This window comes from Phascolarctos cinereus, unplaced genomic scaffold (assembly GCF_003287225.1).
Source record: "Phascolarctos cinereus isolate Bilbo 61053 unplaced genomic scaffold, phaCin_HiC Scaffold_2;HRSCAF=192, whole genome shotgun sequence".
In the NCBI taxonomy this organism is placed as follows: domain Eukaryota; kingdom Metazoa; phylum Chordata; class Mammalia; order Diprotodontia; family Phascolarctidae; genus Phascolarctos; species Phascolarctos cinereus.
In genome coordinates, this window is record NW_027555625.1 from 24,683,211 (window position 1) to 24,754,714 (window position 71,504).

At 42.5% G+C, this 71,504-nt stretch overlaps 3 protein-coding genes across 5 annotated transcripts; all 3 read left to right on the top strand.

Annotated features, from left to right (window-relative positions):
• The first annotated feature begins 5,770 nt into the window (after positions 1–5,770).
• LOC110218463 (zinc-alpha-2-glycoprotein-like) lies at positions 5,771–18,115 on the top strand. Of its 2 annotated transcripts, XM_021001202.2 has the most exons (6): positions 5,772–6,016; positions 10,366–10,626; positions 11,560–11,826; positions 12,655–12,933; positions 13,091–13,207; positions 14,845–18,115. In XM_021001202.2, the coding sequence occupies exons 1-6, from the start codon at positions 5,935–5,937 to the stop codon at positions 14,901–14,903; spliced, it is 1,065 nt and encodes a 354-aa protein (XP_020856861.1). In that variant the 5' UTR covers positions 5,772–5,934; the 3' UTR covers positions 14,904–18,115. The 2 variants fall into 2 exon arrangements, with proteins under 2 accessions (XP_020856862.1, XP_020856861.1); XM_021001203.2 differs by lacking the exon at positions 13,091–13,207 and having other exon boundaries at positions 5,771–6,016.
• A 9,604-nt stretch (positions 18,116–27,719) lies between these two features.
• On the top strand, positions 27,720–32,489 carry LOC110218444 (class I histocompatibility antigen, F10 alpha chain-like). Its single transcript, XM_021001165.1, has 5 exons — positions 27,720–28,271; positions 29,661–29,927; positions 30,480–30,758; positions 30,906–31,022; positions 31,943–32,489. Exons 1-5 carry the CDS (start codon positions 27,863–27,865, stop codon positions 32,002–32,004), a joined length of 1,134 nt encoding a protein of 377 aa, XP_020856824.1. The 5' UTR covers positions 27,720–27,862; the 3' UTR covers positions 32,005–32,489.
• A 15,174-nt stretch (positions 32,490–47,663) lies between these two features.
• On the top strand, positions 47,664–62,217 carry LOC110218436 (zinc-alpha-2-glycoprotein-like). Of its 2 annotated transcripts, none has more exons than XM_021001157.2 (6): positions 47,664–47,866; positions 50,666–50,926; positions 53,226–53,492; positions 54,710–54,988; positions 55,183–55,299; positions 61,878–62,217. In XM_021001157.2, exons 1-6 carry the CDS (start codon positions 47,752–47,754, stop codon positions 61,916–61,918), a joined length of 1,080 nt encoding a protein of 359 aa, XP_020856816.1. In that variant the 5' UTR covers positions 47,664–47,751; the 3' UTR covers positions 61,919–62,217. The 2 variants fall into 2 exon arrangements, with proteins under 2 accessions (XP_020856816.1, XP_020856817.1); XM_021001158.2 differs by having other exon boundaries at positions 53,394–53,492.
• Positions 62,218–71,504: the final 9,287 nt, after the last annotated feature.

A 71,504-nucleotide genomic window follows, 5' to 3' on the forward strand; every position in this document is an offset into this window, starting at 1 on the left:
GAAAAGGTTGGCCTTGAGGCCCACTGGGGTCCCTTACAGCTCTGAACTGATGAACCTATAATTTCTATGGCTACCTTTGTCAGCTTCAGAATGGGTTTCATGTCAACATCTTGTCTTTTCTATAAGACTGAGCACCCTGCAGGCAAGGACTAAGCTTGTTCCCTCACTCTCCCCCCATCAAACTAGAAGCTTCCTGAAACAGAGACTGGGTCTACCATCAAACCAGGAGGTGATGTGACATAGTGGAAATCACCCTGGCTCTGGAGTCAGAGGACCCAGATTCAAATCCCACCTCTTCTAGAACCTGTGACTCCTTGGGCAAGTCACTTCTGCCTCTTGGGCTTCAATCTCTCACTCTATAAAATTAAGGAGTTAAATCAGATGGTTTTGGAGGTCCGTTCCAGCTCCAGATCTATGGTGCTATGGCCCCCTCTCCTCTTCACCTTCTCACCTGCCTGGGTCTCCCTTAGAGTAAATATCACTAGAATCAGTAGACAGGATGAGAATCTTCCCTCCCTCCTCCTCTGAAACTCCATGTTCCTCAGCCAAAGACTGACTGGCCACCTCAACACATTGCATAAGGCTCCAATCTCCAAACCCTGTACTCTTTGCAGAGCTTAAGTTGAAAATTCATCTCCTGGGTCCACAAGGGCTCCCTACTTCTCTTCACCATACCAACTGGGATTGGCCCCACCAAGACCCTCATCTATCATTACTAGTTGTGGCATCTGGTATCATTCAGAGTGCCTGGGAGGCATAAGTGTGTCAGTGATATCATTTGTGAAGGCTAAAAACACCAGGTGTTGTTAGGAGGCCTGCTAAGGGTAAGATGCCAGCTTGTTGTTTTTATCAATGGATCCAACCAGCAGAGGAAGTTGGTGACAAAACTAACTCTATAGCCTGGTGCCTGAGACATGGCTAAGTAATATTACAGAAAGGCCTTGGGAGTAAGGAAGGGTAATAGTTATTCTGTAACAAATTCTGTGCTTGGGTTTCCTGAGCAAACAGTTCTATCTTTGGGATTCTCCCTCCCAAGACAACCCAGAGTAAATGTGCCATCTTTCATTCTAGCCACCTCCTTTTCTTATAGCCCTGTTCATTTCCCTGAATGTGATTCTTAATCAGTTCCCCGGAGACATGCTGGCTTGTGGAAGAACTTCTCAGCTCACAAGCACTCTCTCTGATGAGAGTGGTGAAGACCATTCCAGGGGCCACAAAGAACAATAGTTTGAAACTGTTCAAATTCTTATTAAGTGGCTGGTGCAATGAATACCAGTGGAGTTGGGGGTGGGGGTGGGGGGAGAAGGAGGAGGAATAGACAATGTTTATGTTTATGGGGGGGGTGTCTTTGTGTATTGGGGTAGAAGAAAATGGAAGCCTTCTTCCTACTATGTACTTACCATCTGTTTCCTATCCCATCCAACACTATGCATCATGGGGAGGATAAGGGGTGGAGAAGATGTGCATATAATGAAAAGAACCCTAGCTCTGGAGACAGAGAAGTTAGGTTCTCATCTTGCTTCTGGTGCTTCTGATCTGTGTGACCTTGAGAAAGTCACTTAACTTCCCTCTGCCTTAGTTTCCTCATCAATAAGATGAAAGGTTTGGACTTGATTATTTATGGGGTCCCAAGTAAGCTCTAGATTTCTGGTCCTGTATTCAAAAGAAGTCGCATTCTTCCCAAAGTAAACCCATGTTTGTGGCCTGAGGTAATGGAACTTCTGTCTGAAGAAGACTGGACAAAATGTGACCCACTTATATCCAGCCTTTGAATGTAACTGCATATGGCCAGTCCTCTCTGAGGCCAGTGATCTCAGACTTGATTGGATCTGCTTGGCCCCAGATGACAGTATCAAAACCAAAGGCAATTGGAGTGACCTGTTAAGGGAAGAGCAAAGAGGCCAGTGTCCCTAGATACCAGAGTATTGGGTGAAGAGGTAAGATATAAGAAGACTGGAAAGGTAAGTAGGGGCCAGGTTAGTAAGGTCTAAAAGCAAAAGGATTTAATATTTGAAACTGGAAGCAATAGGGAACTATTTGCGTTTATCCGATAGGGGTCAGACTTCCATTTTAGGCAGATCAGTTCAGGGAGAGACTTAAGACAGAGAGACCAGTAAGCAACCTATTGCAATAGTATGGTTGTGAAGTGATAAGTGTCCACACCAGGATAGTGGCAGCATCAGAGAAGAGGAGAAGCAAAACCAGGAGAGCTTTCTAAAGTAGAACTGACAAGACTTTGATCCAGAGATGCCAGCCTCCTGGCTGGTCCAGGAACAAGACCCTCCATATCTTGGCTCCAAGCATGTTCTCTGGCCAGCCCCCATACCTGAAGCACTCTCCTTCCTCCGCTCTGACTACTGACCATCCTGGCTTCCTGCAAGTCCCAATTAAGATCCCACTTTCTATACGAAGCCTTCCCCAACCCCTCTTAATTCCTGCTTTTAATTATTTCCTAATTATTGTATATATAGCTTGCTTTGTATATATGTGTTTGCATGGTGTCTCCCTCATTGGAGTGTAAATTCCTTGAGGGCAGAGACAGTTTTTTGCCTCTCTTTGAATGTCCAGAACTTAGCACAATGTGTGACCCATAGTAAGTACTTAATAATGTTTAATGAATCAAATTGAACTTGGCAACAGATTGCACAGGGAGACCAGGGCAGGGTGAGAGGGTGAAGAGTCAAGGATGAAACTTTGGTTGCTAACCTGGGTGACTAGAAAGAAGGTAATACCCTCAACAGTAACAGGGAAGTTATCAAGAGAGTAGAGTTTTGGGGAAAAGATAATGATATATTGACATTATATCAAAGGCATGTGTACTTTGACATGTCCATAGGACATGTAGTTGGAGATGTCTAATGGGATGTTGAATATGCAACATTGGAGGTCAGGAGATAGATTATGGATGGATAATTAAATCTGATAATATTTTGCATAGAGATGATAATTGAATCCATGGAAATTGATGAAATCACCAAGCAAAATAGCATAGAAGAAGAACAGAAAAGGGCTCTGGACAGAGGCTTAGGTGACACTACCAGTTAGCAGGAGTAACCTGGATGGAGTTCAACAAATGAGAATGAGAAGGAGCAGTCATTCATGTAGAAGAAAAAATGCAAGAGAGCTGTGTCACAAAAATCTAGAAGGAAGAGAGTATCAAGGAGAATGGGGTGATTGACAGTGTCAAGGGCTATAGAGAGGACAAGGATGAGGACTGAAAAACCCATTAGATCTGGCAATTAAGAGATTATGGATAATTTTGGAAAAGCAATTTCAGTTGAATTATGCCAGACTGTAGAACATTAAGAAGAGAGAAGTAAAGAAGTGGAGACACCAATTGTAGATGGCCTTCTCAAGGAATTTAGCCATGAAAGGAAAGAGAGCTATAGAGTGGTAAGTATCAAAATCAGACTCATCAAGTGAGGGGAACTTGAGGCTTGTGACAAGGGAGACATTCAGGGCTGGTAAACCTTAGTCTATATCACCAATTGAGTTTTGTCTTGGTCCATGTTTCCAAAATGATCATGGAGAGCTCTCACAGCCACAGACACGTAAATTTGGGTTAGCACAAACCGCCCTTATACCATTGAGGCAAAATGGCATATTTGATTGAATGCTGGACTTGGAGTCAAGAAGTCTTCACTTCAAGCTTCACCCCAGACACCTCCTCAATGTGTGACAGTAGGCAAGACACAACTCTCTGGTGTCAATTCCAAATCTCTAAAATGAGATGGTGGGAATAGGTGGTCTCTAAGGTCCCTTCTTGGTCACATTTTTAGCTGAGTAGGACCTCTTACTGTTCAGTATAGATCCCCATTATTGAGATCTACCTCATACCCCTCTGGAAATATTAGAGTACTAGACCTAATTCCTTGAAGGCCCTGTCTATTTCTCTTGGCTGGTATCTCTACTCAGAAACTCTCATTATGTAGCTATATTCACTCCCAGTCGTTTCTGTACAATATAGGTGAGGCACTAGGCTATGTAAACTATAGGCATTTGTGGCACACTCTCCATAGGCAGTCCCAGACTCAGCTAAGTCTTCCTGAGCAGATTGTCTTTCCTCTCAATGCTAAATGTGGTCCCCTGAATCCTGGTGAAATAGAACCCCCAATTTGGTGGACCTACCAATAGGGAAGATTCTAAGAACAAATTTTCTTCACTAGATCTTGTCCCTGCTGCCACTGGCATTTCCTAACAATGATCCTGTAGAATGAAGTTCCTGGTGTACTGATAATGAATTCTCTTCTTGGGTGCATCTGACACACATGTGTCCATCATATCCAAAGCAATAACAACAGACTAATTAGCCCTTCCATATAAACCACCTTGGTACAGACCCAGATCTGACTTCCTTGACCCATGAGTCTCCAAGTTGTTCATAGCCCCTGCCAATTTTCCTGTGAGCCACTTAAAAGTTGCTGGTGCTCCAGAAATCCCTGGTGATGTGTTCGCATTGGCTGTATTCCCACTAAACTGAGGAAGGCCATCTTCTCCTCAGCTTTTTCAGCCATAAGAATATAATAGTATTCGCTACAAAGATCTGACCCAGAGAATAATTCTCTATGTTATGTTTCTGAGCACCTGACATTTAATAGCTATGTGACCATGGACCGGTCACTTCTCTATGAGATTCAGTTTTCTCCTCTGTTAAATGGGAATAAAGTTACCTCTAGTACCTGCTTTAGAGGGCTGTTATGAGGCCCAGAGGAGATTATGTATGCAAAGTTCTTTGCAAATTTCAGGTCATTCTCAAATTACCTGCAATTATCTATCACAGGAATTTTTCAAGATAATCCTGAATGGCCCCTAGTTGGAAATATCTCCAACTGGATTCATGGTTTAGATCAGGCTTAGATGAAATGACTGAAGAGTCTTTCCATTTCTAAGAGTTTGTAGAACTTCAAGGTTTGGGAAGCTCTTCACTCACAGCTACCCTGTGCCTTGGTTGCTTGGATTGTGCACGCTGTAGTGCCTATGCTACAGATGAGAAAACTGAGGCTCCGAGAGGTTAAAGGACTTGCCTAGAGTTCTGGAGGTTTGTAAATGTATCATGGAGGACTCAAACCCAAGTTTTCTGACTCCGGGTCTAGCACTCTTTCCATCATTTCATGCCACTGTCTCCAGACAAGTGGGGCGATATTATAATGTAAGAATGCAGAGTGGAACTGAGCCTCTGGGGCAAGTGCACCCAACCTCTCCTCCCATCAAGGTGCTCTTCTGCTTGAGGTTCAAGAGACTAACAAGTGGGGCAGCTAGGTGGTGTAGTGGATAGAGCACTAGCCCTGGATTCAGGAGGACCCGAGTTCAAATGCGGCCTCAGACACATAACACCTACTAGCTGTGTGACCCTGGGCAAGTCACTTAATCCCATTGCCTAGCCAAAAAAAAAAAAAAAAGAGGCCAACAAGTGTAACAATGGTTCCTACTATCAAACTGGAGCCATCCTCAAGGTAGGTGCTGTTTCTTCTCTGTAAGACTAGGGGGGCCTTGAGGGCAAGGACTATCTCCCCTAAAAAAGTAGGTCATGGGTTGATGTCTTCTCCATCAGATTCCACACTCTGTTCTAACACTAACATTAGGCTAATACTCATGAATGCCACCCACATGTTTGGCACTGGGCCAGTTCCTGCTCTGACAACATCAGATGGTAATTATGCTCAAAGGTTTCCTGTCCTCCCCACAGACTTCATTTCACTTCTGTTCTGATGCCCTTCATTCTGGAACAAGTTTTACCTGGCAACAGATGCCCCAGCCAACAATGATAGGCTAAAATGAACTAAGGGAAGAGGGCACGAGGCATAGGGGCCACTGTGTGTATACGGAGGCATCTTTTCTCAGTTGGGCTCTGAAAAAGGCAAAAACGTGGGGCCTAGAGCCTGTCTATTCTGGCTGGGCTGTTGAGGATGCCACATAGTGTGTCTGCAGAACAAGATGGCAAGTGAGAAGAGGAAGAAGTCATTGTTCACCTGGATGCTCATTCTAGGATGCTTTGCTGCGAGGAACACCCAGGCAGGTGAGTCTGGTGAAACAGCAGGAAGGCTGATCATTTTAGAGCTGGAAGGGCCCTCAGAGGCCATGTGGGCCAACCCTCTCATTTTACACGGTAGGAAACTGAGATCTAGGTAGGTTAAGAGAGTTTCCCAAGGCCATAGATGCACTACCTAGGATTGGGGGAGGAGACAGTCTGCCTTTAGGAAGCTTTTATTCCATGGAAGGGACCCAGTGCCTGGGGCACTCAAGGGGCCCCAAGACTGGTAGAGTTACAAGATTTGGGCTTTTAAGTGTTGCCTAAAGAAATGAAAGTTATAGTTCCTCTTGAAAGCTAGATCCCTGAACCTAGGTCTTCATCACAGTTAGCATCAAAAATCCAGTTCTAAGCTCCACCAAAGTTCTTCTTCCACGTTGATTTATATTCAAAAGATTCTATTCTGGGGGGCAGCTAGGTGGTGCAGTGGGTAGAGCACCAGTCTTGGAGTCAGGAGGAAGTGAGTTCAAATCCAGTCTCAGATACATGACACTTACTAGCTGTGTGATGCTGGGCAAGTTACTTAACCCCAATTGCCTCACAAAAAAAAAAAGCAAAAAAGAAAAGATTCTATTCTATTCTTTCATTTAAAGAATAATAGTCTGGCAAAAATAAATGGCAAAGAATAGTCCTCTTCTACATAAAAGGCTACTCTTTTAAACAGACTTTCCTAGAAACACCACTTCCTCATTTCCCCATCTTGAGCCACTTAAAAGTTGCTGGTGCTCCAGAAATCCCTGGTGATGTGTTCAAATTGGCTGTATTCCCACTAAACTGAGGAAGGCCATCTTCCCCTTAGCTTTTTCAGCCATAAGAATATATCTTATTTTTACCCTTGGGGAGAGAAGCCCAAGCAGTTACAAGCAGTCATGAAGGTTCGTAGCTCTTCTGCTTCCAAAGCTGAGAGGGAGCTAGATGGCATGGTGGAAACAGTGCTGGGACTAGAGTGAGAAAGACCTGAGTTCAAATCCAGCCTTCAATACTTACTGACACAGGTGACCCTGGGCAAGTTACTTAACCACTGACTGACTCAGTTTGCTCAACTATAAAATGGAGGTAATAATAACACCCACCTGCTCGGTTTGCTGTGAGGATCAAATGAGCAGATATTTGCACATTTCTTAGTGCTGTGCCTAGGACATACTTTTTAAAGGCTTGCTTCCTTCCTCTTTGGAGGTCTTCAAATGACATCAAGATGACCACTTGCCAGGTATGCTGTAAGGTGAGTTCTTTCTCAGGTCCATATTGGACAAATTGAATCAGAATTCTGAGGTTCCTTCCCACTGTGAAATTCTGAGATAAGACGCAGACACAAAGGCACGTGAACAGGGGTACAACCAGAGAGTTCAAGGACAGAGCTATAACTATGCGTTTATCACATGAGGATGAGCTGAAGGAAATCAGGATGTTCAGCCTTAAGAAGAAAACATTCAGAAGGGCATAATAACTATGCATCTGGAGAACTGTTATATGAAAGAAGGATTGTTCTATGTTGTCGACCTGAAAGTTGGTTAAAGAGACAACAAACTAGGTGATAAGTAAATTCATATTGTTTATTCCCTTAAGTTAGAGATGTGTACATGGAGCCAGAGCTTTAACTCTGACTGACTCAAGCAATTTTAGGAGGACATTTAAATCCTGACTAAGGAAGTCTGTGTTAGTCAAAAAAAAAAAAAAATACAGTCTCCGTATGTTTTTTTTAACATACAGCATGAGAAAGGAAGTTTCTTAGTTGAATAGGTTGTAAATACAATAACATAGAAGAATGTCAAAGTGTCAATTGAAATTATAGATCCAAGATATCTGTGTTTCCCCTACATAACATATGTCCATAGGATACCAAGATAAGAAAAGTCCCGCTATTCAAGAGAGTGTCTGGTCCCAGGTATCCTGTCCTCAGTGATCACAAAGAGGAAGAATGCTAATCAGTTCCAGCTGGTCCCAAAGTTGCTGACACAGGAAGGGGCATTTTTAGTTCATTCAGAGAGAAAAGATTAATTCAGGTTTTTGGCCCTTATTGGGGCCCAATTGATCTTAAATTATTATCGATGTGGACCCAGAAATAGTAACAATGGGTGGGAGATGCAAAGAGACTTGGTGTCAGGGCAAACTTCCTAGGGGAAGGGCCATTCCAAAGGGGTAGGAGCTGCTTGGACAGATGATGGGCACCTTCCCTGGGGGTCTTCAAGTAGAGTCTGAGTCACCACTTGTCAGGTGTGACTGTGGCCATTCCTTTTATTTATGGAGTGGATGAGATGACCACCAAGGTCCTTACCAACTCCCAAATTCTGTATGATTCTGGGTACTTTCATAAAGTTGTTTTGTAAAATTCTAATTTCTTTAGTTTGATGAATAAAAACATTGTCCTTTATGTTTGAGAAGCTGTGGGCATAGTGGATACAGAGCTGGCCTCAGAGCCAGGAAGACCTGGCTTCGAGCCTCACATCTAATACATTCTGGTTCCATAGCCCCAGGCACATAGTAGATGCTTAATAAATGTTTATTGACTGACTGACTGATGGCAAGTCTTTTTACCTCTCTGTGTTCTAGGCAACTCTCTGAGACTATAAATTGAATTAGTAAAGGGAGTAGAAGAGTTCCCTATGCCAATGAAATCACAGCTATAATCTCAATACCTGTCCTTATATTTGAGTAGTCAATAAATCTTTGTCTCCAAAAAGAAATATAAAATTCTTTGGTTACACCTTAACTAAATGTGCAATGCACACCTATGGTGGTGACCTCAGGCAATGGTAGCTATTTGGAGAAGTTTTTCACATTGGAGAATGTGCTTGTGCTTCATTCATAGCTAGAGGGGATGGAACTGAGGCAGTCAGGGCATAAAAGAGTTAAATGTGTTCCCATGGTTCATTGGGAGACAGATATGGCGGCTAGTGAGAGTCACCCTGTCCCAAGAAGTGAAAATTGAGAAAAGCTTCTAGGGAAATTCAAGAAACTCTGGCCTTGCCACATTTTCCGGGGCCAACATTGAGGGCTTCTCCTCACTTGGGTGAGAGCTTCAAATAATGATAGTAAATAGAAGCTTAGCCTAATGATATCATTGGGCCTTTCTTTCTGATTTTTTTAAATTTCTTTGGGATATGCCCAGCAGCAGTACCTCTGGATATAATCAGCATATAAATAGTATAATTTAAAATTACTTTCCATAATGGATGAACCAATTCAGAGCTCCACCAACAATGCAGCAGTGTGCCTGTTTTTCCACAGCCCCTCCAACACTGATGCTTCCCATCTTTTGTCGTCTTTCCCAATTTGCTGAGCGTGAGCTGAAACTACAGTGCTGTTTTGATTTGCATTTCTCTTATTACTGGTCATGTGGACTTATCTTTCATTGGGCTGTTAAAAGTTTGCAATTATACTTTTCAGAATTGTTTGTTCACATCCTTTCATCCCTCATCTATTAGCGAATGGCTATTGGTCATTTTAGTTCCATTTATACATTGGACATAAAACCCTTCTCAAAGATATTTTCCCAGTCCACAGCTTCCCTTCTTGTCTAGGGCACTGGTTTTGTTATCAGCCCCCTTGTTTTATAGATGAGAAAACTGAACCCCAGATGCATCAAGTAACTCGCTCATAGCAAAAAAATTTGGGGTTCCAATGTAAGTGATTGATTCTGATTTCAATGATCTCTCCATCACACCAAGGTGCCTTCCATCATGCTAAATGCTGGGGAAACAAAAGGCAGACAATATCCCTCCTCTCACAGAAAACACATTCTAGTGGGTGAACAAACATGTACATCACCAGATCTATGCAAGGTACATACAGAGTAGATGAAAAATAATCTTGAGAAAAAAGCGTTAGCATGGAGCAGGGAGGGGTAGGAGGCTGCGGGGAAAGGATCCCTTTGAATGAAGAAGATGATATTTGAGCTGAGTCTTGAAGAAAGCCTGGGATTCTAAGAGATGAAGGTAAGAAGGGAGATCATTCCAGGCATGGTGAATATCTAGTTCTAATGCAAAGGCCCATAGATGGGAAGTCCCTAACCATCCCTACTCCTAACAAAACTTCCCTATACTGTGAGACGAGTCCCAAATGACAAAGCGCAAGTGTAGCCTCTCAGTGAATGGCTGAGTTAAAAAGACGTTCTTATTAAGCTATGCCATTAGATTTAGTATTTACTAAAATGAGTATGTACTACTCTGCCCCTTCAGGCCAACTTATGGAGCAGGCACATTCCCATACCAGCCCAATTTATTGCACCAATGGTGAAAATAATGGTGAAGATAATGGTGAAAGCTGGGTGGGAGGAGGCACTGGGATTCTGAGGCCCCAAGATGCCCATTCTTCCTACCTTCACTACTTTCTCTCAGACTACCACATCCATGACTTCCATTTCACTGCAATTGGCACAAGAAGCTCCCTCTTGAGCCTCATCGTGATCAGCTCTGTGGATAATGTTCAGCTATGCTACTACAGCAAACAGAACCACCAAGTTGTGATGAAGAAACCCTGGATGTACCAGGCCCTGGGAGCCAAAGAGATTGAACAGAAACAGAAGAAGCTGATAAGCCTTGAGAAAAGTTTCATCTGGGCCTTCAAGAATTTGATAAAGAATGAGACCAACATTGAGAGTAAGTCAGTCCCACTCAACCCCAATGTACATACACCTCCCCTCTTGATGGATCTCCTCTGAGTCCAATTGGCCCCTCTCCATGAAACCATATCATTGAGTTGGGCATTTCGAGACAGAGACCAGACCAATTATGCCAGACAAGCTACGCAGGCTAGTTCTTGGGCTTACAGATTTGGAGTTAGGAGGACCACAGAGGCCATTTAGCCCAACTCTGTCATTTAATGGAGAAAGAAACCCTGACGAAGGAAATGTCTTACCCAAGCGTATACAGTTATTATGTAGCAGAACCATTATGGGAAGGAACCCAGCTCTGACACCAAATTCAGCACCTTTTCTACTATGCTGCATGCATTACCTTATTGCCTAGGTTTCAAAAGGCACTGATTCCTCGCCTTGGAACCAGTTTTTGTTCCCAATTTTCAAATATCCATTGATTACTGAGCTCCAAATCAAGCTTCTAGACATTCCTTTGTCCATGAGTAGAAAAATATGCCACACTGATCCCTAATTGTCTCTCCTCTTCATCTATCACTACTAATTTGGGGGCCTTGAGGCACTGCCATTTTCCAGGTCCTAAGACAGTTTCTTGGCTTGCTTACCTGGACCTATTGGATTGAGCGCATTCCCTCATTCTACAATTCCAGCCAATAAGATGACTGGTTAAATCATGTGTTTCCTGTGTTATTTTTTATAAATTAGATATTGCCTTATCCCTTAATTGATGGAAAATAATGAATTAAACAAGTAATATGTTTCTCTCACCTCATCAATCAAAATATTCCAACCTTATAAGCCACCTCCAAAGTCAACAAAATTCCATCTTTTTGATTGTTGGACCTATGAGTCCTGATCTTCCTCCCAGAATCTTCCTGCTCTGCCTCCTTGAATTCCTTGCATCTAGAATATCCCACTCCATATTCTGCCCCGACAGAAAACCACACACTGCAAGTCTTCGTAGACTGTACAATGGACCAGGATATCCAGGTGAGCAACCACTTCCAGTTTGCTTTGGATGGTGAAGACTTCTGCCAGATGGACGAGCAACTGGGGCACTGGGTGGCCATGAAGCCTGAGGCCCAGCGCTTCAAGCCCCTCTGGGACAATGCCTTCTGGAACAGGCTAGTGAAACACTACATACAAGAAGATTGTGTTGACAGCATGAAGAAAATTCTACAGTACTCAAGCATGCGGGAAAATGGTGAGAATCCATAGCTTCTGCTTGGGGACTAAGAACAGGTGAGAATGAGGAGAACTCAACCGAGAAGGTTTGAGGCCAACTCTGTCTTCCCTCTGAGAGACAGAAATAGCACAGGAATCAGGAGGCTTGGGTTGTGGTCCCACCTACAGGTCGAGTCATTATCTGGGCCACCCTGGGGAAATCATCTCTCAGTATCTCCAGGCAACTCTCTTCATCAACAGAGGGAGCTTCCATAGTGAGTATTCCCTAGACTGGAAGTGTTAGAGTACAGACCTATGAGTTCATTGGTATAGGCAATTTCTAAAGGAGGAAAATCTCTCTTCCAGTGTAGGGTCAGCACCTCCTCTACAACTTACAGTCTCAGAAGGTTGCCAGAGCATTCAAAAGTTAAGGGACTTGGCCAGGTCACCCAGCCAAGCTGTTGTTTCTGACCCTGCTCTCTATGTACTTCCCCATACTGATGAACCAGGCAAAAAAAAACTTATCATACTTTCTTTATAGGGCTGCCATGAGACTCAAACAGTGAGTCTATAAAGACAGTGTCTATAACACACTTTGCAAACTTTAAAGCCACATATGATCTTGAGTTATTGTTATTAAATGTTCCAACAGGGCAAGTTTGTGCTAATGCTGTGTAGAAACAGCCCCGAATCTCGGACCAAATTATCTGAGGCTCTTCCCCATCGGTCCAGATGCTTATATGAGCACAGGAGGGTACATTATAGGGCAATAGTTGGCAGCAAGATGAATGTGAGAAGAGATGAGGTGAAGAACAGATTCCCACTGAGCTTTGGACTTGACCCCTTCTCTTCTGCTGTCTGCCATCAGTTCCCCCTCAGGTGACTGTGTTCCGACATGATGCTCCTGATGGCAGAGTCACTCTCTTCTGCAGAGCCACTGGCTTCTACCCCCGCTCCATCGTGCTTCACTGGGAAAGGGATGGAACACTGGGTGTGTGGGGACAGGAGAGCTCTAGTGGCACCCTGCCCAATGCTGATGCCACCTTCTACCTCCAAGTCACACTAGAGCTCCCACCCGGTGACCCTGGAACAGGTTACACCTGTGTGGTAGAGCACAGCGAGCTAGAGACTCCAGCCATGTTCCCAGGTGAGTACCAAATCCATATTGGTTGATTCATCTCAAGGAAGTCAGTCTTTGGAGTTCCTTCTCCTATTCCTCAGGGAAGGGCCCCATTCACCACACTCCCCATTGCCTTGTGGGGAAATTCCCACCCCTGTTTATCTGTTGTCCTTTATTCCTGAAGCCCCTGGGAAGCCATCTATGGACAGGCCTTGGGCGACAGTGCTGAGCATTATGGCAGTCACCATCCTGGTGCTGAGCTGTGCTGGAGCCTTCATCACATGGAAGAAAAGGAAGACAGGTGTGTATGTGTGAAGAGAGGGAAAGGAACAGGGAGGAGAGATCCTGAGAGGCCTTGGTGTCCTAGCAACCTCATAGGGTTATTATGTGGAAAGGGCCTTAATAACCTTAACACTATTATAGAAATGTAACCATAATAATTATCATTACAACAGAAAGAAAAAGACTCATTATTGATATTGGAATTATCACACCCTGCTACTGGCTCCCAAGAACCAACTGTTAAATTTTCAGTGTGCAAATCTACACCTTGGAAAATGGCAAATGTTATGAATTGGGAAGTGATTTATTGCTTTGTTGATTGTCTAAACTTAAGAAAGCAAAGAAGAAGATGTTAATTATGCACATTAAAATTTAAAGTATAAAGGGTTTTTGCAGAGCTGGTGATTAAATATTTACCAGCAAACCTCTGATTAGTTGTCTATGTACACTCAGACCACAGACTTAGGACCACAGCTCTATAACTGGAAAGAAGCCCAAGGGTCATACCACCCAATCCTCTTATTTTACTGATGAGGAAACTGAGATCTAAACAATATGAGATCCCCTCTGTTTATAGTTTGTTGACTATGAATAATTTTTTTTATTCAGTAGAGTAAGACAGTGCTCTCTTCCAACAAGGTGTCTCCTATCTACATATCAACCCTCTGATCATAAACATTTGGATATTTCTAAGTCTGTGCTCTGGTCCTCCATCTCCTCCCACTGGAGAACCCTGCATCTAGGACCCTGGGCTCTGATCAGTTTTCACCTTATCTTGTTCAGATCCATCTGATGCCAAACAGGGGGAAAAAACAAATCTCTCCTCCATATGATAATCTTTCAAATACTTGAAGACAATAGTCATGTTCCCCCTGAGTCTTCTCTTCTCTAGGGTAAACATGTCTAGTTCCTTCAACTTCCCTTCTATGAGAGAATCAAGTAGTAAGTAAGAGACAATGTGGTATAGTGGCTAAAGAACCAAGCTTTTATTCAGGATGGCCTGGGTCTCTGACACGTACTGGCAGAATAATCTTGGGCAAATAATTTAACCTCTTAATGCCACAAGCAACTTGCTAAAGCTATCAGTTGCAAAAAGAGTCATCAAACTGCATTAGTAAAGAGAGATTCCCCATGAGGAGTTCCCTGATGAAATCACAGGTTGGACCCAAAGTTAGTATTCATAGTTTCACATAGATGGATCTGGGGGGTAGGGGTTCTTTTATAGAAATGTCCTGAGGTTTTCAGGGCAGGCCAGAGAGCAGAACAAAATAGGCTCCCCTAAATCAGGAAGGTGGTCTAGCCCAGAGGCAGGAGCTGTCCAAAAGTAGAATGAAATGACCTCTTAAGATCCCACAAAGAATGAGGGCCAACTGTAATGCTTTTCATTTGTTTTGAGAAGATATATGACAGGGAACGCATTTTAGGGAAAGGCAACAAAAGTCTCATCCGAGGTGCAAAGGTGGTGCAGATTTGAAGGGGAATCACAAAAAAGAATCTTTGGGGAGGGGATCAAGGGAAAAAAGTCATGTGTTTGAGTGAGATTCTATGACCTAGGTGTCACTCCTCTCCCCATTTCTCCCTTCAGCATGAGGGTGCCAAGAGGGGCCGTGGAAAGCTGATGGGAGTTTAACCCAGTAATCTTTTTTTTTCCCACAGGAATGAGCAGTCATCTGGAAGGACCTTTGCCCTCCCCTCCTGAAATTCCTCTGCAGTAGAAGAATGTGGGAGACCAGCAGGCTGTCTGCACTCTCTGTTCCTGGATAGCTCTCCCCTGCAGAGGTGAATGGGTCATAATTGGCATCCCTAAGGCTAACTTTCACCTCCACCATGATCCTAATCATCAATGGAGGCTTCCAGCTGTGAATACTCTCTCACCTCCATCTGGTGCTGGGGCTGTCAAAGTCCATCTACCTCCTAACAATGACAATAATCACAATAACAACAACAACTATAACAATAATGTTGATGGTGATGATTACGTATTCACATTTCTATATTGCTTTAAGGTTTGCAAAGCTCTTAACAAATATCTCATTTGATCTTCACAACCTGGGAGTTGATTCTGTTGTTATTATTATTCCCATTTTCACTGAAGACTATCTCAGAGTGATTAAGTAGATTGCTTAGAGTTCCACAATTGGTAAGAGTTTGAGACAGGGTTCAGACCTAGGTCTTCCTGCCACCAATACCTGAGGCTAAATATTTTCATCTAATGTGGAACATACAGTGGCACTATGTACCTCCAAACTGAGACCCCTATTTGATTCCTAGGATATTGTGGGTGACCCCCTGTTTGATTCCTGTAATGTTGGATCTAGAAGGGTCCTTGAAGATCATTTAGCCTAATCCTGGCTTGACACCTCCTCCCTGGGCAAGTCACTTGAACTTCAGTTTACCCCTTGGTAAAATCAGCATAATAGCATCAAAGATTTAGATGTCGAAGAGCCCTTAGATATAATGAGTCTAATCTATTCATTTTACAAATGAGGAAACTGAGGAACAAAAAGGTTGATACTGTCATCCCATCAGAAATTTATGCATGGTCTTTTCATATAATGCTCTTTTTAAGCTTCTCTTGGGATTGTAGGATGATGAGGGTAAAAGATAATAATAGTGAGGGAATGACACAAAGGCAAAAGATGAGGAGCTGGGGTGAATGTAGAGATCTGTCAGGAGTTTACAGACTCTCCAAGATCTCAGGAACCATCTAGTTCAAATCATACCTGACTGAGACTTCAGTATATAAAATCTTCAACAACAGGTCATCTTGCTTTTGTTTGAATACTTCCAGTGACAGGGAGCCCACCACCTGTGAATGAGGAATTTCGTGTTTGGATAGCTTTCATTGTCAGGAGATTTCTTGACATCAAGTGTGTATTTTGCTTTTTGGGACTCCAAAAGTTTACTCCTGCTTCTGCCCTCTTGAGCTAAACAGCATAAGCCTGATCCATCTTTCTTCTGACAGTCCTTCAAATACTTGAAGACAATTATGATATACCCCTGAGTGTTTTCTTTAGGAAGCTAACCACACCCAATTCCTTCTGCTGATACCTACAAGGCATAAACCCAAGTCCTTTTCCCTTCCTCATGATTATAGCTGCCTTCCTTAAATTTGGCCCCACAGCCAGAACACAGTATTCCAGATTATGTACTGGCCACAGGCACAGACATACCAGAAGATGAGGTGGCCCATCTCCATTGCCTGAACTCCTGAGTGAGTCGGGAGGGAAGGTGAACTTGGAGAAGAGGGAAGACTCTTGGAGTGAAGGTCAGAGGATGGTTGCACAACATGGAAGCAGAAGTAGGTGAAGTGAAGCATGAATACAGTAGTAAGCATGGATAGGAAGCATCCTTTCCCCTAACTCTTGGATGTAGGCATCCTGGACAAAGACTGTGCCAATTATTGTCCCCATTTTGTAGATAGATAGCCAGAGTCTTGGAGAGGTTGGATTACTTCTCTGTGGCCACACAGCTGGTGGACACTGGAAGCAGGACTTTCCTGACTCTAATTCCAGCATTCCTCCCCACTGCATCATGTTGTTTCCTACTAATATCATAGACCACACTAAGACTTTTTCTTCTCCATATTTAAGAGCTACATGACATGTCATATAGAAATTACTCCTTTTGGTTTTGTTCTATCCTCCATGTTGTCTCACAACAACATATGTAACGTTTTGGCATAGAATCAAGTTTCACATTGTTTATCAGTCTTGTAATTGCCTTTTATTTTTATAATAATAATATTAAAATTAACATTAATACAGCACTTTAAGGTTTGCAAAACACTTTCAAATATTATCTCATTTTGTCCTCATAGCACTGTGTGAGGTAGGTGCTATTATTACTTCTATTTTACAGATGAGGAAACTGAGGTAGGTACAGGTTAAGTGACTTGCCACGGTCACACAGCTAGTAAGTTTGTGAGGTAGGATTTGAATTCAGATCTTTCTGACTTCAGGTCTGGTGCTCTATCCATGGTACCACCTAGCTGTGATAATGTAATCATTGTCATAGTATTCCTTTTTTTTTTTTTAGCAAGGAGAATATTAACAAGTCATAAATTTAAAGCTAGAAGGAACCTTGGAGTCATTAAGGTGTGACAGCTAAATTAATGCAAAGACCCATGGTGATTATGATAACAGCAGGTATCATGTAAATGCATTTTAAGGTTTGTAGATTTCTGTGTATTAATATATCTTCCATATATGTAAAAGTATTCCACAACCTTCTTTACTGAGTGTGCTCTTTTTGAATACTTTTTGAATACATCCTCATCCTAGTTGCTGAACATGGGCAGCTTTTTCCATCTGAGCTCCATGGATCAGTGTGATCATTGTAAACTTCATATTGGCTGATGTTATAGTTTGATGCTATAGTAATAGGACCCCAGTATGGAATCCCTTGGGCTAAGTGGTCTGAACGTCTATAAAAGCAAATAAGTTAAGAAAGACATGTCTGTACTTTTCCACTGTTTTGATCTATGTTAACTCTGAATCAGGTAAATAATTCTCATAGCTTTTTATTGGATAAAACTCTTAACCTGGTACAGGGTCCTGAATTATTCTTCTGCTGCTGCCTTAGATAGCTAACTTAGTCTGTGGTCCTCAACAGAGGAACTCCTCCTATCCAAGCCTGGTGCCGACAAGGAACCCTGGGAACTTCCCTAATACATCTGAGTCTGATTAGAAATACTCTTTCCTACATCTGGCACCAATTACCTGTTCTCAACAAAGCCCATTCTTTAGGTATATGATTTCACCACGTAACCCCTAACTTTGAGCACATTTCTTCCCTGACACATCTTCCTCCCCTTCATATTGGATGGGTTTCTTACATCTGTGGGGATGAACCTCTGTTGATACTGATATATTGTGCATGTATCTGCTCTGTTTGCTGCATAGTAATAAAGCTCTTGTTTGTATCAGCTTCCTGAGTACCAATTTCCTGGAAATCCCCAAATCCAGGTTTTAGCTTTAACTCAAGCCATGAGGCCAAATAAAGCAATCAGTTTAAAGCCCTCTTGATCAGATCCATACGAAGACAAGTTCCATCAAGTTCTTAGAGTACTCTCAGAGTTTTGACCTTAATGTACTATAGTAAGGAAGTGAAAGAATCACACATATACCGAGTGCTCATATTGGACACCCCCACCACAAACTAGAGTTTCCTTGGTTCCCTGGTTCTCTTTGCCCCACTAGGGCAAAGAACACACCCAACAAGACCCAGCACTGAGGATTTTATAGCAGTAGTCAGGCTGCCTCACTATATCAAGTGAGAGAAATGATTATTAATAACCAGTGATTTGGGAAGATTCATATTTCCCCCTTTTCTTAATCCTCATTTCAAGACTGGAGTCTCGGAAGGTTGAGCTAACCTTCTCCTCTATCTAGATCCCACCCAGGTGGGTCAGCCATTGTGTTCTGCTAAAGTTTGGGTGGGGATAAATTCTTTGAATAGATTGCCCAAGGCTGGGGGTAATTTAGAAGTGGATGACATAATCAAAATTCAGATTCAGCCCCTCATTGTAATATTCATTCTCTCATTAATTGTTAACCAGTCAGAGTTGATTGCCATGCTTTTGAACACTCCTCCTCCAAAAGAACATAGAAACCTTGAGCCTGCTGCCCAAAGGACCAACCTAAAAGGATACTAGCATTATAAATGAGTCAGGGTCTTATATACTAACTGTGATGTATAAAAAGTTCAAGAGACATCGTTTCTGGGTAATTAATCACTTTATTAATCATGTGAGCGTATAATAAAAGGGGTATGTAGCACTCACAAATGCCAAAGAGCCCTCATGGAACCCACTCAATGTTTAAATGCCCTGACAGGCATATCTGAGGGTATGCCACCCTGAGGGTAGCAATCAATTCTAATTGGTTAACAAGTAATGTGAGAATGAATATTATAATGAGATGTAGACCTAGTCTAATGAGGAGCTCAGGAATGTGACTGATTGGACAAAGAGAGACTATCTCAATCCACATTATCCCCAGCCTCAGGCCACCTAGCCTGCCTACATGGAACACAATGGTCCAGAATTCACCTTAGATTAAATTCTTTGTAATGTTCTCTAGTTGGATGGATCAAAAAGCATGTACCCCAAAGTGCATGTACCCCAAGGATTTTGGCAATCTCATCCATCAGCAATGTCCTTTAGAGACTGAACAATTGACAGGTTTCTGAAAAAATCCTGGTCATAATTCAATAATTTATTATTAATTTAAGAGAGAAGTAATCATTTTTCTCATAATTATGGTTGAATTGCCTTCTCTGCCTAAATACACTGACTGCACACGACTCTGACACTGACTGAAATGATGCTGCCCTTGCTGGTGGTAGTGGAAAGTAGCCTAGAACCAAAAACAGGTATAGAGAACCTGGACAAGAAATAGATGCATTGGGGTGAAAGAGTCACGACATCTTTTGTGTTATGGCTGGTAAATATGAAAAGGATGACTTCCAGTCCACTCTCATCAAGAAATCTGGATATACAGAAAAATAGGAAGGCTTGGGAATGTACATAAATGGTTTCTAGCCAAGGAGATCAGTCAATAGGGGTGGTAGAAGAGAAGTGTGAGAAAAGAAATCAAGATGTTGAGGGGATTAGGACAGCAAGTGGTTAATTGTGGGAATTGAGTGAACCACACTGACTCTACCTTGTGACTCAGTTCTGGAACTAGCTCAATTCCTTTTCTATTCATTTATGGGTCTAGTTCAATTTCTGTATTGTAAGAAAAGTATATTCAACTGTGAGAAAACCTTACTGTATTATTTCAACCTTGCCCTACATGGCTAGGAAGCTGGACCACCTCTACCTGCTGCTTAGAGACCCTTAACTAAGGACCTAGGTTAGGTTAATCAGACACCCAGTCAAACCCAAAAGTTGATGCCAAGAGTTTTCTCACAATTGCACGTCTCAAGCAACCCATATGTCTTACCTCAGAACTGGCTCTGTACTGAGCAGTTATTGTTTCTATGTTCCTTTAATTGGTTGCAGACACCTGGGGGAGTGGAACATCTCCTTTTCTAATTTCAGGGAATTGCACCTGTTCACTCTCCCCCTCCCCGCTTGAAAAGTCATTAATCTTTCATCCAATTAGAAATCACAATCCCTAATGTTGTATTGTTTCCTTTTAATTAATTGGACTTATTTGATTAATTGTTTTTAATATATAAAAGTCTGTCTGCCCTCGTATTTAGGGTCCAGGACTAACCTGAGGAGATTTGGTCCCAGCTTGTTTAGCAATTGGCGTGCTTTGCTTAATAAATTGATATGCTCATAGGATTAAACTTTCATTTTGTCAGTCCACAATAATTGGGTGTCAACAGAGGTAAATAAGTAACCAGAACACTCTTGAGTGTTCACGGTCTTTGAGTCACAAACTGGAAATTTTTATCCTGACACTTTTAAGCAAGGAAAACCTCCAAAACCGCTTGCACGAACAAAATTAGTGCAACTACAATAAGAAATGAAATGGTTTATTGGGGGGGGGGAAACTTTGTATCTAATATTTCTGATGAGATTCTGATAATCAAGATATATAGGCAATTAATCAAAATATATAAGACCAAAAACTATTCATGCTTCAATAGAAAAGTGATCAAGGGTTATGAGCAAATAATTCTCAAAAGAATTACAAACTCTTAGCAACCATACAAAAGGATGACTCAAAATTATTCACAAGAGAAATGAAAAACAAAACATCTATAGGTCTGTGGTATCAGCGCACACCTAACAAATTGACAAAGCTAACAAAAGAGAGAAATAATTTTTGTTGGGTGAGGTGAAAAGATAAATGTGTTAATGAACTGTTGGAACTGTAAGTTGGTCCACCCATTTTGAAAAACCATCAGCATCATTCAAAGAAAATTATCAAAATGTCCATACTTTTATTCTGAAGAGGACGGAGGAGGAAGAAGAGGAGGAGGAGGAGGAGGAGAAGGAGAAGGAGAAGAAAAGTCCCATATGTGGGAAAATATAACAACTGGAAACAAAGTAGAGCTTATTGATTGGCAAATGGCTAAACAAATTCTCAAATACGAATATAATAGAATGTTATCATCCTGTAAGAAATGATGAATGTCATTGTAAGGTGTGTGCCAGGAGCTCCTGCATCCCCGGCCGTGGTCTGAGGCCGGCAGAGTGTGAAGAGAGAAAGAATCACGGGCCAGGTGGGAGCAGTGTGAAGAGCAAACTCTGTTTATTGATCTGAGGGCTCAGGCTTATATAGTACTGGATCAAGCCATAGTGACATTATTATTCATGAAAAGTACAAATCTAATTAAGTGATTTCCTTACTTCCTTGTACCTTGTCTGTTACATTCTTTCCTGCATCCTGTCCTGTACCCCATCCATTTCCTCCCTTCCTGCATCCTGTTCTCAAGAGACGGAACAGGGGGGTGGTGAGCCGACATCCTGAGTTTCACAGCTGTCAGGTTTAGTACAAACTATTGGTAAGACCCGGGCTGGCCTAAGCCCTCCAACTCCCCAAACCAGCCCTCTACAGGTGTGAGTCTCCACACACATACACACACCCCTTAATCAATAAGATGTTGTATGACTTGAGAGCTTTATTAGGTGAAAATGTCACTTTGAGTTGTAGAATCAGTCAATCAATGAACATGTGTAGACCTCTTTGGTTGGATCAAGAAGGGGAAAAGTATGATTGGCTAATCAAACAAGTTAACTATTCCTCTAGCAGTTTTTATTAGCGGGAGGATTTCAGCAGTTCCCCAATCTAGGGGAGATAAAGCCCAGGAGAAGGTTTCAGCTCAAGCCAAGTCCCTTAAAGGGAACTGAGTCTAGTGAAAAAGAGTTTCTGTCCTCCCTACCCTTATTTACTATGTAATTGAAAATGATGCATCCAGCTGGTAGCAGAGAGAGACATACCAAGTACCAACATCAGACACAGAAAGATAGACACTTGGGGCAGCTAGGTGGCACAGTGGATACAGCTCCAGCCTTGGAGTCAGGAGGACCTGAGTACAAAGCCAGCCTCAGACATTTAACACTTATTAGCTGTGTGGCCCTGGGCTAGTTATTTAACCCCAAATGCCTCACCAAAAAAAGATAGATAGATAGATAGATAGATAGATAGATAGATAGATAGATAGATAGATAGATAGATAGATAGATAGACAGATGGACGGACGGACGGACGGACGGACGGACGGACGGACGGACGGACAGACAGACAGACAGACAGACAGACAGACAGACAGACAGATAGATAGATAGATAGATAGATAGATAGATAGATAGATAGATAGATAGATAGATACTCAAGATAGGGAGTAGTTCAAGGTGGGTGCCACTTCAGGGTATGAGAGCAGAGAGAAGTGTCGTTTATGGGTTTGACAAAGGCAGTGACCCTCAAATCCCAACTCAGTTACTACGCCTAAGGAGAACTTCACATCGACTCTGCAGAGGAAGAATAGGACTTCTAGTAACCAGGAGTCATGAATGACCCCCTTTGCCACCTGTGTTCTCTACACGTGTACCTCACTACCTTTATACTTGAAGTCTGAATCAAGTCCATTTAGGCACTTTGCGTGTACATGATGAGAGTTTCCTCAGTTTGGGAAAATGCTCTCTAACTGCTTTTGTTATTATACCATTTTATAAAATACCTTTGATAAAAAACTAATTAAGTCTGACTAGCCATCATCAATAAGAAACACATTGTTGGGGGCTCCTGAGCAAGAGTACTAGAAAGCTCGCCCCTCAAAAACTGCTGGGCAAACTGGAAAATGTTATGGCAAAAGCTAGGTATAGACCAACATCTCACATGGTGTACCAAGATAAGGTCAAATTGGGTACATGATTTACACCTAAAGAGTGATACCATAAGCGAATTAAGAGAGCATAGTTTATCTGTCAAATTTACGGATAAGGGAAGAATTTAGGACCAAGGAAAATATAGAGAGCGTTTCAAAGTATAAAATAGATAATTTTGATTATATAAAATTTAAAAATTTTTGCACAAACAAAACCAATGCAACCAAAATTATAAGGAAAGCAGAAAACTGGGGGAAATTTTTGCAACAACTATCTCTGATAAAGGCCTCATTTCTAAAATATATAGAGAATGAAGTCAAATTTATAAGAATACATGTCATTCCCCAATTGATAAATGGTCAAAGGATAAGAACAGGCAGTTTTAGCACAAAGAAATCAAAGCTATCTATAGGTATATGGAAAAAACTGCTCTAAATCACTATTGATTTGAGAAATGCAACTTAAAACACTTCTGAAATACCACCTTACACCTATCAGATTAGCTAATACAATAGAAAAGGAAAACAATAAATGTTGAAGGGATATGAGAAAGCTGGGACACTAATGCATTGTTGATGGAGTTGTGAACTGATCCAATCATTCTGCAGAGCAATTTGGAACTATGCCCAAAGGGTTGTGAAGCTGTGCATACGCTTTGATCCATCAATACCACTGCTAGTTCTGTATCCCAAAAACATCCCAAAAAATGGAAAAGAGACTATTTGTACAAAAATATTCATAGCAGCTCTTTTTGATTTGGAAATTGAAGGAATGCCCATCAACTGGGGAATGGCTGAACAAGTTGTGGTATGTGAATGTAATGCAATATTATTGTGCTATGAGAAATGACAAGCAGGATAATTTCAGAAAAATCTGGAAAGACTTACATGAACTGATGCATAGTGTAAAAATTATGAAAATTGTGAAGAATGATTAATGACCTTACCAACCACCTTGTTCTGTTTGAGCTTCCTTACTATCCAGAGGAGGCCAAACTGACCTGGGAATCCGGATCAGCTAATCAGGAGGCAAACTGAGCATCCTTCAAGCTCATGCCTGAGATCCTAGCAGTTTGTTTGCTGAACCCAGAAATCCCTCCAAAAGAACATCACTAATAACGTGATTGCACAATTCTCTACATCCTGATAAGTCCCCACCCGAGAACCCCTACCCAAGCTCAAATGGATTTAATCTAAAGTAGAAAATCCATTGTTCTATTCAAGCTTGGGTGAAAACAAATTCTTCTATCTAGATAGCCCAAATAGGGGGCAGGGGTCTGATAGAAGAGGTATTTCCTCTGTCCAGAGGTGAAATGATGATGGAGTGACATCAGCTCCTGTTGGAAGGGTATAAAAACTGTGTACCCCAACCCCAAAAGGAGATCAGCTTTTGACTGCAGCTCCACATGCATGCTTTGCCTGCTTTGAGAGAAATAAACATGCAAGCAACCTAATTTTATTTGTCTTTCTTAGACCAAATTCTGAGGTTGGCAATAGTGAAGTAAATAGAACCAGGAGAACATTGTATACAGTAACAGCAATATCATTCAATGAAGAATTGTGAGTGACTTAGCTATTCTCAGCAAAACAATGATCCAAGACAATCCCAAAGGATTCAAGATGAAGCATACTATCCACCTCCAGAGAAGGAAATGATATTTTTGAATATAGCCTGAAGCATGCTTTAAAAAAAAAACAAAACTAACCCACATGTACAAAAATATTCATAGCAGCTCTTTTTGTGGTGGCAAAGAATTGGAAATTGAGAGGATGCCCATCAATTGGGGAATGGATGAGCAAGTTGTGGTATATGAATGTAATGGAATACTGTTGTGCTATAAGAAATGATGAACAGGCTGACTTCAGAAAAACCTGGGAAGACTTATATGGTCTGATGCTGAGTGAAGTGAGCAGAACCAAGAGGACTTTGTATACAATAGCAGCCACGTTATGCAATGACTAAGAATGTTAAACTGAACCCTTCTCAGCATTACGAGGGTCTAAGACATCTCCAGAGGCCTCGGGATGGAAAATGCTGTCCACATCCAAAGAAAGAACTACAAAGAACTATGGAAGTCGAATCGCTCTCACTTATTTTTATCTTCAGTTGAGTTTTGTTTCATCTTTCTGATGGTTCCTCCTATTGGTTTTAATTTTTACTTACAACTTCACTAATGTGAAAATATGTTTAATGGGCATGTAAATGTAAAGCCTATGTCAGACTGTGTACCATCTTGGGGAGGGTGGGGGGGGAGAAAAAGGGAGAAAAAATTTTCAACTCAAAAGCATATGGAAAAAAAATAATAAAAAAACTACATAATTTTTTAAATTATTTTTTAAAAGAATGACAACTACTGGCACTAAACCAGTCCCAACTGTGGACCTCCCAGCAACACCTGATGATTGTTACCTCTGGGGTTTCCTGCCCTCACCACAAACTCCATTTTGCTTCTGTTCTAATGGCTCCCAGGCAGGAACAGATACTGCCTAGAGACAAATGTCCCAGCTGGCAATGAGAGGAGGGCAGGACCTCTGCAGAGCAGTCACCAGCAAGGGTGGGGATAAAGCTTAGGAAGGCTCATTTCCCATTTGGGCATAGGAGAGTATACTTGCTCAGGGAAGAGCTTTGCCCAAAAAGGATTCTGTTGAAGAAACTAAGGCCCTACCTATAGATAAAGATGGAGAGTCAGAAGACAAAGAGAGAATCATTCTCATCCTGGCTGCTAATTGTGGGAGTGATTGTTCTAAGGGATACTGAGGCAGGTGAGTCAGAGGGTAGGATGGGAATACAGGGGTGGGAAGTTGAGAGCCTCACTAGTCTAAATAATGTAGTTGTGTATATTCCAGTTCACACTATTCAAAATTGCAGTTGAAAATATGGTCATTGGCTCCAGCCTATTGGAAATATTCAGTGCAAATCTAAAGGAGAGAACTAATTCATTGGATTCATCCTACATACTCATTGAGACTTAGCTGAGTAGAGCTCTGAGTCTGAAGTTTCTGGCCTCAGGAAACTCCTAGCCAGAGACATACAATTCCCACCTCCCACAGATCCTCTGATCACCCTGTCCTCTGTCTTCTGGAAGCTTCTCATGCATTGGCAAAAGTAAGTGCCCATCACATTCTCTGTTGAAGTCTCATTGTCTACAAGAAGCCTTTCCAACCCTCCTTACCCTTATTGCCATCCAGACTGGGTGAAAAAGTGAGACCTATTCTCCTAAAACAGGAGCTGGGCCATCTCCAGTCATCTTGATCAATATCTGGCCACTGGACCCAGATGGCTCTGGAGGAGAAAGGGAGGCTGGTGACTTTGTATGGTCTTCTCTCACTTAAATCCAATTTGCTTGCAAGTCATGGTCTTCTTAGAGAACAAAGGACAAGCCACACACACACAAACTCCTCTGAGACCATCCCCAGTTTATCCCATATCTGTCTTATTTGTACATAATTATTTCCCCAATTACCCTGTGAGCTCCTTGAGAGCAAGTTCTGTTTTTTGCCTTTTTTTCCGGGGTGGGGGGATCTCTAACACTTAGTACAGCACCTGGCACATAAAGGCACTTGTGGACTAACTGACGCACATCAGTCTCCATTCTGGGAGATAAAAAATACTGCCATGAGGCACAGGGGAGAGAAGGAAAAGGGCGTGTAGCCAGACTGATGAGGAGTCGCTGTGTCATCTCACAGCATGTCCTCTGGCGAGGAAGCCATAGTATACGTCCCATGTAAATGGACCAGAATGCATGTGTAACTCTATGGGACATACCCAAGTCCAGAAAAATCAAGAAATTATCCCGATCTCCCCTGCTACCAACAGCTGCAAGTATCTCAACAAAGCTATGGCTGTAAGTGCTATGGTTGATTCTAAAGGAATCACAACCAATTAAGGCAAATAATTGTTATTATTATAAATTGCTATATTAATGAATAATTATAAATAGTAGTATCCATCGAGTGCTTTAAGATTTACAAAGCATTCCAAACACGGAGGACAAACACTGACGAGGCAGGAAGAGGCAGAGTGTCACAAAGGAGGAACGGTAAGAATGGATTGGTTGAGCTGAAAGGAGCGTGGAGGAGTAATGTGTAGTAAGATTGGAAAGGGAAGATGTGGCACGGTTGTGAAGTGCTTTAAATACTAAACTGTGAAGTTTTTATTTGGCCCTAGAAATAATAGGAAACCACTGGAGTTTATGGAGTAGGGAGTTAGCATGGACAGATCTATGATTTTGGGAAATTGCTTTGATCATTATGTAATAAGATCTTTTCCAAGTGAAGCAGAGGGCATTAAAGTGTGAGGAGGATGGATTGGAATGGGGAGAGACTTGAGGCAAGGAGACCAATTAGGAGGCCATTCCACTAGTCAATACCATGCATAAAACAGAGTTCTCTTGACCTTCATGTTGTTTTCCCTAGAAGCTCGAAGAGGACAAAGAACACACACAAGGGAAACCAGCCCTGGAGCCTCTAAATGTCCACAGTCAGGATTTCTTACTGCACCAGATCTCTGGGACTCCTTTCCTTCCTCTTCCCACACTCTGGCATTCTCTGTCTACAGAATTGTGAGACCAATCTCCTGAACCATGGAGAAGGCTGCCTTGCCATCTCTGCTTAAAAAAAAATTAGTTGCACCACAGCCCTGATGTAGATAAAAATTGTTACACTTTCTGGGGCAATATCCTCCTACACCTGCTTGTTTTCTTCTCCCACAGCTTGGCTACATTAATACCTCAGATCTTCACAGTCATGTTTATACATTAATAGCATTTTTAAATACCAAAAAGCAAGGTCATGGTTGGCAACGTGTTAACATCACCAGCCTCTGACTCAGTCAGTCAACAAGGCCCTGCTGTGTGCTAAGTTATGTGGTAGATACTTTTAGGCAAGAATGCAGCACGCCATGCCCTATCTGCACTGTCCTCTGGTAAAAGGACCCAGCCTGTTCAACTCTAGTTACACTCTTAAAAATGGGAAGCATGGGAAGAAATATTGGGGCCATAAAATCTATCATTCCTCCTTCCCTTTCTCACAATTAGCTTACCACAGCCTTGAGATGTGTTTCACAGCAGTGGGTACAACAAAGTCTCTCTTGGACTTCACCATGGTCAGCTCTATGGATGGCGTGCAGGGAAGCTTCTATGACAAAAAGGACCAGCAGCTTGTGATCAAAGAGGCCTGGGTGTCCCAGGCACTGGGGGCCCACTACATTGAAGAGAAGCGGCAGAAGTTGGTGTACAGTGAGATCAACTTTCTCTGGGCCCTCCAGAATTGGATACAGAGTGATACCAAGGGTGAAGGTAAGTCTGCCCCAACTCTGCACTATGAAGAGTTCTTCCTTAAGGCTCAGCACACACTCAGCCACATCAGCTTCTCAAGGCCCCAGCTCTAAGTCTTGGAACAAGTCCAGAGGACTTGCCTCCAGCCCTTGGGCTTCTGTTACTCACTAAACATCCTTAATCACTGAACTTCAACTTAAAGCATGAAGTGTCAGGACTTTCCTAATTTCTATGGCCAGAAATCTGTTGCCATTTTTACTTAAACATTTGTCCCCTTTCTCCTGCCATAGCCATCATGTCTCACTGCCTGTTTTTCACATCTATTCTGTATTGCTACACACTCCAAATCATAAGTTCATTTACTTGGGTTTATGTATTATGAGCATATACCTTCCCCTCTCTAGTATCTCTCTCTGTCTCTGTCTCTCTGTTTCTCTTTGTCTCTGTCTCTTTCCATCTCGGTGTCTCTCTTTGTGTCCATTCGCCTATCTGCCTATCTGTCTCTCTGTCACTGTCTCCATTTCTCTGTCAATGTCTCTGCGTCTCTGTGTCTCTCTGTCTCTCTCCTCCCCTTTCTCAACGCACTCACCTAACCTGCAGCCAGCCAAACTCTAGCAGATTGGGGGGATCACCATTACAACGAACACTCTCAAAGTTCTAACAGTAATGCCGGTGGGAGGAATGCTCTCCTGCCACTGTACGCTGTAGGCTCCCCATCTAACCTCTCACTTAACAAATCAACTAAGATGAATTTCAGTATTAATCAAAAACATGAACTAAGAAGAAGGCAAAATAAAAATAATAATATAATATTCCACTCATAAATAAGGGACACAATTTCTCACCAATGCACAATTTCTGGATTGAAAAGTGGATGCAAATAAAAATCAACATTTCTGCCAGCTTAGCCATAATTAGACAATACCCATTTGTCCTATAGTCACTAAACAGTTCTAGGGATCAGCATTCCTAGCTACTAAGTTCACAGCCCTTTTTCTGGGGGCATCCATGAATTCCAGAAAAGAATCTGGATTCTTGCTTATTGAAATGCCTGAGTGTGGAATTTTGTCCATGCACCTACTTATCTAACAAGATCTCGCCTTCTACCCAATCAGGAACCATTGGAACACACATGGTACAGGCAATTTTCCTATCACCTCAAAAATCAGGAAAGTTCAACCTAAGGCACAGCGAAACCCCAAAGTTCACCAAAAAATAATCCCTTCCCTTCTGAGGCATGTAAAACAGGAATCTTACTTTCCGTTTCCTAATCAATGTTCGAGGCACTTTGCTAGGAACTGAGAATATAAAAATAAACATGACCCCATCTCTGCCCTCGTGGAGATTACATTAAATTGTAAACACCTGCTTTGTTCTCAAATTAACTCTTTTCTTCCCCTCTCCACTCAGATAATCACACAGTGCAGTTCTGGCATGACTGTCACCTAGATGGAGACATCCATGTGAGCAGCCATTTCTGGTATGCTGTGGATGGAGAGGCTTTCTGTGGGGTAGATGAGCAGCTCAAGCACTGGGTGGCGATGAAGCCTGAGGCTGAATGCTTCAGACCCTTCTGGGAAGTTATTTTTCCCTACAAGAAGATAAAACACTACATGCAGGAAGATTGTGTTGAGCCATTGAGGAAAGTCCTGCAGTACTCAAGCATAAGAGAAAATGGTGAGTCCCTGCTTCCCTCCCCCATATCCTCACAGTAAGTCCACATCATTTCCACCAGAAGACTGAATATCTATGGTCCCAGGAGTTATCCAAGTCTCAGTGGGAAACTCCATGGCATAGAAATGGTAAGCACTATTACTTCTTTTAGGAGGGGCATGATGTGATAAAAGTCCCACTCCAAGAGTCCCGTTCTTCCTGATGGGATGTGATACAGGCGTCTGCAAGCCATTAAAACTAGGAGTCAGGTTAAGAAGATTTTGCTGTGTGGGGAAAATATCAATCACTAACCCAAGCACCCTCACTGTCACCCAGCCTTGCTGAGAGCAAAGATAATCATCACCAGAAGTTTGGTCACTAGCCAACGGTTTTGGCTTTGGTTTCGGTTTTTTAATCATTGCCAAAAGCAAACTGTCTACTAAGTTGTGGTGAGGTCATGACCCAAATTGCTTTAGGAAGTGTGAACCCAGAGATAGTCATGGGTGTTCTGAAGTGAGTAGAGATGAGGTGAAGAGCTTTGGACTTGACCCCTTCTCTCCTGCTCTCTGCCATCAGTTCCCCCTGATGTGACCGTGTCCCGACAGGATGCTCCTGATGGCAGAGCCACCCTCTTCTGCAGGGCCACTGGGTTCTACCCCCGCTCCATCATGCTTCACTGGGAAAAGGATGGAGCACTGGGTGTGTGGGGACAGGAGAGCTCTAGTGGCACCCTGCCCAATGCTGATTCCACCTTCTACCTCCAAGTCACACTAGAGCTCCCACTCAATGACCCTGGGACAGGTTACACCTGTGTGGTACAGCACAGTGAACTGGAAACACCAGGCATATTCCCAGGTGAGTACCTCATCCACATTAGTTAAATTCATCCCAAGGAGAACAGTTCCTGGAGTTTCTTCCCCTTGTCCTCTCATTCACCACACTCCCCATTGCCTTGTAAAGAAATTCTCACCTCTGCTTATCTGCTGTCCTTTATTCCTGAAGTCCCTGGGAAGCCAACTATGAAAAGACCTCGGGCCATGGCCCTAAGCATACTGGCAATTGTCATCCTGATACCGAGCTGTGCTGCAGCCTTCAACACATGGAAGAAAAGGAAGACAGGTGTGTATGTGGGGAGATCCCAAGGAGATAGGAAAGTAGAAGAGTAACAGATGGAAAGGACTTTACAAAATGTAAAGGACTGTGTACATGCAGGTGAAGGGAATGGAGTTGGAAATGGGGATGAATATGATAATGTTGATGATGGTCCTGCAGCTAATGGTTATGCTGATGCTAGTGATGGTGATGTCATTCCAATCAAGTTGCAGTACTGCTAGGAGGAAATCCCTCTCCAAATAGAACCTCCAAATCTCAGAGCTCAAAACAACTCCAGAAGTCACCTAGTAAAATCAGCACGCTCTCCATTCTGTTCCTTCTTCTCTCCTTCAGAACTTAGCCTAGTGCTTTTCCAGTGGTGGACTGACTGCTGGTGCAGTCCATCACATTGCACCTCACTTGTTGCAACCTAAGTTAACCCTGGTAGACAAAACAAAATTAGATCACTCCACTGATGTGTGCTGGGGCTCAAAAATTCTCAATGAAATGTGGAGGCTCTGCAACTGGTATTGGTAGAGCAGTTACCCACACTGATAGAATCACAGATGTTTTTTAAGTACTGTGGAATGGTGAGGATTACAATATGATTATGGTGTTAAGGATGAAGATGGATATACAATAGCATGGAATGTATTACAAAGTAAAGGAACCCCCACCCAAAGGCCTTCACAGGGTGGGATGGTAAAGAAAGGAAGTCACTGAGTAGGCAAGAGTTCTTTGGGAAGGTAACAGAGAGGCTGCATATTGTGTGTGTGTGTGTGTGTGTGTGTGTGTGTGTGCATGCACACATGTGCATATGCGTGTAAGCAATCGTACAAGTCCATTCTCATTGTCTTCATTACTTTCTATGGCTCACTAGCATGGATGGTGGGGAGAATGGGAATTGGAAAATGAGAGGAGACTTACCCAAAGATCTTTGTCCACAGGAACAACTTCACAAGGGCATGTGGAAGGACCTTTACCTCTTCCTCATCTTCTTCTGCAATAGAAAAATGGGAATCCTGATGGCCTGAGTCTGTCACTTACCCTTTGAGGGAATTCCCCATATAATGGAAGATGGAGTCATTCATTGCACACCAAACCCTAAACTAAACATTAACCTCATCCTTAACCCTGTTTTTCCCAATAAGTTTCTCTGGCCTGTACCTGGGACTGGGGGAAAAAGGCTGATCTCAGGAGAATAGACCTTCTTAATAAAAAACATTTTCCTTGGGTGAGATATTCTTACCTGCACATCTTGGGTATCAAAGATCCAGAAAATCCTTGAGTGTAGAGAGAGATGTCTATAGATGTGAAACATTTAGCTAGACTTATAATGACTATGAGGGTTAGCACTTGGCAAGAGATGCCCTATGGGCCTTTAGAAATTAAAATAGAATGACTTGAGCTCTTATCACCTGGCATGCAGGGCTAAGAAAGTGTAGAGATGTGATCTCATGATGTGACAGCGGTGGATAATTTGATCTTAGACCTCTCTCTGACATGAAAGGAAGATGAAAAATAGTCCTCCAATAAAGTGATGAATTCTTTAGGAAAGAGGTTATGTGTTTCTTCTCAATAGGCCCAGAAAGCAAAGACACAGCTCTGTACTTAGTGAGACTCTGAGGGTGGGTATCATCCATAGCTCAAGGATAAAAAGATCACACACTCCTAGAACATTATAAATTGAAGGGCAGACACTGGAAAGCAGGCCAGATTGGGAACCAAAGGACCTGGGTTCAATTCCCAGCAACTCCACTTACTAACAGTGTGACCTTGAACAAATCATTTAACTTCTCTATACCTCAGTTTCCTCATTTTTTTATAGGAAGGAGTTGGACTAGGTAACCATTAGAGACTTCCTACTCTAGATATATGAACCTATGATAATCTCATTCAACCCTCCCTTTTATATATAATGAAACTGAGGGTCGCAGAGGGCCCAAATAATTGGGCCAAAGTCATGGCTTGTTAGTTGCAAAGCAAAGACTAAAAACCTACATTCTTGGCCTTTACTCCAGTATTCTTTCCAAAGCAGAACAGCACTTTGATTTTTTTAAATAAATCTTATATTGGTGCTCTTCTTGATGGCCTGTAACTCCACTTTATAAAGTCCTATTCTGACAGATGCCCAGTCATGACGTGTGAGTGACCCTTGGTTGTTGAAGGTTATACCGTTGGAATGCCAACTTTGCCACGCTAACCTATCCTGAAAAGACTTTGAGTATGGCTCCAGGAACTAGCCAAGTCTATTTCCTGAGTGCCAGCCTGGCTAATGACAGAGCGAGAAATGTCACCAGGAGGTTGGCCATCTGACAACTTTTTTCTTCTTTCTTCTTCTTTTTTTTTTTTTTGTGCAAGACCAAATTGGCTTCTTTTTCCAATGAGATTAATCCAAAATGTAACCTTAGGCTTGGTGGCTTGAGAAGAGAAGGTTTGAAACAGTTGCCTTGCAGAATGTGATAGAAAATTGTTCAAGGAGAAGTAAGTGGATTGTCATGTAGCAATGAGGCCCCAGTGGAGATTAGATAACCCAAATTTGTAGTGGACCAGTCAACAATTCTGTGACACCATGACTGGGAGTAAGCTTCAAACAATTTATTACTTACGGCATATTATGAGAGAAAATGCATTATAATATCACATTCTGAAAAAAATGTTTATTATAATCCAACTTCCAACAGGGCTAGAATTCAACTGAACTCAGTAGCTTCTCCCACAGAGACTACAGACACTGATAATGTTATCTTTAAGAAGGAATAAAATCTTGAGATATGTCAGTTTAACTCTCATCTGGAGACAAGAAAAATATCTTTCCTGAGAAAATGGTTTTAACTCATCTCATAAAGAAATATTGTGAATATTATTCTTCAGAAGAGTTTTTAACGGACATCCTAAAAGCAGGCAGCTGGCAGGTAGGCAGTGCAGTGGATAGAGCATCAGGCCTGGACTCAGGAAGATCCAAGTTCAAATCTAGCCTCAGACACTTACTAGCTGTGTGACCCTGGGCAAGTCACTTCACCCTGTTTGCCTCAGTTTCCTCATCTATAAAATGAGCTGGAGAAGGAAATGGCAAACCACTCCTGCACCTTTGCCAAGAAAATTTCCAGTGGGGTCATGAATAGTTGGACACAACTGAAACAAGTCAACAGCAAGAGAGTTTAGTGTGGGGACAGTGTTTCTAGAACTGAGAAGACAACAGTAGCAATGTTAGGAGCCAGTTTGGCTGCAATCTTTCTAAAAGCTGATATATTATAATTGTTTGTTTTTATGTGTGGTAACTTTAACAAAGCATATAGATGACAACATTATTGTTTATTTAAGCCCAAAATATTAAGCATCAGTATTATTTTAAAAGAGATAACAAAGCTTACAAAAAAACAGGTTTCTCTAGTTTATTTAATCAATGAAGTGGCTGCTCAAAATTAATTGATTAATGATAGAGATGAGGCTATGTGCGTATGTGGCAGCTGGAATGGGGTGGGGAGGGGGAGGCAAAATGGGTAGAGTACCAGACCTGGAGTTGGGAAGACCTGAATTCAATTCCAGCCTAAGACACTTCCTAGCTGGGTGACCCTGGGCAAGGCATTTAACCTGTTATTGCCTTAGTTTCCCCATCAGTAAAATAGGGATGATAATAATAGCACCTATTTCCCCAGGTTATTGTGAGGATCAAATGAGATAATCTTAATGTGTTTAGCACATTGCCTGACACATAGTAAGTGCTACCTAAATGTTTGCTATTGTTGTTGTTATTATGTTTTACTTTTAATAGTTTGTGGGAAAATATCAGAATATACTGTCAGTCTTCAACATTCGTGCATTTAACTTTTGACATCAAGCGTTCCCATGATTAGTAACCTCATTTTCCTTTTTGCATTGACAACACGCATATTAGCTGCTATGCATAGTAGAGAAAAAGTGAGAGGCATGATGCCTTAGAGGTAGTGGAGTGGCTGCTTTCCTACTACATGCTTCACTGGTCTTGTCCTCCCTATCGTTGTAAAGAGTTCTCCATGCATGTGTTCTGTATTTTCATCGTTTGCCTTTAAAACTCAAGTTTTGTGTTACAATTATGCCCCCAAAGCAGAGTCCTTTGGATTCAAAGGTGATGTCAAGACCTTACTAACTTGGGCTTCTGATAGTAGCAATGAAAGTCTTATCAACTTCTCTCTTGGTTTTCAAGGTGGCCAAGGTAGACAGGTTTATGGCAATATAATATGCAGTATAATGCCTTCACACCTCCATCTGAGTTAAGGCATGGGAGTTAAGATTCAGGTTTTGAAACATTTTAGTTTTAAATTTTTTTATTTGCTGCACAGGATTTTTGTGGTACTAGGGCAGCTAAGTGGTACAGCAGATAGAGTGTCAGACTTGGAATCAGGAAAACCTGAGTTTAAATCTGACCTCAACCACTTATTAGCTTTGTGACTCTGGGCAAGTCACTAAACCCTGTTTGCCTCATTTTCCTCATCTGTAAAATGAGCTAGAGAAGGAAATGGCAAATCACTCCAATACCTTTGCCAAGAAAACCCCAAATGTGGTCAAAGAGTCAGACATGACTGAAAATGACCAAATAACAAGTTATGGTACTGTAGATTTAATATGTTATGAAAAATGACTATTGTCTGAAATCAATCGGGTTTTTTTGTTGAGATGTTAACACAAAAAGCCACAGAATTCTAGAAAATTACTAGCAAGAAAAAAATGTTTTGGCATGTTGCCAATTTTATTTTGTGCACTGCATTCTATGGGTTTTTGTCATGGTTGACTATGTCAGAAAAACTGAATGTTATCAGAACTAATGTTTTGTTATAAAGAATTTTATGCAGGAAAGTATTTTCAGCAGTCTCTAGAGAAAGGTTACAGTTTTTGATGGTTGTGGGAACCCAACCCTATTCCCCATAGGTTCAAAGTGTCAACATTTGTAGTTCTGACTTTTGTATCATTTTCTAGGAATGTTACCCCCACAAAAGGTGAGGATTGACTCCCATCAACATGGATAAGAATGAGATAAAGTAAGGTAAAAGAGTAGGCTACAGGAGAATCATCGTCCTAAACTCTGCCACAAGCATTAATGTGACTCTATTTGCTGTCTCCTCCTGCTTCCCTTACAAGGAGTAGAGCATTTAGACATTTTTGTTATCCTTGAAGGTCTCTTTCCCTGCTCTTTCACACATCTAACACATTTCTGGGCTCTATGGGTCCCATTTCAAAGGCTTAAATACTTCTAGAGTGGGCTTTTATTTTCTCACTGCCATATTAAGCTAAAGTATGAAAGGAATCCTGGGTTGTGGCTGCTTCTTCTACATCCAATGCTTATAGAGTCTATTCCCCCTTGGGGAAAGAGTACTCCTTCATAATCCCAGCCTTAGTCCAAAGAGGAGAGGATCAGCTTAAGGACAGAGTTGGATTTTGCATTAGGGTTTGGGATAAGGATGCATCCAGCAACCCCTCCCCTCTACCATGTCTTCCCCAAAAAACACAGGGAGTTGTATGAAGGCAAGACATTTGGTTCTTTTAATTTTCTATTTCAAAGGAATTAGAAGATAAGAAGTAGAAAAAGGTCCTTCTAGTCAACCTTGTGAAGTCATTCCTGTGGGGGGCAAATCTCCAGGTTAGTCAACCCTTGCCTTTCCATCCCAGCTTCTCATTCTGCTCCCCTATGAAAAATATGGATACCGTAATAAAAGCTAGCATTTATACATTGCTTTTGTTGTTGTTATTCAGTCATTTCAGTTGTATCTGACTCTTATTTACCCCTTTGGGGTTTTCTTGGTAAAGATGCTGGAGTGGTTTGCCATTGCTTTCTCCAGCTCATTTTACAGATGAGGAAACTGAGGCAAACAGGGTGAAATGACTTTCCCAGGGTCATACGGCTAGAGAGTGTCTTCCTAACTCCAGGCCCAGCAGTCTAGCCACTGTGTCACTTAGTTGCCCATATATTGCCCTAAGGTTTGTAAATCACTTAATACAGATTATCTCATCTGATTCTACAATTCTGTGAGGTAAGTGCTATTACTATACCCATTTTTACAAATAAGGAAGCTGAGGTTGAGTGAGGTTGGGTCTTTCCCAGGGTCACATAACTAGTGCATATCTGAGGTCGGATCGAAACTCGTCTTTCTGACTCCAAGTCCAACACTGTATCCACTGCACCACCTAGTGGTCGGTGATGAAAAATGAGACCAACATTTTGTAATTTCACACGCATATATGTTCTACTGGTGCATATCCAAAGTACCCTTCTCCAATTAGTGACTTCGTTCCTGAACTGTCCCACCTCGAGTCCTTAATATTCTTGCATTCTTCCAAACCAGTAAAGACAGTCTCAAAATCCCTCTCATTAAGCCTCCTGCCTTAGGGCAGTATCACATTCAATCTCAGACCCAGGACTCCCTGTCATAATTAGTTGCTTATAAAAAATGTGTTTTTAAAAGCAAAGGCATACACAGAATAAAAATAAGGGATAAGAAATTTTGTTATGCATCATGTAAATTCAAAAAGCAAGAGTTTCGATCATGCTATTCAACACAACAAAGAGAACTTCTGTATTCCAATTACCTCACCATATAAATTCATAAAGGAAATTTTAGCTAATGAGGGAGACAGGAGATATCAATGCCCCTCTCTCACTTTTGGATGAATCTAACAAAATGATAAAACAGAAAACAGAGAACCAAACAAATTTCTGGAGAAACTAGAGCTAAGGGATTTATGGCACCTTCTAAATGGAGCTGCAAAAGAATTTAGCCATTTCTCAGCACCTCATAGAACTTTTACAAAAATGGACCATATATTAGGGCAGAGAAATACTGCCAACAAATTTTAAAAGACAGAAAGAGTTTTTGCTATTTTATCACATTCATTTATCCATGTGGCTAGAGCAGTGGTAAAAAAAAAAAGTGAAAGAACTAATGGTCTTTACTCCATTCCCTTTGCCTTACTGGGCTGGGTGTGAACTAGATCCCCTTTCTAAGCTCATTCACTTCCTATAGGATAAGCTATATCTTTTTTACTGACAGCTCTACTTCTTATGAATATCTGTGGTTCACTCAAATGTACATTTCCTGATGTCCCTTTGTTTATGTTCTAAATGTGTGACGAGTAGTTTTAGCTACCTAGAAAGACAATGACTGAGGAGTTTTTTCTTTGTCATTACAGGCTGAAAATCCCAATTTTTAGTCCTTTGTTAGAGATTTTCTTTCTGAGGGCATATATCATGAGCCATTTATCAGATCAAAACTACTTACTTCCTAAAACACTAAAAGAGGACATGATGGCAGGCCCATTAGGTTTGGGAAAGAGAAGAGGAGCAGGATTGGGAAGAACTCAAATTCAGTTCCACCTCCTGTTCTTTCTCCAAAACTTTGTGGTACAGTGATCCTAGTGTTACACAATGTACAATGAAACAAACATTTCTGTAATAATCCATTTTCCTCATCAGTGATGGAAGAATAGTATTTGAACAGTATCAGATATTCTATACAAAGAAGAAGACATGACACTTAGGGGAAAGTCAGAAACAGTGGTTGGATCAGAACAAGTAAACAAAAAGGAAATCTATTTGGAGAAGACATAGTCTTGAAAGCTCTGAGAGATTATCTTAGAGCGTGGATAAGATAAAAAATAAGAAATGAATGGTAAGTTTTGGAAACACATCCTAAGCCTTCCTAACGTAATATGTATTTGTGCAATTGAATTCTATGAGAAGCACAAACTGTCCAGACTCATGTTGGATTTCTCTCTTCTGAAAGTAGTCACTACAAAATGCTACACTTGCCTTGCAGAAAATGTTATGCTCAACAGATTATATAGGTGACAAGGGGAACTGCTGGTTGCTTGGTTGTCGTCCTTCATTCTTGAAGAGGACCAAAATGACATCACTATGTTGGGGTCAAGGTACAGTGCGTCCAACTGTGGATGATCAGACCACCACAAGATCAGAAGACTGTACCACAGATTGGGCACAAGCTGGTTCTAACCAATAAGTTAAAGACTGATTGCTGATATAGACACGAAGGAAACCTTGGGAAGAAGTGACCAACCCACCATGGGATTTATGAGAGAGAAGGAGCTAAAAAGCTGGACATAATCTGGTCATGGACCCAATTTAGTATACACAGGTTTCAGAGTTCAGGGAAAGGACAGGTGAGATTTCATGACTTAAAATTCAATGGGGATAGGAGACCAAAGGAGGATAGGATGTATGGAATGGAAACTAAAAACTACTTAAAGAGACTGGTGTAGACTGTGTACTCATTAACAAAAGGATTTTTAAAGAACATATACAGAAGATGAAAACAAGGGCAAGTAAATGTGGATGAGCATCACAGTCTGGTCAGAATGATATGAGGAAAAGGAAAGCAAAGAACGAATTTATTGCAGCAATCAATTCTAAGACAAGAAGGGTTTCCAAAAAAAAATTTAGGGACAAAATTAAGATTAATGACAGACAGAGCTACTATTCAAAGTGTATGGAATTATGAAAATGGATAACGAAGAGAAAGGAGAACTCTTTGAATCATTTTGCTCCCACTTTCTCTACTATTTCAAATTAAATTCAGTATAATCAGGATAGAACAGAAACAGTGACCATATAATTGAAACCCACAATGAATAAGGTGGCAGCAAGCTAGCAATTAGTGTCTCTTAATGAATTCAGGTCATCAGACCTGGATATATATCCTAAAGTACTGAAAAAACTGGTGCATTGATTACAGAGCTATTTTATTGTATATTTTGAATACCCACACACACACACACACACACACACACACACACACACACACACACAAATATGTTCCTTTTTTTCTCTACCAAGGAGAATTCTATTCAGAATGAAGATAGAACAAAAATGGTCAATGTGGAGTTGAAACCTACAATGCCTAAGGTAGTGACAGGCAAATACTTAGGAGCCCTTAATGAATTCAGGTCAACAGGCCTGGATATATCCTTAAGGTACTGGGATGGAGATGGGAAGGAACTTGATACACTGATTACTAAGCCACTATGTTTGTCCTATATATTTTGTCTCTTCTTATACATGTACCCATTCTTTCCTCTAATAGAATATAAACAGAGACATTTTCATTGTGTGTGTGTTTTTTAAATCCCTAACATCTAGTACAGTGTCAGGCACATAGTAGGTACTCAATAAATGCCTACTGATTCTTTGGTAACCAGAACTTAAAAAAAAAAATGCTATGGCTATGGTCTGAAAAGGAAAGAGATATTGGAAATACTGCCTTCTTCTTCCTAGACATTGTATCTGAAACTAGCATTAGAGGTTTGGGGGGGAGAGGGAGGTTGGGGGAGCTTCTATGTTATCCTTCTGACACCAAATTTACAGTTTAATAAAGCCCTCAGATTTTTTTACACAACATTTTCTCTCATCTCACTTCTTTTAGGCTGTATTTATACAGGGTGTCTCAAAAGTCTTAGTGAAATTCTAAGTTTTAATATCTTAAAACTACATACTGTATATGTTTGATGAGAGTTTAGAGTTTTTTTTTATTATGTTTCTCATATAAAAATGTTAAATGGCACAAATCCATGGAAGGATCCATGGGATACTCTACGACAGATTTCTATTTAGATGCTCATCTGTACATTCATCATTTCTGTTTAAATTCAATAATTCAAAGCATTCATAATCCACAAAACTGTGCTCTTATCTAGCCCTTACCTCTCCATTGAGAGGCTGAATATCATCATAGGCAACTAGGTGGCACAGTGGATAGAGTGGTGGACATGGAGTCAGGAAGACCTGAGTTCAAATCCAGCTTCAGGAACTGACTAGCTCTGTGACCCTGGGCAAGTCACTTTACTCCCATTTGCTTCAATTTTCCCATCTGTAAAATAAGGATAACAATAGCACTTATCTCCCAGGGTTATTGTGAAGATCAAACGAGATCATATTTGTAAAGCGCACAGCCCCTTGCGTGTAATAAGTGCTATATAAATGTTAGCTGCCGTTCATTGATAGAATGCAGGAGTCAGGGGCAGGAAGACCTGGATTCAAAGCTATCTGTGGACAATGAAACTATCCATGTCAAACTAGGCAAGTCACTTGTCTTCTCAAGGCTCAGTGTCCTCATTTGTAAAGCAAATGATTTTCGAAATCCCTTCCAACTCTAAATCAACGAGCCTATCATTTTGTCTAAAAGGATATTACGAAAAAAAAAGACTTTGCAAAACTACAGAAATGTTATGCTGTGCTATAAATTATAAAAGTGTGTTTATACGATCTATATAGTGAGACATTTCGCTATCGTTACTAGGTGTATTGTGCCCCTTTGTTGTACCAGGTGAGTAAATATGTAACAAAATGATCTGTCTCTTCTTGATGGACCTATGTCTGTTTGTAGTGATCCCTGCTTCTGTTTCTAAATGGTAACAAACCATCCCTTTAAGAATCCGTCATAGAGGAGCAGCTAGGTGGCACAGTGGATAGAGCATTGGCCCTAGAGTCAGGAGGACCTGAGTTTAAATCCGGCCTCAGACACATAATAAATACTTCCTAGCTGTGTGACTCTGGGCAAGTCACTTAACTCCAACTGCCTCACTGGAAAAAAAAAAAAAAAGGAATCTTTCATAGAATTTTGTCAGGAATGAAAAACATGCCGTCTGGCAAAATGGGATTATTTCATTTTTGATGTTTTTTTACACCCAGTTCCTAGCACACAGGAAGCTCTAAACAGATGATGAATCAAACTAATTCTACCCAGGAGTTGGGAAAATGGACCTTCTTCCTCTCTTTGAAAATAATGCTTGAGATTTATATCACACTTTAAGGTTTGCAAGACATTTTAGAAACATTATCTCATTTCAGCCTCACAGCAACATTGTATGGTAGGTACTACAGGTATTTTTGTTCTCATTTTACAGATTAGGAAATTGAGGTTTAGAGTAGTAAGGTGACTATCCCTTGGTTATGCAGCGAGCCACTGTCAGAGGCCATATATGAATCCAGTGCAGCACTCATTTGACTAGGACGCATTGCCTCCCCTGAAGAAGACCTTTCCTTGTCATTCAGCTCCTCTCTCATTTCCCATGATTTTTCAAGAATCAGTCATGCATTCATAAGCATTTACTAATCCTCTACTATATACAAAGGACTGTGCTGGGTACTGGAGATAGAGACAAAAGCAAAATAATCCTTACCCTCAAGAAGTTGACATTCTATTGGAGGAAGCAGTATGTTCACTCCGGCCAAAAAAAAAAATAAGCAAAATGTTATGTATAGATACGAAATATAATGTAATTTTTGAAATTCAACCAAAGGAGCACACAAAGTTCTAGAATTTCACACACATGTAAACTCATTCCCTTCAGGGTGTTGAGAGCACAGGCTTTATCATGTGACCATTGAAGTTGTTTCTGACACTTAGATTCTCTATATCAGATTACAAACTTCCTAGGAGGCTGCTTGAATCTCAGAATCTCCTTTCCCATTGTGATCTCCATTTTTTTTTTGGCTTCTTCTTTTCCCACAAACATACTGGTCTTCCTCTTCTTCCATGTGATGAAGGCCACAGCACAACTCAGCACCAGGACAATAACCAACATGATGCCTGGGGCCATGGCTCAACACATCTTCTTAGGAAGCTTCTCAGGAACCATAGAGGGAGATGAGCAGCTAGTAAACTGGGGATGGCAATCTACTCAGGTATCAGTTAAGGGAGGGTGTGCACTGGGTAGCCTGCCCTGGGGGCTCATTTCTGGAGAGAGAGGCAGTTGGAGAGGGTCAGCACTGCTCTCTGACCCAGGCTTCTAGGGATGGACCCAAATAGCTTGGGTGAGATGCTCACCAGGGTACCCAGCCGGCATCTTCAGCTCACCATGCTTTAATGTACATGCACAGGTCTAATCTTCCCAGTGTCCCATGGCAGAAGCTTTAAGGTGATGTGGAGGTGAAAGGAATTATCGGCATTGGACAAAGTGCCACTGGAATTCTCCTGCCTCCATATTTTTTTTTCTTTGCCCTGTCTCTAAAGGAAGGGATTGGTTTTTTATGAACTTTGAAGGTAAACTCTGTGTGAGGTGAGAAGTCTCTTTGAAGCAATGGTATCAATTTGTACCAGCAATATTTTCCAATTTTCCTTGGATTATGGAAGAGGAGATACAGTTAGTTGAGTGCAAAAGAGTGGAGGTACACACACATACACACACACACACACACACACACGCATATTCACACACTCCTGCATAATCACACATGCATACTCACGTGCATACATACACATGCATAGCCACATATATACATGTACACTCATACACACATACACAGCTCCAGCAACTTAATAAGGACAGGAGATACTGTTTCTTTCTGGACCCCAAAAGGTGCCAAACTACGGAGAATCATGGCCAGACTGGCATGAGGAACGGTGACAGAATAATGCAGTTCCGATTTCCAGCAAATGGTTGAATGAAGGACTATCTATAAGGCCAGATCACTGGATCAATCAAAGAATTAACAAGCAATTGCTAGGCCACTGCGCAACAGGAACATGAATAAAAAAATATTGCCCCTGATGGGAAAGTCCTTGACCTGGATTGCCATCTCTTTAGGAGCCCCAGTCATGCTCACTTCATTCCCAGCTCAATTCACTCTCCAGACCACTCTACCTCCTTAACAGCAGACCTGCCCAGTTTGCAATGGCCCTCTGACTGCTAAGTACCTGGTCAGGATCGCCATTCCATGAAGGGCCACCCATGTTCTCTTCACTGCCAGTTCAATTCCCTCTCTGGAATGCTGCACCTTCTCAGCAATAGCTTTGCCATCATAGGAATAACATCACCTCCTGCATCCCTCTCCCTACCCCAGTTTCCAGCTCAGCCTTTATAGTTTTGTCTTCTCCTATTAGAATGTAAGCTCCCTATGGGTACATACCATCTTGTTTTCCTGTATTTATATCTCCAGCATAGTTACTATAACATATTAAGACTTAATAAATGCTTTAGCTAGCTAGCTAGCTAGCCGTTCCTTCCGTGCTCTTCATTAAGGAGTGGTAAGTAAAACAGGTTTGCAGGTGAGCAAATGCAACGTAACAGGGTTAATAAGCTCAGCAACACACACACACACACACACACACACACACACACACACACACACACACACAAAGACATTGGGCACTCTCAGTAGGCCAGATGTTTGTTGGCTCCATACTAAAGGATCTGACAGAGGCCAGGGAAGAAGGCTGCTCTAGAAGAGGATTAACCACTGAACCAAAAAGAGACATCGTGTTTTCTTGTATTTTATTTCTCTGCCAGTTCAATAGACTTCAAAGGGACTGCCAGGCTCCATCCCGGCCTTCTTATTCCTTACTTCTGAACATAGTATTGGGACTCAGAGCAGCTCCCTCGATGTCTATGTGTCTTCTGACAAGTTGGAGCATGGCTTGGCCCCATCCTCCTGAGGGTGGCTGTCTTTTCAAAGAAGAGGCAGCTGCCAATTTCTCCAGCTCCTGATAAGCTTCCATTGAGGAATCTAGGACTTCCCAAACTCACACTCTTCTGGCCCCTTGGCAAAAGTCCATTTCTCATGATATCCACCATGCTACTGGAAAGGGTGGAGGACAACTACAAGTAGCTCCAGTGCTAATGAAGCAGGTGGGCTGAAGCCAAAAGGAAGGTCAGCTGTGGATGTGTCTGGTAACAAAAGGAAAGTCTGATGCTGTAAGATCAATATTGCACAGGAACCTGGCACGCAAGATCTATGAACCAAGGTGAACTGGACGTGGTCACACGGGAGGTGGAAAGATTAAACATCTACATCTTGGGTGTCAGTGGACTGGACTGGATTGGAATGGGTGAACTGAATTCAGGTGATCATTACGGGTACTACTGTGGGCAAGAATCCCTTCTAAGAAATGGAGTAGCCCTCGTAGGCAATACAAGGGTAAGAAAAGCGTACTGGGGTTTTCTTGTTGTTCGGTCATTTTCAGTCACATCTGACTCTTTGTGACTCCTTTTGGGATTTTCTTGGCAAAGATCCTGGAGTGGTTTGTCATTGCCTTCTCCAGTTCTGATTTCAAAAATGGTTTGTTTGAATGCAAGGCAAACTGTGGAAAAGGGACAAGCCATCTCCACTAACTGCCAACTGAGCACCAGGCAAAGGACAAGCATGCAGGCCTTGCTCAAGCAGCAAGTCCCTCCAAGAGGGGGCAGGAGGCAGGACATGCCAGGCAGGTCATACTACCACCGTCACCACCACCTTGACCACAGTTTCCTCTCCTACCTGGTAGGGAAAGCCCAGGGCCTTGAGCCAAAGAAACTTGGGACTAGCAACGCCACCCACGAGGCCACCGGTTCACCCCCCACCCACCCACCACAGCCATCACTGAGGTAAGAAGTCATTGTGGAAGAGGAGCCCACTGGTAGCAATGACTAATCAGCTGCCACCAATCAGCAAACAGGCACAAGAGCCCTGAGAGTGGTAGCATCCCCTCCCCCCCCATCACAGGTCCTTGCTTCCAGTCAATCACTCACAGCCATCATCTGGGAGGTAACTCTAATGGAAAAGGGCCACACATCCCCAGCTGCCTGCTGTGCACAGGGCAGGCAGACCAGACTGACTGAAGCAGCAGTGGGAGAGACAGGAGGTTACACGTGCCAGGTAAATCAAACCACCTCAGCCACCGTCCACCTTCAGAAGCTGGGGGAAACAGCCCAAGACTTTAAACCCCAAAGCCTCGGAAATGGTAGTTATCCCAGTCCAGTACTCAGTACCAATTATTGTGGGAAGCCAGATGCTGAAAGGCTGAAGACTAAGCAAGAGAAGGGAAAATAGAGACAATGAGTGTAGGTTGTTTTTCTAGGATTTTAAGTGAAAAAGGAAGGAAAATGATTAGACAATATCTTAAGGTGATGATGGGGTCTAGTGAAGGTTTATAAGGATGGGGGAGACCTGGTTGTGATTGAAGTAATACAGGGAAGGAACCAGGTGACACGGAATGGTTGAAGACAAAAAGAGAAAGGTAGGAGTCAATCTTCTGAACGTGGAGGAATGGGGTAGGATGGGATCAAGGGCTCTTGGTGAAGCGAAGAGACTGGAGGCAAGGAGAGAGTGGGGAATCATCTCAATTTCACTCCTCAGTGGAGACAGGAAGAGAAAGGGAAGTTGAGGGGGGCAGCACACTGAGGAGAGAGGAGAAGCTTTGGAACGGTTTCTTTGGTGAATGAGGTACAGAATCCATTACAGAGGAATAAGAAGATTGCTTTGGGGCTGGAAGGGCAATTCAATATCAGGAACTTAGTCTGGTTGTGGGACTTCTGCCAGCCCTGCTCAGCAGCACATGAGTGAGAGCAGAGAAGGCAGGTGGAGATACAATGCAAGGCATGGGTTCAGTAAAGGATAGCCATCTATAGGGGCAAAGGGACGATGGAGTCACAAGTTTCAAAGACTGAGGAGTTCAATGGCAACATGTAGAGTTAAAATTGGGAAGGAAGCTAGAACAGAGGTAATGGCCCAAGAAAGTACTGATGGGCATAGGGACTGTCAGGAGTGATGAGGGCGGAAAACGTGCGTGGGAGAGCCAAGGCACAGGTAGAAATGGAACAATGGGAGGTATAGTCAGATAGCAGAATGCCCACATATTTTATTCAGGACAGAGAATGATTTTGGGGGGTATTTTTTTGTTTTGGGGGGTTTTTTTTGGTTAGGCAAAGGGGTTAAGTGACTTGCCCAGGGTCACACAGCTAGTAAGTTTTATGTGTCTGAGGCCAGATTTGAACTCAGGTCCTCCTGAATCCAGGGCCGGTGCTCTATCCACTGCACCACCTAGCTGCCCCCAGGACACGGAATGATTGTGGACAATGGTGACATACAAGGTGTGACTGTCCCTGTGTGTATTGGGGGTAGAATAAAGGCCATGGGACCTACATAAGGACTACATAAGGGGACAAGGGAAATGGGAGTTTAAGGAGTTTGTTATTGTTGTTGTCCAACTCTTTGTGATCCCATTTGGGGTTTTCTTGGCAAAGTTACTGGAATGATTTGTCATGTCCTTCTTCAGCTCATTTTACAGATGAGGAAACTGAGGCAAACAGGGTTAAGTGACTTGCCCAGGGTCACACAGCTAGTAAATGTCTGAGGCCAGATTCGAACTCATGAAGGTGGCTCTTCCTGACTTCAGGCCTGACACTCCACCCACTGCCCTACCTCGCTGCTTGAGGAAGCATCAAAATGCATTTTGAGGTCCCCTAGCAGTTACTGACGTCCTTGTGAATTGAGGGAGATTGTGGCGGGGACCAGTACAGAGCCACAATTTCAGACTCCACGTTTCCTACAGTAAGACCATATCTCCCACCAGAAAGGATAGATTGCCTGTCCAGTCAGCCTCCAGATTCCCTAAGGGGAGAGGCTATGTTTCCTCCGTTAGCCCAGGAGCTCTCCGAAGCTAGAGCTCTGTCTACCTCACCAGTCATTGCTCACTGTCTGAATCCAGCTTAATTCAAACAACTCGAAGAATGCCAGCTATGTCCATGGCATTATTGGCCTTCCTGCCCAAGCCTGACGACCATCATGCTGTGGGGATTCCTGACTTTACCACAGATTAAATTTCACTTCTGTTCTTGTGCCTGCCAGGCAGGGTCACTTCTGCCTGGAGACAGACGCCTGTCTGGGACCTATGGAGAAAAGGACTTGGCAGAGCCAACCCCGCCAGGGTGGTGGTGACGCACAGGGAGACATTGCTTCTTTGAATGCCACAGAGAGCACAGGGTTTGGGGGCCAGACTTCTACCCAAATGAGATGCTGCTGAGGAAGCCAAGCAATCACAAGATGAAGAGTCGGAAGTCAAGGAGAAAATCGTTCTCATTCTGGTTGTACATTATAGGAGTATTTGCTATGAGGGAAACTGAGGCAGGTGAGTTGGGGGTCTGATTACAAGGCTAGATCTGAGGCTATTGGGGAAGTGAAAGGGATATTTGTCCATTAGTTTCTGGGGTATGAAGGTGGCTGGCAAGGGAGCATCTCCAATCTTGGCACAAGAGGAAAGGAGCAAGTCTGTTTTGGGAAACAGCAGCAGCTCCTGACTTGCCTTGTTAGCAGGGTCATCCCTGAGTTATTCTTCTTGTACATAGGCTCTTCTGTGTGGGGTACAGAGCCTACCCAGCATGAAACCCACTGAGGCTTTGGGCAACGCTGACTAGAGCGTGCTCCTACCTGGGGACCAGGGTTGTCAGTGTCTCTGGGAGGGAAAACTCCCAAGGAAGAAGGGGGTTACCCTCCACAGCTATCCTTGACCCTCTCCTTACTATTTCTGCCCTTCTTCACCAGCAGCAGCTCTATTGATGGACCCTGGGGCTGGGAGGTAGAGCCTTCGTCCTGCCCCCACATGCTGTGTGGGAGTGCCCTGGTCACTCACCAAGCCTGTTCTGGTGTGGCTGGTCTCTTTACCTCTTTGATCATAGAATTATAGAATCAAAAGTCCTGAATTGGAAAGGATCTCAATAAAATATTCAAAAAACATTGATGAAGGACCTACTATGTGACAGGCACTGTGCTGAATGTTGAGACACAAAAAGAAAAGCAAAATGGTCCCTGCCTGACTTCAAAAAGCTTATGATCTAACTGGGAGAGATAATATATCACAGATAGATATTCACAAAAGAGATACCAGGAATTTGAGAGGGGGGTGCCCTAGCAGCTGGAAGATCTAAGAAAGACTTCATGTAGAAGGTGACACTAGCTGAGCCTTGAAGGAAATTAGGGATAATGATGATGGTGGTGGTGATGGTGGTGATAACGAGAATGTAGTGTTTTAAGCCTTACAAAGTGATTCGCATATGTTATTTCATGTGACTCCCAATAATGCTATTAGGTTTTACTAAAGCTGAAAGAATAAAGTCAGAGAAACCAATGATTTAGTGCAACAATCTCCAGATATGGTCCAGGGACCCCTAGGAGTCCCTGAGCTACTCTCAGGGCCTTCTTGAAGTCAAAAGTATTTTAATGATAACATTAAGATGTTTTCATTTCTAATATCTTACATGGTCTGTTCTAATATGGCAAATATTGTCTAATGTGGTAAATATCAACAGATGTAGCCCATGTGAACCAAAACTCTTTGAAGGTTCTACAATAATTTTAAGAGTGTAAAGGAGTCCTGAGACCTGAAAGTTCGAGAACTACTGAGTCCATAAATTCTAAGTTTCGTGTCTGAAATGCACCGCTGTTTAGTTATTGGGTGGCTTGATTGTCTCAGCTCCCAGGATGGCTCCTTCTGGCCTCCTTCCCTAAATCTCAATGTCGCATCGTGAAACCACAGAAAAGTTTCCCCTGTCCTTCCTCATTGAAATAAGTTGGATATTTTTGTCATAATTTCATTCTTAAGGGTGTCTCATTCCTCTTGAGACAACTTCTCCCGTGGAATATTGAACTGTGGAATTTTCTCTCTCTATCCTTTGGCTGAATTTTTGTAACTGCTCTCTGCAGTCTAGGGTCCATGTCAAATCAAGTCCATATTTCCCCTTCTTATCTAGCACAAGCTTAAGGGCGCCGCTGCCTCCTTCTTTCCAGGTTCCCATCTAAGCCGTCAGTTCCGATTTACTGCTCAGACTCAGGTTCAGAATAGAAATACATACCATCTGTTCCTTCTACGGGAAGATGAAATTATCAGAAATACCTGTCTAATATGTTTCAAATGTTCTGGCTTTGGCAAAGAGGTAGGGAGAGACAAACAGAAACAGAGAGATGAAGACAGACAGAAACAGAGAAAGACAGAGAAGCAGAAGCAGACAGAAAGGCTTCTCTTCACGCCAACTTTTACCGGCTTCCTCAATTGATCAGTCAATTCTACCTTCTGGCCCACTGTCGATCCTGGCAATAACAGGCAGCCACTATAATCTGTTGAGCAGGGAAAAGACATGCTTACACCTGTACTTTAGGTAAATCACTTTGTCAGCTGGGTGGAAGATAAAATGGAGTGGGGAGAAAATCGAGGCAGGGACTCCAGTTAGGAAGTTAGTGTAATTGTGCCACACACAATTGGTCCCCAAGATCTCATTTCCTGAGGAAAACAATCCCAACAGGAAAAAATGCCAGCCCCGGGCACCCCACCCCAGCCAGGCTGCCTTTCTGCACACGGTGACTCCAACCTTTTCTACACTTGAACTACATAACCTTCTGTGTCTGCACAATTGTAAGGGGTCAGTCCTTTCTGCAACAGCTGTGGCTCTGTCATCTTCCCTGCCTAAATAAACCAGCTGCACCTCCTTACTGACGCTTACAGTGAGTGTCTAAGCCCTGGCTGCACTGATCCCTGGCCCAGACAGAAACACTGCTGCATTCTCTGGGACAACAGTCATTTACCCCTGCTCTTTTAGCTGCTTCCGCCATGATCCTCACACCCCTAATCCCCACAAAGTCATCTCGAGTGCTCATTTTAAGTGCTTTGGCACCAAACCACAAGGTCCTGGTAGACAAGGTGGTTACATCATCAAGGAACAACCTCTGACTCAATTGATTGACAAGTAGACCATATGAGCCCTACTGTGTGCCCGTTACGTGGGAGGCAGAAATTGGAAAGAATGAGAGGCACCATGCCCCCTTCTGGACTGGCCCCGGGAAACCTGCCCAACCTGTCCAACCCCCATTAGCCTCCTAACAGTAGGAGCCATGACATCTGACTGTCATTCTCTTCGCTTTCTTTTCTGTCATTCAGCCCATCACAGCCATGAGATCCTCTTTACTGCAGTGGGTACATCCAAGACTCTCTTGAGCTTCACCATGGTCAGCTTCTTGGATGATGTAGAGATCGCCTTCTATGACAAAAAGCACCAGCAGCTTGTGATCAAGGAGGCCTGGGTCTCCCATGTCCTGGGGGCTGACTTCATAGAAGATCAGCAGTACAAATTGATGCACAATGAGATTGACTATCTTTGGGCTCTCCAGAACTGGGTACAGAATGATACCTTGGGCAAAAGTAAGTCTGCCCCACTCCCCACTGCTCTCATCCTTTTTTTTCCCTTCCCTCCAAACTTCTCCCTTCTCCCTGGGGCTTTAAGGGCCCAAATACATGAAGCCACACCATTAAAGTAAGTGTCCAGGGGTCCAATGCCTGCTATGCCCTGATTCAGGGAAAGGACAGTGAAGGCTTCTGTCCTAAGTCTTAATCCTCACTAAACAACGTAAGTTTCCCCATGTACCAGTTCTACCTCTTAGAACAAGTCCAGAGTTCTTTGCCTTCGGCACCTGGGCTTCTGCTACTTTTCCTATTCAAAGCCCTGAGTCTTCAAATCATCAATATCTTCTTGTTCCTAGTCTCAGAAACCTGCTGACCTTTATCCCTAAATAGCACTCCCTCCATTTCCTGTTATGGTTACTGAATCTTGATGCCTGGTTTCCCTTTTTATCCCATGTGGCTTTATATTCCATGTAACGAGTGCATTTTTCCTCTGGTATATTTAAAAGAGAAAAGAAGAAACACACATTGAAAAATAACCAGCCTCTGATTGAATGCTCCCTAACTCCTTAGCTATCCCACCTGATTATGGTTCCCCAGATGATTTACAATTTTCCCTCTCCTGAATGATTTAGCAGCGTCATGGGCCCCAGGAGGGAATCTGCTTTCTACGCTTGCGTAATGGCTAGTTTGAAAAGGTTTGTCCACTGAATGAATGAGAGCTCTCCTCTCCAAACAAGGAACACATGGGAATAAATATAATATAAACAGGCAGTCGATCAATAGGCATTTAATGAGTGCTGACTATGTGGCAGGCACTGTGCTAAGTGCTGGGGGTACAGAAAGGCAAAAAACAACATTTCTCGTTCTCAATGGTCTTACATTCTAATAGGGGAGACAATATACAGACAATTAGGTAGCTACACGATGTGTAGAGAGAAAACAGTAGGTAATCTGAGAAGAAAAGGGGGAGGAAATGGAGAGGTACTGGGAAAGGCTGAGATTTGAGCTGTCTCGAAGGAAGCCAGGAAAGCTGGGAGACTGAGGTGAGGTGAGAGAACATGACAGCATGGGGGACAGCTTGCAAGGAGACCAGTGTTTCTGGTCGTAGAGTACACGGAGGGAATAACAGTGTGTAAGAAATCTGGGAAAGCATGAGAGAGCATTGGCCCTGGAGTCAGGAAGACGTGAGTTCAAGTCCTACCTCAGACACAACATTTACTAGCTGTGTGACCCTGGACAAGTCACTTAACCCTGATTGCCTCACCAAAAAAAAAAAAAAGAATGGGGAAGTTAGGAAGAAGGAAGAGTTTGGAGGGAAATATAATGAGCTCTGTTTTGGATGTGTTGAATTTAAAATGTCAATGGGACATCCAGTTTAAGATGTCCAACAGGCAGTTAGAGATGTGAGACTGGAGGTCAGCAGATAGACTAGGGCTGGATATCGAGATCTGAGCCTCATCTAGCTAGAGATGATAATAGAACCTACGGGAGTTGGTGAAATCACCCTGTTAAATAGGTGAAGGGAGAAGAAAAGAGGGCCACAGTCAGTGGGTGAGACTTGGAGGAAGATAAAGCATGGAGCCACCAGACAGGTGGGAGGAGAGCTAGAGGAAGAAGTGTCACCAACACCTAGAGAGGAAGCAGTATGCAGGAGAAGAGAGTGATCTGACAGTGTCAAAGTCACCAAGACGTCAAGAAGGAAGTGGATTGGGAAAGGCCATTAGATTTGGCCATTAAGACTGGAGAGAGCCATTTCAGTTGAATGATGAAAGCCAGAGAGCAGAGGTTTAGAAAAGAGAGAGAAGAGAGGAAGTAACTACGCCTGCTACAGGTGATTTTGTCAAGTTAATGGATGAAGGGGAGTAGAGATGAGACAATAGTCAGCAGTGATTGGGTAGATAGAGAAAACGTTTGTTTTAAAGATGAGGAGGCAGGGACACACAGCAGAGAAATAAATAAGAAGATAAAAGAAGTAGATGAAAAGAGACTAAAGACCAGGGAAAGAATAGGAGCAATAGAGGGGAAGATGCTGGAGAAGACAGGATGGCAATGTTCCCATCACCTCAAAAATCAGAAATGTTTAACCTGACGCAGGTCACTACCAACCTTTACAAAGGCGATCTCTTTCCTTATGAGGCCCACAAGACAGGGACCCTCCTTCGGGTTCCCCTCCTCCCAATCCAATTCAATCAACATGTATTAAGCACCTGTATGTGCCAGGTGCTGGAGATAAAGACAAAAAATTCCCACCCACTAGGGGCTTTCATTCTACCACTCACACTGGCTTTGTCCTGAAAGGAACCCTTTGCTCTCCCAGAGAACCACACGGTCCAGATTTGGCATAACTGTCACCTGGAGCGAGACATCCACGTGAGCAGCCGCATCTGGTGTGCTGTGGATGGGGAGGATTTCTGCCAGATGGATGAGCAGATAAGCCACTGGGTGGCCAAGAAGCCCGAGGCTGAACCCGCCGTTCTTCTTGCAGAAGAGATCTACTGTTCCAAGAAGGTGAAACGCTACCTGGAAGACTATTGTGTCCAGCCAATGAGAAAAGTCCTACAGTATTCAAACATCCGAGATAATGGTGAGGCCCCTCTCCTCCCAGGAGATCCAGATCAATCAATGGCACTTGTGTAGAAGCTGAAGCCCTAAAGCAGGAGCCTAGAGCTCTAGATTAGAATGCCAGGGGACCTCAAATTCATAGGGCAAAAGCCAGCACCGTAGAAATGGGTAGAATTGTTATTTCTTTGGAGGAGGGGGAAGCATGTGCTGTGAATTCTATTCAGATGCCTAACCAGGGTTAAAAGAAAAAAGGTATAAGTTTAGCACCCCACTGTGGCATGAACTGGGAAAGTATCCAGCATCATCAGCCTGAGGAAGGGGGAAAGGAAAGAAATGAGCATTTATACAGCACCTACTATGTGCCACAGACTGTGATGCTGTGATTTTTTTTTTACAAATATTGTCTCCTTTGATCCTCACAACAACCCCAGAAGGTGGATGCTATTATTATCCTCATTTTACAGAAGAGGAAACTGAGGTAAACAGAGGTTAAGTAGTCACGAGGGCTACACAGCTAGTGTGTCTGAGGTCACATTTGAACTGGAGTCTTCTTGACTTGAGGCACAGAAATCTATCCACTCCACTGCCTCCGAGGATGAGCTCTGTCTCTGTCAAGCAGCCTAGCTAAAGGCAGAGATGCCCAGTACTAGAAAGATACCTTGGTTTGTTTTCAAATGAACCTCAGGAGAGCCTGTCTAGTTAGTATTGTAGATGTCATGATACTCGTGGCATAGGAAGGACCCACAGTGATGAAACCATGGGTCTTCTCAAGTATTATCACTTTAAATAGTCTTTGTTACAACTTACCTTACCTTGTTACAACAAATGGGACCCTGATGGTTGCTCATAATTGATTTAGATCTCTTCTGATGGCACCGCTATCATCAATATAATCCAACAAGCAATAATTAAGCACCTACTAGGTACAAGGCACTGAACAAGAAAATGGAGATATGAAAGCTAGTTAAAAACAGTCCCTGCCCTAGAGGATATTGATTCTTCTAAGGGGAATACTAACAACTGTCTTTTCTTAGGGCCATTTTTATGCAGAGCACCTGGCAAATCAGTAAGCAAGATAGGAAGAGATGAAAGGTTTGAACGCATGGCTTTACTGGGTCTCAGTCAATGTGTAAGGAATTAGGACAATAAGGAGGCCAGCGTGGGAAAAGAGGATTGAAATGAAGGAAAGGGTACATGTCCAGATACTGTTGGATGTGATGCATTCTGTACTGCCCACAGTGCCCCCAGAGGTGACCGTGTCCTGGCATCATGCCCCAGATGGCAATGTCACCCTCTCCTGCACAGCCACAGGCTTCTACCCCAGCTCTATCCTGCTGCACTGGGAGAAGGATAAGCAGCTGGTGGTGTGGGGGCAGGAGAGCTCCAGCGGCATCTTGCCCAACATTGATGTCACCTTCTACCTCCAAATCACCCTGAAGCTCCAGTCAAGGGACATGGAGCCAGGTTACACCTGCGTGGTGGAGCACAGTGAGCTAGAGACTCCAGCTATGTACCATGGTGAGTGTCCCACCCAAACTGGCCTGTCCCATCCCCAGAAGACCGTACCTTGGAGTTAGCCTCTCTAACCCCTACCCGGGGGGGGGGCCCACAGGGCAGGGTTCCAGTTCTAAATCTATGATTCTATTACCTCTGGTTGTGCTTTCAGTCAAGATTTCCACCCCCATTTGTCTGATGCCCTTCATTTCTCCCAGTGCCTGTAAAGCCTGCTAAGGTAGGGCCTTGGTACATGACCCTGAGCATCCTGGCAGTTGTCACCATGTTGCTGAGCTGTGCGGCTGCTTTCATCACATGGAAGAAGAGGAAGACAGGTGAATATGTGGGGCCGTCATATATGGAAAGTGCTTTTCATACCTTACAGCACTGTGTAAATGTGTGGGATGGTGATGGTGGTGGTGACAGTGGTCATGGTGAGAATTATGATGATGAGCAAGATGGCGGCAATAACAATGATGGCGGTAACAGTGATGGTGACAAGACTGATGGTGATGGTGATGCTGTCAGTGATGGCAGGGATCACATGATGATGGTGACAGTGGCCAGGATGGTGCAGTTCCTGCCAAGACGCAAGGCTGTCATGAAGAAAGCTCTTTACAAACAGAATCTCAGACCTGGAAACAACTTCAGAGATCACCTAGTAAAATCTGTCCATTCATCATCCTGCTCCTGGGGGCAGCTAGATGGTGCAGTGGATAGAGCACCAGCCCTGAAGCCAGGAGGACCTGAGTTCAAATCTGGCCTCAGACACATAACACTTAGTGACTTGGGCAAGTCACTTAACCCAATTGCCTCACCAAAAAAAAAAAAAAAGCATCCTGATCCCAATGACCTGAACACTGAGAACCAGTCACAGTTCTCCACTGATGGCCTGACCTGGATGGTTCTTTATTCAGGAATACTTGAAGTCAAATCCACCCTCAGACACTCACTAGCTATGTGACTCTGGACAAGTAACTGAACCCCTCTTTGCCTCAGTTTCCTCATCTGTAAAATGGGGATTAATAATAGCATTTATCTCCCAGGGTTCTTGTGAGAATCAAATGACGTAGTGCCAGTAAAGCACTTAACACAGTGCCTGGCACACTGTAAACACTGTGTCAATGTTAGCTATTACCATCATCCTCATCACCATTATTGTTATTCGTATGATACCTGCTGATCGGGGATGTCCACCAAGGCTCTATTCCAGGCCCTCTTCTCTTTTTGACAGATGCCGCCTCACTTTGGGATCTCATCAGCTCCCATGGGTTTCACTGTTATCTCTACACAGGTGATTCCAGATCTCTATATCTAATACTACTCTCTCTCCAGAGTGGAAGTTCCACATCACCAGCTACCTTCTGTACATCCCAAACTCAACATGGCCAAGACTGAGCTTATTATCTTTCCCCCAAAATAAACCTTTCACTTCTCAGAACTTGCCCTCACTGCAAAGGTTTCCTACCAAAAACCCAGACTCACAACTTTGGTGTCATGCTGGACTGCTGACTCGTACAACATGTACCCAATTCATTGCTAAATTCTGTATTCCTGCCTTCACATCATCTTTGTATGTGTGTATGTGTGTGTGTGTGTCTGTATGTATGTATATGTCTATTTGTATATGTCCCCTTCCCTCTCTATTCACACTGTCGTTATTCAGTCATTTCAGATGTGTCTGTCTCTTTGTGACCCCGCTTGGGGTTTTCTTGGCAAAGATACTGGAGTGGTTTGCCATTTCCTTCTACAGCTCATTTTACAGATGAGGAAACTGAGGCAAACAGGGTGAAGTGACTTGCCCAGGGTCACATAACTAGTAAGTGTCTGAGGCCAGATTTGAACTCAGGAGGATGAGCCTTCCTTATTCCAGGCCTAGTACTCTGTCCACTGTGCCACCTAGCTGCCCCATACCCATGCGCACCCGCCCCCTATTCAATAAATTCTATTACCTCCAAAGTCAAATATCCAATCCTGTTTGGCACTGAGAGCTCTTCACTACCTGGACTCTTTCTCCCTTTCCAGTCTTCTTACACTTCTTTCTCCTCCACACCCTTGATGATCTGGCTGCTGCTGGCTATCACCCCTACACAACACTCCATCTTCCCTCTGTGTCTTTGCACTGGCCATCCTCCACAGCTTGAATGCTTTCCCTACACCACTACACCTCTTAGCTTCCCTCAAGACTCAGCTCCACCCCACCTGCTGCAAGTGGCCTTTTGTCCAGTGGCTTTGCCTGCAGCTACTAGGACTCCTCTGAGATTACATGACATCTACTCTGCGTCCATCCTGAATGTACCCAGTGATTTACATGGTTTCTCCCCATTAGGATTTGATCTCCTGCAGGCCAGAGACTGACTTTGCCTTTCTTTGCATCCCCAGCACTTGGCTTGGTGCAGAGCAAAGAGTAAGCTCTTAATAAATGCTTTTTGACTCACTGACAAGCACAATGGAACTCTCAGCTCCCTCCTTTGGGACACTGTGCCTTTCAATACAGCCTAAAAACAGACAAAAAACTGTAGATCGCAATGTAGACTCACACAGGGTTTGTTTCCCCCATAAATCCTAGGGTATTTTTTTTCATACAAACTGTCATCTAGCCAGCACTCACTGCTTTTTGAGCTCAGGTACTCAACCAAGTCTGAATTCACCTGACTTTATCCATCCCATGTCTCTCCATCTCGCCCACAAGAATAGCATGAGAGGCTTTGTCACATTGTTTCCTAAAACCCCAATATACTATGTCTGTTGCATTTCCCTGTTTTACCAGCCTAGTTACCCTGTACACAAAAGAAATCAGGCTAGTCAGTCATGACCTGGTTTTGATGAGCCCATGCTGGTTCTTAGTGATCACTACTTCCCCCCAAGAATCAACAACAACGTTTCTAGGCTACTGATTGAAGAATCCATCTTCCCTTCTTTGAAAATTGAGACATCTTCCCATCTCTTCCCATCCCTACAATAATTCTTCTATTCACAATGATTTTTAGAAAATCACTGACAGGATCTCACTAGGCTCTTAGTAGCAGGGAAGGTCCCCAGAGGGTGGCTACTGCTCCTTCCTTTTGGGGTTCTAGGATAACTCTAAGTTGTATTCTAGCCCTATAGTTCATAAGCCCCTACTAATGTGTTCCCACTATTGATTGTCAATTTATATCAATTAACCAACCAAATCTGATTAGCTTTTAGAAATGAGAATTTAAGGTGTTAGAGTAAGAAGAGTTGCAACAAAATATCCCCCAAGAAAACTGAGTGCCGTAGTCTCCCAGAAGTACAGAGTCTAAGGGGAAGTAGACCCAAGCTTGGAGAGCACACTTGGTAAAGGGGTAGCTCATAGCTCCTGGTTTCTGAAAGTCCTTTCTCCCCGAAGTGGAGTCATCATGAAGTTCCCCTTAAGTATGGTGCAGCTTTCAACTGTATTTCTTAGAGAGTCCTAAAGCTTATTTACTCTGTGCATTGACTTTGTTCTCTACTGCATCCCAATGCATGTGCTACCATTTGCCATTGCTATTGTAGGGACACTGCTATGATACCCAGGGGATGTCCAAAATTTTACTAACCTTTCACAGTTCACAAGGTCATCCACTGGTGGAAAGGTAAAGAGGCTCTCTCCTTCACCCTCTCCCCAACAAGCAATTTCCTCTAAGTGTTTTGCTAGAATTATTTCCACCAGTAGGCTAGCCTGTCTCTTAAATCCCAGATTCTAAGGGGGCTTTCTATTTTATCCAAGACCCTAGGCATGAATGAGTCTCTTCAGCCAATCCCAGTACAATTTCTGTGGGGCACCATTTCATTTTATCTAACTGTGCATTTTTCTCCTTCCAAATTGATTGAGGATTTTTTGGATGCTTTGGGTTGAGTAACTCGATAAAGATATTCTTTCCTCATAAAGGTGTCAGGAATAGAGTGTCTTGTTAGTGACTGTAGGTGTAATGAAGTGAGTAGATCAGGGGTGGAGAACCTGCAGCCTCAAGGCCACATGTGGCCCTGTAGGTCCTCAAGTGCACTCCTTTGAATCCAAACTTCACAGAACAAATCCCCTTTTTTAATTTATTTATTTTTCATTTTCAACATTCACTTCCAAAAGATATTGAGTTTTAAATTTTTGCCCTCTCTCATTTCTTCCCACCCCACCCCCCTGAGATGGCATACAGTCCAATATAGGCTCTACATATACATTCATGTTAAGCATATTTTCCCATTAGTCATGATGTAAAGAAGAATTAGAACTAATGGGAGGAGCCACGAGAGTGAAGCAACAACACAAAACAACAAAGGAAAAGGAGAGCAAACAGGATACTTCCATCTACATTCAGTCTCCATATTTCTTTCTCTGGGTGTGGATAGCAATTTCCGTCATGAATCTTTTGTAGTTGTCTCAGATCCTTACATTGCTGTGAAGAGCCAAGTCTATCAAAGTCAGTCATTCTATAATGTGGCTGTTACTATGTACAACGTTCTCCTGGTTCTGCTCACTTCACTCAGCAATCAGACCATACAAGTCTTTCCAAGTTTTTCTGAATTCTGCCTACTCATAATTTCTTATAGCACAATAGTATTCCATCACCTTCATATACCACAACTTGTTCAGCCATTTCCCAATTGCTGGGCGTCCTCTCAATTTCCAGTCCTTTGCCACCACAAAAAGAGCTGCTACGAATATTTTTGTACATGCAGATCCTTTTCTTGTTTTTATGATCCCTTTGGGATACAGACCTAGAAGTAGTATTTCTGAGTCAAAGGGTATATGCATGGTTTTATAGCCTTTTGGGCATAACCCCAAATTACTCTCCAAAGTGGTTGGATCATTTCACAACTCCACCAAAAATGTATTAGTGATCCAATTTTCCCACATCTTCTCCAACATTTATCTTTGTCCTGTTTTGTCATGTTAGCCAATCTGATAGGTGTGATGTGGTACCTCAGAGTCGTTTTGATTTGCATTTTTTAACCAATGGTGATTTAGAACATATGATTATAGATAGCTTCAATTTCTTCATCTGAAAACTGCCTATTCATATCCTTTGATCATTTAGCAATTGGGGAATGACTTGCATTCTTATAAATTTGATTCAGTTCTCTATATATTCTAGATATGATGCCTTTATCAGAGACATTGGTTGTAAAAAGTCTTTCCCAGTTTTCTGCTTCCCTCCTAATCTTGAGTACATTGGCTTTATTTTTGCAAAACCTTTTCCATTTAGTGTAATTAAAATCATTCATTTTGCATTTCATAAATTCTCTATCTCTTGTTTTGTCATAAATTCTCTTCTCCATAGATCTGAAATGCAAACTGTTCCTTGCTCTTCTGGTTTGTTTATAGTATCAGTCTTTATATCTAAATTGTGTATCCATTTTGACTTTACCTTGGTATAGGATGTAAGATGTTGGTCTATGCCCAGTTCCTGCCATACTATTTTCCAGTTTTCCTAGCAGTTTTTGCTAAATAGTGATTTCTCATCCCAGAAGCTGGAGTCTTTGGATTTATCAAATAGTAGATTAGTACGGTCATTGACTGTTGTCTTGCATACCTAACCTATTCCACTGATCCACCACTCTATTTCTTAGTCAATACCAAGTAGTTTTGATGATTGCTGCTTTATAATACAATTTAAGATCTGGTATGGCTAGGCTAGCTTCCCTAGTATTTCTTTTCATTAGTTCCTTTGATATTCTGGACTTTTTGTTTTTCCAGATGAATTTTGAGGGTTTTTTTGGTAGGGGCAGGCTCTATAAAATAATTTTTGGTAGTTTGATTGGTATGGCACTGAATAAGTACATTAATTTAGGTAGAGTTGTCATTTTTATTATATTAGTTTGGCCTACCCATGAGCAACTCATATTTTTCCAATTATTTAGATCTGACTTTACTTGTGTGAAAAGTGTTTTGTAATTGTGTTCATATAGTTCCTGGTTTTGTTTTGGCAGGTAGACTCCCAAATATTTTATAGTGTCTACAGTAATTTGAAATGGAATTTCTTTTTCTATCTCTTGCAGCTGGGCTTTGTTAGTAATATATAGAAATGCCGATGATTTGTTTGGATTTATTTTATAGCCTGCAACTTTGCTAAATTTGCTTATTATTTCAAGTAATTTTTTACTTGATTCTCTAGGATTGTCTAGATATACCATTATATCATCTGCAAAGCATGATAGCTTTGTTTCTTCTTTGCCTATTCTAATTCCTTCAATTTCTTTTTCTTCTCTAATTGCTACAGCTAACATTTCTAGCACAATGTTGAATAACAGTGGTGATAATGGGCATGTTTGTTTCACCCTTGATCTTATTGGAAATGTGTCTAGTTCATCCCCATTGCATGTAATGCTTGATGATGGTTTTTAATAGATGCTATCCTTAATAAAAGGATTTGCTTTGTAAACCTTGGACTCAGTCAAAAGGCCCCATCCAAGGACCTAGAAGGTCACATGTGGCCTTAAGGCCACAGGTTCCCCACCCCTGGATTAGATGATTCAATTGACACCACCCCCTGATCCTTACACTGGGGTCGGGATCAGTCAGGATCCAGACACTCTTCCATCAGGTCTCATACTCTCCAAGCTCTGTGTCCTTGATCTCTTCAGGGGAGCTCTCTGTATTCTGTCTACCTTCCCAGATATGTGACCCAAGAGCAAGTCTGATGGGTAGCCACTCCCCCCACAGCACAGTTGAGCACAACTGAGATTGTTCCAGAGGGGCCACTGAGACCCAGGGCTGGACACGTTTGGCTTTTGATCAGCTCTAAGATCAAAAGAACAAACTGACCCCAACAGGGATAATGTCATTGGCACCACATTCTAAGCTGCTTGATCAAACAGCCTGACCACATTTATATATTGCATGTAAATAGGCAAATGAGTTATTGTTACTATATTACTATTATCATCATGAATATAATCCTCATTCTTCCACTAGAGTCTACCTTCAGTGGCTCACCAGGCTCTGCAAATAAATGATCCTGGGGTCCCAAGGCTGCACCAAGAGAGGCCAAGCTCTGACATGTCCTACTTGTCTGGAAAGTCTTCAAGGATTGTTCTGTGTGTCTGCCAACTGAGTAGAGATGAGCTAAGTGCAGAGACCCACATCATCAGGCATTTGGTGCTGACTTCTCTTGTCAAAACAACAATTCATTAAAAGAGATATTGCCTAACAGCTAAACTAGATGAGGATAAAGAAGAGAAAGAGCACTATTGAACAATGTCACTAATAAACATGGATACAATTTTTTAAATAAAATGCTGTGAAAAAGACTATAGCAATATAGTTAAAATTATTCATTATGACCAAGCTGGATTTATGCTAGGGATAAAAATGGTCTAATAACCTGAAAAACAATTAACATCATTAATATTGTAAAAAGAAACACCCCAAACTACACAATCATATTAATAGATATAGAAAAGGCCTTTGATGAAATACAGCCCTTGTTTAGGAGGAGGAAAAGGCAGTAAAGGAGGAAGAGAAGATGAAGCAGAACCAGAAGCAGAAGAAGCATCAGAAGGAGGAGAAAGAAAGAAAGAAAGAAAGAAAGAAAGAAAGAAAAAGAGAGAGAGAAGAGAGAGAGAGAGAGAGAAGAAAGAAAGAAAGAAAGAAAGAAAGAAAGAAAGAAAGAAAGAAAGAGAGAGAGAGAGAGAGAGAGAGAGAAAGAAAGAAGAAAGAAAGAAAGAAAGAAAGAAAGAGAAAGAAAGAAAGAAAGAAAGAAAGAAAGAAAGAAAGAAAGAAAGAAAGAAAGAAAGAAAGAAAGAGAAAGAAAGAAAGGAAGGAAGGAAGGAAGGAAGGAAGGAAGGAAGGAAGGAAGGAAGGAAGGAAGGAAGGAAAGCGTTCATTAGTCCAGGGCTTTCCTAGGGGGCAGGGATACAGTGGAACATACGTTAAGTGATGGAAGGAAGGAAGGGAGGAAGAAAGGAAATACTAATAGTAATAGAAAGCTTTACAAGCAGAATGAGAACATCATGAGAGAATATGGCAAGCCAGAGAAGTCAAACACAACTTTCCCACAAACCAAAGAACCTAGAAGCAGAGGGCATGATTCATTTACCCATAGACCCAACATAGGACACATCAGTCCAGGGAGCACCGGCCTACACTCCACAGGACAATTCTAGGACTAGTGAGGTCCCTGTCATCCATTGGACATAGATATCGGTGTCCTCTCCACTCAGGACAAACAACAGGGCAATCTTCTCTATTACAGGTGGGGCTATATCCCACCTCTCACCTGTGGGATACTTGGTCTTGCTACCTCTACAATAGGTCACATTTATTTTAAGGTTTACAAAATCCTTTCTTCACAATAAGCTCGAGCAAAGACCAAAGAGCCTTGACCTTGAGTGAAATCTGGACACATAAGCATGGGACCTGGAATCAGAAAGACCCTCTGTAGATGCTTGCCTGCCCAGTCTTGGATTGGCTTAGGATCAAATGAGATAACATATGTTAAGTGCTTAAAGCCTCTATAAATGCTAGCTATCATCATCATTGTTACCTTCATCATCACCATTATCATCATCATCATCCCCATCATCATCATTGTCATCATTCATTGTTATTATTCACCTGTGCCCTGTCTTAAATCAATCAAACAAGTACTTATACAATTCCTACTATATACCAAGCACTGTGCTAGGCACCAGGGTACAAAGACAAATAGGAGATAATCCAATCCCCTCCCTCAAGAAACTTTCATTACCCTCCTGTTCTCACCAGCCACAGAGGCAGAACTTGCCCCCATCACAGATGCTGAGAGAAAAGTCCGCAGTGAGGACAGGAGACCCTTCAGCCCGAACACTGCCTGGTATAGTCAGGGGGAAATAGCTGACAATATTGGTGTCCCTCCTTCCCCTCCCCCCCTCCTAGACCTTGTGGTCCCCAGTCTGTGTCCTCAGCACACTCACTGGGCTGGCCTCAGGAGGCTGGCCAGTATTTGCTGGCTGTCCTTGGGTCACAAGGAGTTGGGCCAGCAGAGGCAGGCAGAGAAGAGGCTGCACCTAGCCTCCTGACTGTGAGGTGAGGCCCTAAGATTGTGCTTGGGAGTTATTCACCAGGGGGCTTTAACCTGAGGCTGCAGGCTTTCACCAGTCATGCGTGGTATACCGATCTTTAACCACTAGATGTCACAATTGAGACAAGTCAGTCAGTTAAGAGGAGTTCAGGGGTTCTTAATTCCGGAGATATCAGGTGAAGCCTTACGGACCCTTTCTCTGAATAATGTTTTTAAATGCATAAAATAAAATGCATAGGATTACAAAGAAAATCAATTATGCTGAGATCTAGTTATGTATATATACATATATAGATCTATGTATCTATATTATATATAGTCACTTGACCCCAATTGCCTCACCAAAAAAAAAAAAAATGGGCAAAAAAAAAAGTTCATAGACACCAGGTAAAGAACTCCTATATTAAGTATTTACTATGTGGGCAGCTAGGTGGTGTAGGGGATAGAGCACCAAGCCTGGAGTCAGGAAGACTCATCTTTCTGAGTTCAAATCTGGCCTCAACGCCCAAAGGGCTATAAAAATATGCATACCCTTTGTCCTAGCAATACCACTTCTAGGGCTGTATCCCAAAGAGATCATAAAAACTGGAAAAGGACCCACATGTACAAAAATATTTATAGCAGCTCTTTCTGTGGTGGCAAAGAATTGGAAATTGAGAGGATGCCCATCAATTGGGGAATGGCTGAACAAGTTGTGGTGTATGAATGTAATGAAATACTATTGTGTTATAAGAAATGATGAGCAGGCAGACTTCAGAAAAACCTGGAAAGACTCGTATGGACTGGTGCTGAGTGAAACGAACAGAACCAGGAGAATGTTGTACACAGTAACAGACACGTTGTGCATTGACTAACTTTGATAGACTTAGCCCTTCTCAGCAATGCAAGGATCTAAAACAGCTCCAAAGTCTCATGATGGAAAATGCTATCCACATCCAGAGAAAGAACTATGGAGTTAGAATGATGATTGAAACATACTATTCGCTCTTTTTTTTCTTCTGTTTTGTTTTGTTTCCTCTTTCTTGTGGTTCCTCCTATTGGTTCTAATTCTTCCTTACAACATGACTAATGTGAAAATATGTTTAATAGGAATGTATATGTAGAGCCTATATCAGATTGCTCTCTATATTGGGGAGGGAGGTGGAGAAAAATTTAAAACTCAAAAGCTTATAGGAGTGATTGTTGATAAATCAAAATAAATTAATAAAAAAAAATCTGGCCTCAGACACCGACTAGCTGTGTGACCCTGGGCAAGTCACTTAACCATGTTTGCCTCAGTTTCCTCATCTGTAAAGTGAGCTGGAGAAGGAAATAGCAAAACATTCCAGTATCTCTGCCAAGAAAACCCAAATGGGGTCACATAAAGTCAGACACAACTGAAAAGAAAAACCAGCTATGAGCCAAGCACTGTGCTAAGTGCTAGGGATTTTTTTTAAAAAGGCAAAAATACACCGTATTTTCCCTCAGATGGAGGGGATAATATGCAAACAACTACATACATTGTGTGTATGCTACTCACAAAGTAGAAGAGAGGTGATCTCAAAGGGAAGCACTGGGGATGGGGAGAGGGAATGAAAAGGCTTCCTGCAGAAAGTGATACATGAGCTGAGTCTTGAAGAAAGCCAGAGTAGCCAGGGCCAGAAGAGAAGAGGAAAGCACTCTAGGCATGAGGGAAAAGGCAGGGAGTCCAGAGAAGGGGTATGTGATGGCCATATTCATGTACAAGTCTACATCCTACAGGGGTAAGACAGAAGCCATCTGAGGAAACAGAGGCCCCAAGAGAAGAGAAGCGACTGGCCTAAGGTCACACAGGCAGTAGGTAACAGCATCAGGATGTGGGAACCCTTGCCTCCAAGTGGGGATCCTCCTTCTTCCCCCCATTTCTCATCTGCTTCATCTTCCTCTATTACAGTGTAAGTTCCTTCAGAGTACAGACTGTCTCTTTGACTCACCTATCCCCAGCACTCAGCACAGTTCCCGGCATGTGGCAGACAATCAATGCCTTAGCTAGCTAACTCTGGCTCCAAATAAAGCACTGCTCATCAAGCGATTCCTTCCGTCTGATTTCAGAACACATGCCATTCTCTCCCCACACAGTCCATCATCCTGAGTCTCAAAGAACCTTAGACACAGGCCTGAAGAGTTGTCCTGACCTAGAGTCTTGGCCTGAACACATCCAGGGCCCAGGGCCCTGGTTTGAGGAAACCCAGAATAATGAACGATAGCCCAACCTAACACAAGAAATGCTAGAGAATGGCCCGACAGAAGCCAAGAGCCCAACGGCTCAGGTGATGGGCAAAGCTTAGACAATGCAATGTGGAAGCAATTCTGGGCTATGATGATGAGGCCAGCTGGACAATAGCTGAACAAGTTGTGGTATGTGATGGCGATGGAATACTACTGTGCTGTAAGAAATGATGAGTTCGATGATCTTAGAAAAACATGGATAGACACAGCATGAAATAACGAAGAGCAAAATGAGCAGAACCCAGAGAATGCCATATACAGTAGTAGCAATATCGTCTTAAGAACAACTTTGCGTGACTAAGTCATTTTGACTATTATAAATACCCAAGTCAACTACAAGGAACATCTGAAGGAAGATGTTATCTGCATCCAGAGGAAGAACTGATAAATAGCAGTTTATGTAGAACAATTTTACATATTGTGTCTAACGGTAGCCATGGAGAGAGGGAAGAAAAAAAAGAAAAAAATGTACATAAATTTATTATATACTTAGAAGGAATAGCAAGTTATACATAATAGATTTGCCATTTCAAGTGTAATCATCTTTTTATTATCCTACTGTTACGGAAATGCTTATTTTATTTTATAAATTAAAAATAAAATAATTTTTTAGGGACAGCAGCAGTCTGTCTAATTATTCACAGACTCGTCCAGTTTATGCTAATGAGGTCCCCCTGAATTGCTTTGACCATCCTGCCTTGCTGCTTCTCTTCCCAAATGGGCCCTTTGATGCTGACTATGAAGAGCTCACTGACTCCTGGCCCCAGCCTGCCAACTACCATCTTGCTACTGTGCTACCCTGTGCATCTACCATCTACCAGGAGGCCGCTAGGGGGTGCCATGGTGTGTTGAGCCCTTTGTCTGGAACCAACAGCAACATGAACACAATGCATGAAAGCATCGCTTCCCCCAGAATCAACAGATCATGTTCTTGTTGTTTGGTTCTTTAGTCATGTCCGACTCTTCATCCATTTGGAGTCTTCTGGGGTTTGCCATTTCCTTCTCCAGCTCATTTGACAGAGGAGGGAACTGAGACAAACAGGGTTAAGTGACTTGCCCAGGGTCACACGACTAGTAAGTGCTTGAGGTCGGATTTGAACTCAGGTCTTCCTGACTCCAGGCCCAGCATCTGTCCACTGAGCCACCCAGCTGCCCCTAGATCGTGTTTTAGGTTAGGCAACTCCTGCCTTGAAGTATAGAGACAATACAGACCTCCTGTACGTGACCTCTGAAACTCAGTTTCTGTGACCAGTGCCCTCTGAAACATGTAATCACTAACCGTGGGATTAATTAAATGCTGAGTGCTCCATGGCATAGTGGGAAAAGCCTTAGACTGGATCAAAAGACTTGGGTTCTAATTTGGATCCTGCCATTGATTCATTATTGGACCTTGGGCAGGTCAATCCAACTCTCTGAAACTCAGGTCACTCCTCTGTTTGATAGATAGATTAAAGATAGACAGACAGACAGATAGACAGACAGATAGATGATAGATAGATAGATAGATAGATAGATAGATAAATAGATAGACAGATAGATATATAGATAGACAGATATATGATAGATAGACAGATAAAAAGGTGTTAGATAGATAGACATGGATGGACAGATAGATGAGAGAGAGAGAGAGATGATAGACAGATAGATGATAGACTGACAGACAGATATATAGATGATAGATATATAGATGATAGATAGATAGATAGATAGATAGATAGATAGATAGATAGATAGATAGACAGATAGATAGATAAAGGTTGGACCAGACGCTTTCTTTACACTCTACACTTTTATGATTGAGTTCCCAGTTTATCTAATTCCCAGGATCGCCAATATCATTCTATATCACCATAAACACTGGAGTGTTTATTCCTTCAACCTCACCACCTCCAAGATCTTGAATTTCTAAATCTCCGCCTATGATCACAACCTCCTATTCTTCCATCTTTCCCCTTGTCTCAGTCCTCCTAAAGGAGCTCCTTTGGTCTCTCCCCATTGTGGCCCTTCACCATCCTGGTCATCTTCTTCTGGACGCTCTCCAGCTTGTCAGCATCAGTACCTAAGTGTGGTCCCCAGGACTAAACGCTACTCCTGATACCATCTGAATTTAAGTCTCTGCTCCCCCTGGACTCCCAATATTAACTGACGGACTGGTTTACAGACATGGCACATTATTCCCTCTTCTTCTACCCTGGAGCAAACAGCCCTTGTCATTCGGCTATCTCTTCCTCCACAGGGAACAATAGATGATCACAGAAGGCTTGGCCAACCTTTTGGTGTCTCATCAGGAAGATTTTCAGAACAAGGAGAAAGGTGGTGCCAGAAATTCAATTACTACCAAACTAACAAAATTTTATTAAGCATGTACTATATGTAAGACACAGTGCTAAGCACCGGGGATATCACAACAAAAGTGACAGTCCCTACCCTGGAGGAGTTTACAATCTACTTGGAATACAACATGGACACAAAAAAATAAATTCAAGGTGGTTTAAGAAGGATGAGAGCAGTAACAATGGAGCAACCAAGGAAGACTTCATAGAGGAGGTGATACATGAGCTGAGCCTTGAAAGATAATGAGGATTCTGAGAGTGAATGGTGAGGAAGCTGTTGCATTTCTGGCATAAGAAAACCCTGTGCAAAGACCCAGCAATGTGAGATGGAAGGACAAGTTTGGGGAAGAGGCCAGTGGCCTAATGTAGCTAATAACAAAATAATGACAATAATACTTATCAATTATATAGTAAGTATAAATAATAAATAATAGCTAATGTTAATTTAGCAGAGGTGTCAAACATACTGCCTACAAGTCAACACACTCAGTGCAGCCTGAACAATGTAATTGGGAAATATTTAACAAAGTAAATAAAAAATACAGTAGAACACAGATAGTGTTACTATGTGGTTTTCTAAGTCAATATGCCTTAGAATTTAGTGGTCTCATTTCTATTTGGGCTTGACGTCAGTGATGGAGCATATAGGGAGAAATGAAATTAACATCCTAGAAAGGCAAATTGCAGCCAGGTGTGGAAGGTTTTAAATGCCAAGTGAAAGAGTTTGTATTTGATCCTAGAAGTAATAGAAAGGTACAGGAACTGTTTGAAAGGGGAAGGACAACTGAGTCTGACCTGTGCTTTAGGGACATGTGAAGTATGGATAAAAGAAGGAGAGCCTTAAGGCGAGAAGACCATGGAGCAGGCTATTACAACATGGATTCAAGAGGAGATGTGAGCCTGAACTAGGGTAGTGCCAGAGGGAGTAATCAAAAAGATCCATCTAACACACCAGGAATGCTTCAGGCAGATAAAGCATCGCCTGAGCACCACCCTGAAGCAGGAGAGAATCCCCAGGGACCCAGGAGGGTCTGGAAGGAAAACTCATGGAATTCTTCTCCATCACCCCTCAATGTGTCTACATAGTCATGATAAATGGCAGCTTTGAGAGGCTCTTGCTCCATGCCCTTTGCCACTTCCTGGACCTTGTCTCTGCCAGTTCTGACTTTGAGGACAGATGGCAAATGAAAGTGAGCGACAAACATACCAGCTTCTCGCCTCCGGGAGCAGCTGCAGCCTGCCTAGAGCAGACGAGCTGATAGCATCCCACTTTCCTGCCCAAAGGGGGCTGGGATGCCTTGGCCTCTCATCTCCCTCTAGGGAGGTGGGGGACAGGGCAGGACAGGGCAGCATGGTCTACAGGTCTGTTGATCATCATCATTATTTTTTTTAATCTACCTAGGACTCTGAAAAAAAGCAGATGGGATAGATGTGAGAGACATTTGTTGTTTTTAGTGTAATGTCTACGTGTCCCCTCTCCATGTCTGACCCAGACTGGAGACCCCAAATCTCTGTGTGTGTGTGTGTTGTGTGTGTGTGTGTGTGTGTGTGTGTGCGTGTGTGTGTAGCAGTATATAGCACTCAGGTCAGCACCAATGGGGAGGGGAGAGAGAAATGCTGAATAAAATTTATATGAAGATCAAAGAGATAATAGTGATCATGAATATGGAAGTGATAATGAAGAATGAATGATTGGAGGGATGGAAGAGTGAAAATTATTTGTTACATGCTTGCCGCATTCCATGCACTGAGATAAGAGCTGCAGATACAAAGACAAAAACAAGACCGTTCTTGCTCTCAAGGGGCTAACATTTAAATGAGGGAGATGACACAAATCATCGAGTCAAGTCAAGCAAGGAAAGAAGTTCCATCGATGCATGGTCCCAAGAAGTACAGAATAGAGCACTTTCAAGCACTCCGGCTAGAAAGACCAAAGCTGAACTGAAACTACGAAATATAAATGCAACAGTGAAGCAAAATCTAGAGGGTCTTGGCTACAAAGAACTTGGGGGCCATCCCTTTCCTCCAGGTTTTCTCCTCTCCAAGAAGGGCAGAGGTCTCAGGAGACCTAAGCCAAACTGGGAAGCAGGGTTAGGGGGCACAATGGATACAGTGTCAGACGTGGAGTCAGGAGGACCTAATTTCAAATACTTACTGTGTGACCCTGGGCAAGTCACTTAACCCCATTTACCTCAGTTTTCTCCTCTGTAAAATGAGCTGGAGAAGGAAAGGGCAAACCATTCCAGTTTCTTAGCCAAATGGGTTCATGAAAAATTGGACATGACTGAATAACAAAAACACAATTCATTCATTCCTGAGAATAGAGTGAAGCTCTCAGCCATAACAGTCGTGGTGGGGATGAAGATGGTAGTGGTGGTGATGAGGTTGGTACTGATGGTGAGGAAGAGGATAGTCGTGATGGTTAAGGAGATAGGTTGAGTGTGAAAATAGTGTTCGTAGTGATGATGAAGACATAAATGATGGTAAAGATAGTGGTGGTGGTGAAGGGTGACAATGGGGATAATGGTGAAGGTGATGGCAAGGATAGTGATAGACAATGGCATAGACCACCATGACATTGGCGATTACAACCATGTTGTCAGTCATGGTCATGATCATGAGAGGGTGGTGCTGGTGATAGGGACAGTAATGGCAGCAGAGTTCATGTCTCTGGTAATAGTGATGAGGGAAATAGTGAAGGTGTTGGTGATGACAGCGATGGATAGTAAAGACAGTGGTGGTGATGTTTATGATTCTGATGGTGATGGCAGTTACATGGTAGTAATGGTTACATGGTAGGTCGGGCAATGATAGTGATAGAGATAGTAATGACAAAACTTCATTAAGTAGGGATCTTGGAACACATAAAGAATACATATGGTTTAAGTGTTTAAAGAAAATGCAGAAAAATACAATCAGCCTGAAAGAGATAAGCCCCAACCTGAGATCAATCAATTAACT

Coding starts and splice junctions, on each gene's coding strand:
- LOC110218444 (XM_021001165.1), top strand. CDS start 27,863: ATGCAGCACGCCATGCCCTATCTGCACTGTCCTCTGGTAAAAGGACCC. Junction 29,928..30,479: donor CTCAAGCATAAGAGAAAATG/GTGAGTCCCTGC, acceptor CTCTGCCATCAG/TTCCCCCTGATGTGACCGTG. Junction 30,759..30,905: donor AACACCAGGCATATTCCCAG/GTGAGTACCTCA, acceptor TTATTCCTGAAG/TCCCTGGGAAGCCAACTATG.
- LOC110218436 (XM_021001157.2), top strand. CDS start 47,752: ATGCTGCTGAGGAAGCCAAGCAATCACAAGATGAAGAGTCGGAAGTCA. Junction 47,867..50,665: donor TATGAGGGAAACTGAGGCAG/GTGAGTTGGGGG, acceptor TCTGTCATTCAG/CCCATCACAGCCATGAGATC. Junction 53,493..54,709: donor TTCAAACATCCGAGATAATG/GTGAGGCCCCTC, acceptor TACTGCCCACAG/TGCCCCCAGAGGTGACCGTG.
- LOC110218463 (XM_021001202.2), top strand. CDS start 5,935: ATGGCAAGTGAGAAGAGGAAGAAGTCATTGTTCACCTGGATGCTCATT. Junction 6,017..10,365: donor TGCGAGGAACACCCAGGCAG/GTGAGTCTGGTG, acceptor ACTTTCTCTCAG/ACTACCACATCCATGACTTC. Junction 12,934..13,090: donor GACTCCAGCCATGTTCCCAG/GTGAGTACCAAA, acceptor TTATTCCTGAAG/CCCCTGGGAAGCCATCTATG.